Below are 70,815 nucleotides of genomic sequence, written 5' to 3' on the forward strand. Positions count from 1 at the left end.
CCTAACGTCCGTGAAAAATTGTCCATCCCACCCCACCTCAATCCCTTTTACCAAACAAAAAACTATAACCATCCCATACCACAAATCAAACACACAACTAGAACCATTCCATCCAAAAAACTGGGATGGGTCTAACCCATCCCACTTGGTCCCCAAACCAAACACACCCTAGAATGGCATATAACGATACTCCCTCCGTTTCAAAATGTTTGACACCGTTGACTTTTTTAGTACATCAAAAAATTTAAGTAATTATTTATTCTTTTCATATCATTTGATTCATTGTTAAATATACTTTTATGTACACATATAGTATTACATATTTCACAATTTTTTTTAATAAGACGAACGGTCAAACATGTGCTAAAAAGTTAACGGTGTCAAATATTTTGAAACAGAGGGAGTAGTATTATGGTCCGTCCTAGTATCACAATTTGACTTAGGCCTAGGACTGGGAGTGCTGGATGGATGGCTGCCTTTGCGTGCGTGCGATTGTGGCGGCACGCCGTGGCGCAACGCCGGCCAGCGGGGACACGTGACTAGGGCACCGAGCGTGTACGCATAGCCCTAGCCTGAGACAGATCGCGACGTGAACGACGGACGAGGATTTAGCTGGTGCGCTGGAAAATCCCAGCACTACCGTATGATTTGAATTTTCCAAAAATGCCCCAACCAAATAACATAGAAAGACAAATTTACCCTTTCAAATATTTTATTATAATCTAATTAAGTAAAAGATCAAATTAATCTAGATCGTTAGATCGTTTATATTAGCGGTATATACTACTAGTACATTGTACCGTAAAAGTCATCTTGTTTCATTCCACCTCGATTTCTATTACACGCTTTTCAAACCGTTAAGCGACACGTTTATGTAAAAGTTTTTTATATAGAAATTGCTTTAAAATATCAAATAAATATATTTTTAAGTTTTAAATAATTAGAACTTAATTAATTATGTGTTAATGTTATTCTCGTTTTGTATGTCCGTACTTAATTTTTATCTAAAGTGAACTTAAAAGCTGCCTGAGCGATGATTGCAATAGACGATTAGTCTAGCTTGTGGTTGTAGCTTGGGCCTGATAAGATAGACGTTCTTGTCTGAAACAGCGCCTAAGATCGCACAGATCGTTCTGAAATTTTTGACATGTGAACATGTTAGGCTTCTTCTCACCAATGCAAGCAAATATTTCATTGTCTGATTAGTCTGATAAATTGGTCATGAAGAAGAGGACTGAAATTGAGTCTGAAGAAACCATTTTGCAGCAAGGTGACAGCCTGACAGGCATGCAGCATTGCAGCAGCAGTACAAACAAAATTGCTGGAATAAACCATTGTCTCAGCCAGTGAAAATTACCCTTCCTGAATCATTTCCAGTGAAGGCAAAACAATGTCTTGCCGAGAAAGGTTGGAGACTTGCAGTGATCAGAGGATTGCATCTCTTATCAGTCATCACTCATGATGTCTCTCTGCTTGGTGAAGTGTCCATGCTTAGCTGGGCAGGTTTCTTTGACGGAAAATTTCAGCTGTATCGGTTCAGACAAGGAAGGAGGACTGTTCCCATCGGGTGATCCTGTACACTGTAAGATAAAAATTGACAACACGTACAGTAGCTATTGTTCAGGAACCGCATCACCTGAATGTACTATGTTCACACAGCAGCGTTGTCTGGAGATCTGCAGGCTTTGTTTCTGGAAGCAGGCCGCTTGCAATTTTGCTGGATGCAGCAACACTGTAGCCTATCCTGTAGGTAACCAAAGGCCGTGCTATGAAAAAGTAACGAACACTGTGTTTAGTTTCTGTTGGCGATATGGCATGAGCCCCTTCGACCAAACCTGCCGAAAACCTGCGACCGGTGGGGATTTAAGCCCGAGACGTCAACATTAGTCAGGGCGAACCCCCCCTAGCGAAGACTATGGAGCAAGGACGGCGAGAGGCAGGGAATCGCGCGGGTGCCTTGCTAGGCTAGAGGCCTCCTGGGCGAAGGTCGCAGGGTGAAGAGCATATGCCGAAGGGGGACGACTTTGTTGTAGCAAGTTGGGCCCCGGGAAGACCGAAGAAGCTATCCTGGCCCATCAAGCCTAATGGCTAATTGGGCCAACAATCGCCTAACGGCCCGTTAGGGGCCCACGAACCTCAATTACACTATATACCCTTGTAAATGTCTCTTTCATAAGGGCAACCATGTAAATTCCTCTGTATAACCAAAACCCTAACCTGTAATAGGGCTATAAATAGCCCCATAGGGCCATGTAATAGGGGGATCCGAAGAAAAATTCTTAATTTAATACACTTTACTTCTTTTCCAACTACTGTTGAGTGACCACGTCTTTCGATGTATGTTGTTGTCGTTTCAACAACAGCTTCAAATTTTTTCTTCGAACTTCCAACTTTTCTATCACATCAAAACTTTCCTACACACATAAACTTTCAACTTTTCCATCACATCGATCCAATTTTAACCAAACTTCCAATTTTGACCTGAACTAAACACACACTTCGTAGACAAGCTGTAGTTACTTTGTATAGCAGTATCATGTAAAAGCAGAGTCATCCTTCTCTTTCTCTCCTCCTTCTCCATACGTGTTTGGATGAAAAGCAAAATAAAATTTTAAGAGTATGTTTTTTTAAAAAAAATTACACAGTACAACGTAGACACTCACAACGCACGCACACTCACCCCTATGAACCCGCGCACGCAAACCCTACCCTTATGAGCATCTTCGAAGACTGGACCGGCAAATCCATCCTGGAGATTGATGAAGTCACCACAGGCGCCTCGCTGTCGACGGGTATGTCGCCTACCACTAAAAGCACAAAGCCGTTAAATTCTGAAAAATTCGCTGCTATGGACAAATTTTGAATACGATCCATGGCTATGATGATAGTTCTAGGATTAAAAAAAATTACACTTTCACTCGTAGCGTTCCAAAAGTCAATTCGAGTGACCAAAATTTTTAAACCTCTAAATTAATTTTAAATAAATATTTAAAATTCGAAACTGGCTATGTCTTATAAGCCGCGCAGCTGTTTCAAGCAGTGGGCTCTAAAGTTAGTTTCTCCTATAGAATGTACGCATAGTACGGAAAAAGTGGGTTAATTAATTTGGAGGTTTGATATTAGCTAGAGTTAGGGAAAAGTCCATTTAATGTCCCTCAACTATAGCTGCAGTTTGATTTCACATCCATCAATTGTAAAACTGGTTCGTTTTACCCCCTTGAATGGTTTAGCAACGATTTTATCCTGCGTAACGCCAACATGATATGTTGACCTAAACCAATCATACCTTAAGATTTCAAACTGTTAAACGTTAAGATTTCAAACTACGTTTTACCTAATCTTCATCCTACGTGACACTTATGTAGCATTACAGTTAGTATCAATAAATAAATATAAAACCCTTGCTATCTTCCTAAATAGGCTGCTAGGGTGGACGTCGTAGCCAGGATGGAGTGTGTGCCATTCCTTGGGTCTGTCGCCGCCGTCATGTTCGACTAATGATCTATAGGTGTCCAGTGATGGCATGATTGCCGCTGTTCACCATTGGCCTCCTCCCTGACGACATCTGCGTCAAGTGGAACGATGTCGGTACAATGTCGATCGAGACATCATGCTATTCCCTTAGCTTGACTCCCAACTCTGATCATGCTTCGCTCAATGCCACGTACTGGTACCATGGCTCATCGTCGAGGTCCTTGTATCCTCGATGGGCCACTCAATGCATGGACGGGGGAGCTCAACCTCTTCATTATTGCTGGCAGCAAGACGACGCGACGGCTGATTCCACCCAACGATACAAAGGATGGACGTGGCGTGCCATCTCCCCCCCCTCCCTCTCTTCACTGGTAAGAGAGACGAATAGAAAAAGAGGAGATAGATGATGGATGGGAAGAGAGAGAGTATGGCATGTGGGCCCTACTATTTTTAAAGATTTTTGTTGAGAGACTACATGTGGGTCATGTTTTTCTCTTTTTTTAAAAAAATAAAGACAGAATGCCACGTGTGCGTCACATAGGCTCATGCTGAATAAAACCACTATCAAAATCGCAAATCGCACAGAGAGGTAAATTGATTTGGTTTTAACTGTCGAGGAGTCTCAATTTTGTCGTTCAAGAACACGAATCATAGAGTTGAGGGAGGCACAGTGGACTTCCCCATGGGGTTATGGGATGATTTATTTATACTTGTGCATGGTTGTTGAGATTAGCAGGCCCATTCGTGCGTTGGCATACGGTACACCGTACACCTTGCCGGCGCTGATTGGGGAGATCTCTAGCGAACGTCAGAGAGGTAGGAGGAAATGGTACTGGATAGTGGAGTACAAAGCAGAGAGGGTGAAAGAAAAGTAGTAGTACTCGTACAGTAATAAAAATGGTTGTCGTCGTATACATACTGTACACGCACTCGTATATATAGGCCGAAAGGAAATTTAACGACAGGAGGACATTTCGCTTTGCCTGACAAAACGCATTTCGCTGTGCTTTGTGTGCACATGAAGCGGTAGGTTAATTTCCGTGTACTGTCACGTACCAATATGCGTCGTACGCGTACCAAGCATAAGCATGCGAGATGCTCTGCTCTCGCGTCGTCGACTCGTGATTCCGAACGAACGAATTCTCGTTGGTGTCCGGTAATGGGATTAAATCCGCTGAGCAGTCAAGCAAAGATCCAAATGGCACCACGCCAACTAATTTGGAGTAACTAACTAAGCATGCAGTAGCAGTGTACCTGGTCCGGCTCGCCGGCCGGCCGGACGGCCAAATTTTTGTCTCCATGGGGGAACGTATGTACGAGATGCCTATCGGGACACGTCATGATGTACGGTATACTGGGCTGGAGTGGCGTACAGGGCTAGTAGGTGGACCGTAAGCCTTCTCCGTTGCCTCTTACCTTCTTCCTAACGTACGTACATAAGGTTGGTGATAAACTGGCAGTGGGTGAACTCGAAGGTCGTCCTTTCACAACTCTACCTACTACTCGCTACGTCCTATAATATAAGGGATTTTGAGTTTTTGCTTGCAATGTTTGACCAAAATTTTTAAAATTATTATTTATTTTATTTGTGACTTACTTTATTATCTACGGTACTTAAGCATAATTTTTCGTTTTTTATATTTAAAAAAAATTGAATAAGACGAGTGGTCAAACGTTGCAAGCAAAAACTAAAAATCCCTTATATTATGGGATGGAGGGAGTAGTACTTAAATATTTTTGAAATAAAAAAATGTAATAAAATTTAATGCATCTCGTTTTAGACCTGACTTTTAAATTTTGTTGTATAAAAAGTTGATACGATTACCATTACGTATGCTATGATTTCCCGACTATAAAAGTCCGCTAATTTTAATTCAGAGTGCATTACAAATTGGACTAGATTATCTAACCTAAGTAAACGGCCATAGATATTTTCACGTATGATCCGGTTGTATTACTTAAAGTTGTGCTGGATTAATAGTCCGCGTGTCAACCACCCTAAGCAAACAAAAAGGTGATACTAGCGAGTGGCGCACCTCTCCTTCAACATCGACACCAATAAGTTACTCAAAGAGGTCCATGAGATTTGATGATGCAAGAGATTGATGGCTCTAGTCAAGATTAACTCAAGAGGTCCTTTAAATATGAGGAGTAAGAGATTAAGGCTGTGTTTGCAAGAGCAAGTTCCCAACGCTCATCTCTCGTTTTCCACGCACACGCTTTTCAAACTGCTAAACGGTGCATTTTTTGCAAAAAGTTTCTATACGAAAGTTGTTTAAAAAAATCATATTGATCCCTTTTTTAAAAAAATAGCTAATACTTAATTAATCACGCGCTAATGAACTACTTCGTTTTCCGTGTGCACCGTGCAGGTTCCCATCCTCCCCTAGCGAACACAGCCTAGTTAGGGATAGTAAAGTTACAAGTGAATTGATATTGGAGTAACCATAAGGAGATTGAGGAATTTAAAGAGATGGTACATAGAGGTCACATCGATGATCAAGCTTAGATAGTCGACAAGCCCACGTTGCTCCTCATCGGTATGTCGACGCCCTTGATTAGTCCTCCCAAACAAACTACACTACGATGATCTTATTATCGTGCCATCATTTCTTGCTTATGCCATATGCTCGGAGACATGTTTCATCGCCCATCATGTAGGCTACATTTGCGCCTTCATTGTTAAGCTCTAGGCTTGCCTTATGATATTTGTAGCATCTAGTTTTGCCCTGCTCTCAAGGTTTGGCATCTTGAGCACGTGCTTATTGGTTTCATCAACTTGGCGCTATATGAGGTTGCTGTTGATAGCAAGAATAGTGGCTAGGAGCGATGGAAATACAAGGAACTTCAATGTTGTGGAGTTGAAGGACAAACCCCATTCCAAAGTGTAACCAATCGTAGATTATCCAGGGTTACAATATGAAGATAATGTTTGTCTAGGCCTACTTCCTTTTACAATATTTTATTTACGGTAATAAAACATGGTCCAGTATGCAATTTACTCTTTTATTTGCTCTTAACATGTATCTTTGGCTTACAAATACAACTTAAAATTGTAAGCGTTTTGTTATACTCGTATCCAATGAATGGTATTAAATATATTAGAATGGGATTTCCCCACCAAAATCTCAACCACCAATTCTCTTGAGGGGCAAATAATTAACTCTTCCACTAACTCAAGTTTGATAGGTGTCAAAATCATCACTCCAAAGAATAAGTACAGTACCATCCATTCCTTCCATCCTTCCACCCACCACTTAACCCATGCTCTAAAAAGCATTGCAAATCCATCATGATTGGATCAGCGTAGAAGCACCTGTGTCACTAATCACCAGTGTCCCCACAAGCCAGAGTGAGTGCCTCCTTTCCCTTTGCCAAAGGCAGCAGCATCATTCCACAGTTAAAGCATTCTTCTCTTCTTCACCTACAAGCCCTCATAAAAGCAGCCCGGGTCGGAATCCAACGGCTCGTGGCGTTAAACCCCCCCGACCCCAACCGGGCAACCACCCCCATCCATCCGTCCCATTCCCCACCCGAACCCCAAACGAATTTCCCAAACCAAATCCCATTCCATTCCCCGTCCGTTTCGGTTTCGGTCTGGGATTTTGAAACGGGGAGGCGGAATGCTCGACCGATCACTCAGGCCGCCGCAGCCGCAGCAGGCGGCGGCGGAGGCGGAGGCGGGCCCCGGCGGTGGCGAGGGAGGGGGGAACGTGGATCGGGTGCTGTTCAAGAACCTCGTCGAGATGGTGCCGCTCGTGGAGTCGCTCATGGTGAGTCGCGCTTCGGCGGGTTTCGGAGGGGGGGCGCAGATCTCGTCTCGCGTGATGTCTGATGCGTGTTTTTTTTTTTTTGGTTTGGTTTGTGGGATGGATGCAGGACCGGAGGTCGAACCCGTCCTACTCGAGGCGCGCGTCGATGGTGTACACGCCGGCGCCGGCGAAGAAGGTGGCTCGCCGCGCGCTCTCTCTCTCTCTCTCTCTCTCTATTTTATTTTGTTTTTTTATTTTATTTTAGCCATTTGCTGTTTTGGATGGCGGGGATAGGGTAGTTTCGTTCTGGTGCCAGTTTGCCCGTGTTGGAGTTTTTATATGGTTTTTGTGAATGTTAGTGGTTCAGGTGTCAGGGTTTAGTGGTCAGGATTTGCAATGGGGAATGGGGCCAGATATGTGGTTTTGACCCTGTTCCGACTAATAATGTTTGTATTTGTGCTGCTATGATTTGTAGATAGAGGTAGATCTTGAAATTTGGTGGCATTGTTGACAAAAGTATGACATAGATCGAATCTTCTCCAAGTGTTTGTCTCTGGTTTTTCATAGTGATCATCTATGATGGATGGGTTGTTCTTGTAGGGTTCTGATTTGAAGAGTGTGAAGTCGCCGCAAAGTGTGTCGGTGAAAAAACGGAGGGATCCTGGAGAGACGGGCAAGAAGAGCACCGCCGACTCCAATGGTGAGAATGGCGCGGTTGCGCCAGTCGGTCTGTTGGGGGGAGAAAATAAACCCAAGGATAAGGATGAGATCGTTTTGCTGCGTGAGCAGATCGAAGAGTTGCAAAAGACGCTGCTTGAGAAAGAGGAAGCACTGAAATCCGCGGAGAGTTTGGTGGGTGAGATGAATACATTATATTCGACAGTAGATGAGCTGAGACGCCAGGTTGCTGACAAGGAAGGTCTGATCAAATCTATCAATTCTCAGCTGCACAATGCGAAGGTGAGTCAGCAGCCCACCTGCCACTACATTGTCATATTTTCCATCTGTGAACTAGTACCCTCCTTTTCCAGATGCTTATCTACTAATTCTTCCAATTTATTGTTATGTGTAGAGCATTACTTAGTATGTTTGTACTATCACATTGCTGCAGCGCATCATGCGTAATGTGCTCATTCTGATCTCTACAGAATGTTTGCTTTGTCATTGTACTCACAAAATAAAGAAAGGAATGGGATGATTACACCAGCATTAAATTGTCATGTTGATTTCAATTCAAGAAATCAGAGACAAATAAGAGACTATAGGGCAGCTGCCTGGACCAGTACTGCTTTGTATTGTTTCTTGAATTTACCGATAGCGGTTCTTTGCTTTGTTCTTCCATTACTACCCTAGTTCTTTTCATATGTTGTCCTATAATTTACACAATGCCACAATCATTATTTAGAATTTTGACCAGTCATATTCATGAAAGTATTTAGATTTATTACCCTTACATTTTTATATGATTTGTTGATATATAATAACAAGCAGCACTAAAAACGTGCCTATTCAAGCTATCCATTCCCAGAGCGACATTACTTTCAGGGAAAAAGAACAGAGTGAGTGTTACTTTCGATGATCGCTAACTAATAATATAGTCCCCAAGGGGGATTAGAGAGTAATATGCTCTGAAATTGTCTACTGTGGCTTGTTATCGTGTCCATGAGGATTATACGGCCTTTAGGACTGTCCAAACCAGGTTTACACAGGCATGGGGAATGAGAACATGCTTTCAACCTTCTGAGCCTCAACACTCTTAAATGAGTTGAGGGAACCATCTTGTGCGACCCTACCATCCTTTGTACGATTCAAGATTTTGTCATTGAGTTGAATAAAATATGTATACGTCATACGAAGTTCTTTTTAATCAACTTGTTAATTTACTGACTCACTGATCTCTTGATAATGATATGCTCAACATTGGTAAACTCTTGTGTGCTGAGAGTTCTTTTCTTGTGTTAGGTACCTGTACATTTTTCATCTGACATGTTTGTGTACTGTGTACCTGTACATTTTTCATCTGACATGTTTGTTCTCTACTTTATTCTGTAGATTATGCTTGCAGACAAGCAAGCATCATTAGAGAAATTAGAATGGGAGGTGAAGACGTCAAATAAGAAAGTAGAAGATCTTCAAGGGGATGTCTCCAATATGGAGTTTGAGATAGGTTCGTTGATGGCATTATTCGAAAAAATTTCGGAGAATGTTTCAGGTGAACTCCAAGATGGTAGCTTGCCATCATCTTTTGAATTGGAAGCACTTCAATCAACTGTAAGTACACATTCTTGGCTTTACTTCTCGACTGTTTCAAGTGTAACCAGAGTTCAGATATTGTCATTGTTGTATGCCCTCCTATGTTTTTTTTTACTAAGGAGTAAGGATACAGTTGCAACATAGCATTCTCTGTATAAAAACTTTTTTAAAAAAATTATGGATATAATACTCTATCATGTATAAACTTAAGCCAGTAATTGTAGTATATAAATGTAATGGTGCTTGAAAACCATGATACACTAGCTAAATGTCCGTGCTTTGCTATGGCTAAAAGAAAAAAAATATGATAATATTTCCAAAATAAATAAAGCATATCTTTCCTGAAATATGTTGGCCACCTTTATTTATAGAGAATACTCATTTTAGTTTAATTTTATATGTAGCTAACCATTTAGATTTAGCTGTTATGTATACTTACGTGATATTATGAAGCTCAAGGGCTAATATGTACAAACTACTTAGATGGGATGGCAGATTGACCGCCACTACTTATATACTCTTTTAAAGGAGTATAGATATTGAAAATCAGCAACAACTTTTACTATAGTATAATGGGATTAACTTTCTGGAGATCTGTAAATCATTTGGTCTTACAACGTTACTATGAAGGATATTCACTCAATGAATATTGATGACATTCTGCATTGAATTTTGATCAGTCACTTGAACTAAGCATTACACATTTTTATGTCAGAGCGAAATCGACAAGATTGAGGTTGAGAAGATAGAGCAAGAAGCGGTTACATATGCCGAAGCTCTTGCTGCAGCAAGAGAGAACCCAAACGAGGAGCAGCTGAATATAGCTGCGGAAGCACGGTTAAGGCTGCAGGTCCTTGTGCTATGATGCGCCAAGTGCATATTGTAGTGTATGTGTATGATAATGTCGAATCGCTGATGTAATTATGTGTGCGTGCTTGATCGAGTTTATTTCGTGTGAGACCGTACTGACGGTAATCGATCAAGCACCAGATACTGGACACTTATTTAATTGGAGATGATGTTTATTCAGTTCTGAGCTCTCCGTTGTCAATCAGTAATATACTTCAGGCGTCCCTTTTCTCATGACAACATGAAGTAGCACTTACTATCTTTTTCCCAGAATAATTACGCATTTTTATAGATTAGAAACATATTAGCAGCACATACAAATGATCATGATAACCCTATTTAATAACCATATTGCATGTACATATTTCATACTCCCTCCGTTTCAGGCTATAAGATGTTTTGATTTTGGTTAAAGTCAAACTCCTTTAAATTTGATAAGTTTGTAGAAAAAAGTAGTAAAATTTTTAACCCAAGATAAATTTATTTTGAAAATATATATTCAATTATTGATTTGATGAAACTAATTTAGTATTATAAATATTACTATATTTATTTATAAACTTAGTTAAACTTAAAATAGTTTTAACTTTATCAAAGTTAAAACGTTTTATAACCTGAACAGATAGAGTATTTAAACTAAAGGAAGATTAGGAGATGGGAATGGAAAGATGGGAGGTTAGGAGGCAGTATATCTTTATCTACAAATTTGTTTGGTGACTTGGGTCCCACACATAATTAGAAATTCAACTTTTTTTTGGATAAAATTTAATAGTAGTTATACAATTATTCATGCTTTCATGGCCATGGTTTAGTGTACTCTGAATCTCTTATACAAACAAGAATTAAATTTGAAAATATACTATTGATTCGTTTGTTTCTTAGAAATATTCGTGATACAAACTTTTTAGTAGAAATATACCGTCGATCTCGCACAATTATTATGCGAAAGTGATGAGAGCGTGACGACGCACGCAGTGTCGCGCGGTGGGAGCGCGAGACCGCGCGGAATCGCGATACGAAACAGCGAGAGCGAACGGTCTCGCGTAAGGAATCAGCGAGACCGAATGTCTTGTCCATCAGTGCTGCTTAATTAGTGATTAACTACTCTAATTAATGATTAAATAATAATAATAATTAATGATTAATTAGGATAATTAATCACTAATTAACCATTTTCAACAGTCGCTTTCGCCCGGTGAGCGAGCGAGACTGCTCGGTCTCGCGGTTTGGCCGCACGAGACTGCGTGGTCTGACGCCGCCACCACGTACGTCCTCGATTTTGCCATTCAGAGTGTCGCAATTTTATTGTGCCAGACCGTGCGGTCTCGCCCTATTACCGCGTGACACCGTGTGGTCTCGCGCTGTCGTTGTGCGAGACCGTTCGCGTCGTCACGTCCACGTCAGTTTCGCGAAACGGTTGTGCGAGATCGAGGGAATATTTCTGCTAATAAATTTACATCCCGAATATTTATGAGAAAAAAACGAATCAACAGTATATTTTCAAATTTAATTCACACAAACAGCTCCTTTGGACTTATGAGTGATGCAAATGTTTAGGCCTAAATGGAATTTCCCTATCCTAATAAAAAGGAATAAGTCCACTTTGACTAATAAAAATACATAGAGGCCCAATAGTTCCATTTGCCCGGTAGGTGTACAAATGGGGGGCTGCTAGCGCGCGCGTTAGCGCTAGGAGAGGCGTCTCTACGCGTTCCTTTTTTTTCGATCTCCTATTTTAACGTCACCTTTTTATTTTCTTTTTTTTTCGGATTTTTTGGAGTCGCTTCTTTTTTTCCACACACGTGCATGCTTTTTTTTGCGATATTTTATAAATTCAATCTTTCATCTTCAATATCAGTTGAGAGTTTTGAATTTGAGTTGAAAGTTTCTTAAATTTAAGTTGAATGTTTTGAATTTTGAGATGGAAGTTTTCAAATTTAAGTCAAATATTTTGAATTTTGAGGTGAAAGCTTCTAAATTTGAGTTAAAATTTTTCAAACCTGAGTTAAGTTTTTAAATCCTGACTTGAATTTTTTAAACTTGAATTGAAGGTTTGAAATCTCCAGTTGAAAGTTTTCATGTCCGAGTTGAAAGTTTTCAACTCCGAGTTGAACGTTTGCAAATCCGAGTTGAACGTTTTCAAGTCTGACTTGAAAGTTTTAAAATCTGAGTTAAAAATTTTTAAATCTTGACTTAAAAGTTTTTCAAATATTGACTCCTACTCCTACACGCGTGCAGTAGTTAACGGCGAAAAGAAAAAAAAACACGACAGCTGCGAAAAAAGAAGAAAAAAGAAACGGGCGCGCTTGGACGTACGAGGGCCCGCCACGTGGCACGCACCTGAGACTTGGAGAAGTCGCGGTTACATGCTAATTAGCAAAACCGGTACAAATGGGCCATTGCATTGCGTACACCATCTACTGTTGAATAGCTGAAGCCGTTGGTTCGTTCGTCGTTTCAAAAATTTGGCACGCAACAGCCGGGCAGCCACCAATCCCGGGACACGCATCTCCTCCAGAAATTCTCCCACGATTTCCTCTCATCCTCTCAGCCCTCCCAGCTGCCACCACCAGCAAGCCACTCCACCCCTATAAGTTCCTCAACTTGTCTCCTTTCCAACCCACCCCACAAAGCCAGGAAAAAGCCCCTACATTCCTCCCTCTTCTTTGCCGCGGCGCCGACATCGATCCATCCCTAACAAATAACACGATGTCGCGCGCCACGGTCGCCATCCTCTTCTACATCCTCACAGCCGCCGCCGCCATCAGCGCGGCGGCGCAGGCCCCAGCGGAGTCGCCATCACCAAAGCCATCGAAGAGCACGGCAGCTGCCACCCCTGCAAAGGCACCCACCGTCGCATCGGCACCGAGGAAGGCCGGACCAGCTGCCGCGCCGACGACCACCGTGGCTACCTCCGCGCCTGCTGGTGGCGACGAGGTGTCCATCCCCCCTACGCCGTTCGCCACCGTGGTGTCTCCCGTCGCCGATGGACCTGCCGATGCGGCTGACGCCGATTTCTCCGGTGCCGGTGCTCTCAAGAGGTGCGCTGCCGTTGCCGGTGTCGCGGCTGCCATTGCCACCGTCACCTTCTACTAAGATGCCGGATGCAGAGATTTGGAGTGTCATGGTGAGCTGTTAGGGTGGACAGCCGGAGGAAGGCGTTACTGTCGTTGGGAGGGGCCACATATTTCCTGGTTTTGCTCATCTCACTTGCTTGTGCAACATTATGGGGTCGACACTATATCAATTGAATGCATTTGAACGACTGATAAAACTTTTCTGACGACGTGGCTAATCTTATGGATTTTCACATTATTATTACTTCTCACTAGTTTTAATTATCGACCTAATTAAACAAGCTAGAACACTGAACAGGAATTTACAAAAAGCATAACCAAGTAACTTTCATTTGGCCCACACAATACTTTGAGATTGAACGTTCAAGTAGCACATAGAAATTTCGAAATGATAAACTTGTACGAATAAAAAAACCTTTTAATTGACACACGGTGTATTGACCGTTAGCTTTCGACATTCCAAAACTTTTAAGTCAGAAACATAATTAACCTTCAAATCTGTAATTTTTTTAGAGAGTTCATATCTCCCAATATAGATCAAAAGTCTAACAGAATCGATGCGTCAACAACCCATGCATTAAGACTATGTTTGAAGAGCTTAAGATTCTAAGAATCTGCTAGTCGGTGCCAGCTTCTGAGAATATAAAGAAACTCGGTGTTTTAGCTTCTGGCTTCTAGTTTAATTTTTGAATTCTATAACTATATATTCTTAGAATCTACTCCCTCTGTTTCAGCTTATAAGACGTTTTGGCTTTGGTCAAAGTCAAACTGCTTTAAATTTGATCATGTTTATACAAAAAGTAGTAATATATTCAATTATTAATTTGATAAAACTAATTTAGTATTACTATATTTGTCTATACAATTTGTCAAACTTAAAACAATTTGATTCTGACCATAGTCAAAACGTCTTATAACCTAAAACGGAGGAAGTAGCTAACAATTGGATTGTTTGGGTAAGCTGAAGATTATGTGGGAAGCTATAGTTGATAGAAGCTCCTCCAAATGATCCCCAAGTTTTCATTCTTCGCTGAGGCAACCCGTAGCAATGCTTGTGAAGACATGGATGTGCACTCGGAGAAGCAAGCTCTCGGGTTCTCTAACAAATCAAATGGTGCACTGGAAGAGACCCGTTATGGTGTTATGGTAGTAATCTACTAGCAGTAGAAACGATCCAAGCTGTTAATTTGTAAATGCATATTCGTACTTTGCTAACTATTCGATTATAATGGTAATTATGTACTGCTGGGGAACCCATCTATAGTCCCGGTTCACAATCCCTTTGATCCCGAGAATGCAACCGGGACACCCAATGCAGAACTAAAAATGCCCATCTTTAGTCCCGATTGAAATAACCTGGATTAAAGATGGTCTGTTTTTTCATTGTTTTTTGCTGTTTACATATTGATTTCACGCCAAACTCACCAACATTACAAATTTACAGCCAAACTTACCAACATCACAAATTCACAGATCAAATTGATATCACAAATTCACATACCATTGACATCACAAATTCACATACTCGACAACAAAATTAGTCATCCACAAATTCACAAAAACAACTTAAAAAATCTACAACGACACCACACATTTAGAACGACATAAAAAAAACAACACATATCTGCACATCGTTGTCTCCAGCGCCGGCCCTGGCACGGCGTCCGGAGGTTAGCCCGCTCATCAGCGCCGCCGATGAGGCGATGACCTCTCCGGGCCGTCGCCTCCCTCCCTCCCCTCCGCCCGTGCGCCCGCCTGCCGCCGCACTCCTCTCCGCCTTCCGCTGCCCTCCCCTCCACCCTCCCATCCGCTGCCTGCCGCCACCCTCCCCTCCGCTTGCTACCGCCCTCCCCTCTGCCTGCCCGCCTACTGCCGCCCGCCACGGTGCTCATGGCGCGCAGCCACACACCACCACGCGCCGCTGCCGCGCGGCCGCTGCCCACTACGGAGAGGGCCAGGGAGGGGAGGAGGGTATCGAGGAGAGGGGAGGGAGAGGAGGTAGAGATCGGGGTAGAGATCCCCCTTGAAGGTGCTCAGTGAAAAAAAAAATCCTAGCCTATCACCACTTCCGAATTTCAGTACAGTACACGTTACTAGTCAATGTTGGGAAAATATATGGACGCAACTAAAGGAGTGCATGTGCACTAGTTAGTCCTAATCAACTACAAAAATATACTCTTTTTCACATATGGCATGGCTGCGGAATAGCATGTATCTTTTTCCCATGTAGGGTATCCAACAATGCAATAGTGAAAAAAAATCCTTAATAACTAAGCTTCAAATACAATTTTTTAATATTACTTATATGATCTAAAATTTGATTATAGTACTATTCGTTGTAATTAAAACTTTATAGCAAGTTAATACATAATTATATTCTTACTAATATATATATATATAAATTAATTTTATCATATACATGAATTACTTTTACTTTTAGATTTGATCAAATGACTTCTTAGATATTCCCAATGTTGTGAGTGTTTTTATTTTGATTGTTGTTTTTAATTAGCTCTATAATTAGATTTAATTTCTAGATAGACCCGTGTTTTTATCCCCACAATGGATACACTTTTAGTGACGTGATAGTTTACTTTTATTTTATTTTGATTACTGAATTTACTTTCTAAAATGTAATTTAATCAAATCTGAAAGTAATTTAGATATATGATAAAAGTATTTTATAACTTTTTTTAAGAACATAATCATGTGGGATCTTGATATAAAATTTTTATTACGACGAATACAACGGTGTAATCGGATTGTAAATCACTGCACTTGTAGTTACTTCCTCCTTTTCATAATATAAGACTTTCTAGCAATACCCACATTCATATATATATTAATTAATCTATACGCATATATATATATATACACATATATATATATATATGATGTGGACAATGCTAGACAGTCTTACATTGTGAAACGGAGGGAGTAATAAGTTACAATTTCTCACGTATAGCTATTGATTGAATAAGTGTGCACCCGTTAAGACTAAATGGTGCATATGCACTATTTAGATTTTGCCAAAATATATATATTGCAAACTCCATGTGTAGTGTAAATATAAAAACTATACACAAATTAATGTTCGAGATTTGTCCATGTCAACCTGAATAAATTTTTTTACTCCTAATATCCTAGGTCTGCAGTACATATTTGCACTGACCAAATTTCCATCACTGCATCCCCTTTTATGCAAACCGTCATGAAGAGAAGCCATTTTTGTCATTCTACTCGTAAAATCACAAATAATGGTCCTAATCTCACTCACTGGCATTCATGACACTCAGAGAATTGGCATGCAAAACAAAGCTGAGATCGCACATTTTTTTCACCCTAGCTACCATATGCAAGCATGCACACCCAGTTGTTCCAGTTGTTTGAAATTCACTGTCAACAAATGCCACCAGCTAAGAAGCAGCAGTGGCAGCACGCAGATTTAGCAACAAATAAACCATATTTGCGGTGGAATTATCTACCATAGATGTCGGTTGGACAACCATTTTAAGTATAATCGTGTGTGACCGTCCGTCTTATTTAAATTTTTTTATAATTAGTATTTTTATTGTTATTAAATGATAAAACATGAACAATACTTTATATGTGACTTATTTTTTAAAAAAAATTCAGATAAAACGGACATTTAATCGTTGGACAAAAAAACATACATCTGCACTTAAAATGAGATGAATAGAATATCATTTTTTTGGATGGTTTTCAAAAGGTGAAGAACAAAAGCAGATCTGACATGATTTTTTTTTCCTTGATCACCCTTCATTCCTTCCAAACCACCCTTCTTCTCCCCCAAAGAACCTTCTCAACACAAGACAATGGCGTTGGCCGGAACCCTCAACGCCTCCACCGTCTTCTTCCTCCTCCTGCTGCTCCTCTGCGTGTCAGTGATGTCACCACCCTTCACACCTGCATCGGCGAGTCCCATGTACAAGACGGGGTGCCTCTCCTTCGACAGCCTCGTCATCTCCGACGACGCCGCGGAGGAGATGGAGAGGCGGCGGCGCGTTCACCGTGTTCTGCCCGGCCGACGACACGGTGGCGGCGTTCATCCCGGCGTTCAGGGGCCTCACCGCCGACGCGAAGGTGGCGCTCCTGCTGTACCACGCCGTCGCGGCGCACTACTCCGAGGAGGCGCTCAAGGCGATCAACGGGGAGGTGAACACGCTGGCCACCGACGGCGGCGGAGGAGGCAAGGTCTTGAACCTCACCATCGAGGAGGACGACGACGGCGCCGGAGCCACCGTGAAACTGTCGTCGTCGTCCGGGAACGTGGCGCGGGTGACCAAGACGATCCAGGACGCGGACCCCCACGCCGTGTACCTCATCGACGCCGTGCTAATGCCATTGGAGGTGGTGGTCAACGTCTCTTCCGGCGGCGGCGCGGCTGCCCCTTCACCGGCGCCGGTCACTTCACCTGCACCCGCACCTGCTCAGGCCACAAATCCGTCCCCTTCGCCGGACAGCAAGCCCGACAATCAGCCGGCCGCGGAGCAGCCTCCGGAGAACAGCGCGAGCAAGGGTGGCATGGCAGCGTGGAGTCTGCTCTCGGTGGTCGTGCCGGCCATAGCGTCGTTGGTGCTCCGGTGAGAGCGGGCGGTACATATATCCGTGTCGCCGGCGGCGGCGGCGATGCTGTAGTTTCGTCTTGATCAGAAAAGAAATTCTCCCGCCCCCTGAACATCGCCAACCTTGAGCACACCGTCACCGTCCTCGCCGTTCAGCGCCATCGTTTGCCCAAAATAACCAAAGCCAAAACTTAAGTATGAGATATTTTTAATTTAGTGTTTCTTTTACATTGGCTTTTAAGTCACTAAATATATATATATATATATGAAAATTTTATACATAAATTATTTTCTAATCACTAATAAACAGCTAAGACTTATAATCAGCTCTTGGACGACCGATGAGACCCATAAACAACACTGTAATGGCGCATGGGGCGACACATGGCTGACACCGTCCTCAGCCAGGTGCTCGCCCTTCATGTTCGGTCCTACTCGATTACCAACAATGAGGCCAGCCAGACTCGACCAGGATTGCCAATTTTGATTCTTAATAAAAATTCGTACATATAAAGTTGTCACATTATATTGTGTCATTTAAAAAAAAGACAAATGTAAGAAACTTATATGTGCCTTTTTTTAAAAAAAAAAATCGGCACCCTAATCTGCTAAGCCGAGCCTCACCTCATCTGGTCAAACCTCCGTCCTTATCCTTTGTCTCTATTGGTTCGTCATTATCATTTTCCATTCCCCTCACATTCTCTCACTCCTGACTTAGCACTCACCCCTCGGAGGTGGTGCTCTCTCCTCTCTCCCTTTGCTCTCTTTCTCTCTTGGGCACCTCACTTCCCTCTCTCTCTCTTCCTGTCTCTCAATCGGTGACGCCCTCCCTCTTTGGTGGTGCCGCTCTTTCCATAGTGGTGGTGAGCTTCCATTGGCCCCGTGTTCCCATATGCTCAAGGTTAGCCAGATCCAACCACCATGAGCTCGAGGGCAGCCCGATCTGTCCGTTACGAGTTCGGGGACCACTCGATCTCGCTGCCATGAGCTTGGGAATGGTCGGATCCACGTGATGGGTGGTGCGGGGGGAACAGTGGGGAAGGGCAGTGGATTGCATCACGGTGAGCAGAAGCGGTGGCGGTGCTCTTGGATTCTCTATCCGTGTTCTTCTTTTTTCTGAGTTCTGATATCCTCTATGTGTTACGCGATTTTGTGATACTATGATTTTGTTCTTTCATGGATGTCAGGTACTCTATGTTCTTGGATATTTATTCTGTGATGATACATGAATATTGATTCCGTGATGTGACGATTTAATTCTTGGATGTTTGAATCGATCTTGGGGTGACGGTAAGCTTCAAGCCAACGCATTGAGTCAGCTCTTTTTTTTTTCGTAGGCCTTAAATGCGTCAGTTTTAGAACATACAGCAATAAGCCAACTCATCAGTGCTGCTATCAGGATGCCGGTTTACAGAATCGACACCATGGAGTTACAAATTATCACCAACATATTCAGTAGTAGTGTCTATACTACTTTTAAATAATGTTAATGGTGGTGTCTAAGTCTGTCTCAAACGTCACAAGTTGACATGTGGGTCATAAGGTCTTACAAGTAAATGTTTTTGCTTTGAATATGTCATTATACGCCAAATTGTTATAAATTTTTAATTGTTTTTTGCTTTTGCTTTTATATCTTATATAATATCCGCTGCAACGTATGTGCCTTTAGCTAGTTAGTTATAGATGATACAACAAGCCAACGGTTGGCTCTATTATTGGCCTTGCTACACTGGTGGAGAAGTGCTTTTTAGTCCCGGTTCGTAACCCTCAACCGGGACTACGAATTCAGGACTAAAGATCCATCTTTAGTCTCGGTTGGTAACATCTTTAGTCCCGGTTACCGGGTGTAAAGAGAGAATAGCGGTAGTCCCATATGGTCTCCTTTTCTTTTTTTTATTTTCTCCCAAATTAAGTGGGATGCATATCCCCAAATCAAAGTAACATCCCAAATCCACATCACAAATAAAGTAACATCCCAAATCCACATCACAAATCTTAAAGTTACATATACACACAAATCCTAAAAAATTACTCACAAATCAAATACATCACGGGTTATACATCTCAGATCCATCCAATAAATCATAAATTTTTTAAAAAAGAGAGAAAACAACGCCGTTGCCGCCGCCCGCCACGGCCGCCGCCTGTGGCCCCGCTGGCCGCCCGCCGCCGGGCGTGGCCCCGCCGGCCGCCAGCTGCCGGATGGGAAGGGCAGGATGGGCAGGAAAGGGGAGAGGAGGAGGTGGAGGAGAGGGGAGGGGATGATGAAGGGGATGGAGGGGATGAGGAAGGATCGATCTGATCTGTAGGAAGGGGAGGAGGAAGGGAAAGAGAGGGGGATAGATTCGATCTGTGGAGGAGAGGATAAGGGATAGGGACTATATACTACGCTTCGAATTTTAGTTCCGGTTGGTAATACTAACCGGGACTAAAGTGGTGATCTTTAATCCCGGTTGGGATCACCAACTGCAACTAAAGTGGCTGGTGATCTTACACCAACTGGGACTAAAGATCCTCGCCCCCTGACATTCATCTGACAGGGGATGAACCGGGATTTTTAGGGACTAAAGATCATAGAATGGCCCTGGGGTTTTCAACCGGGACTAATGATCATTTTTAGTCTCGGTTCTTCTTGGAACCGGGATTATTGTGGTTTTAGGTCGACCCAGCAAAGATCATTTCTCCACCAGTGCTATTAGCATAGAGCCCTAAATACAATCGGGAGTATCTGAAAATTGTCGTAAGTTTTTTGAGTAAAAAACTTTAAGATATAACTACAATATAATTGAAGTGTAATTACACTGAAACTACGATATAACATATACAATACTTGTATTCAACTATGGTTTGGTTGGATAGTACCGAGATCTTACACGTGACATGTGAAAATTTCTTTTTAACAATTTTTCCCACATATATAAATCTTGAGGTAATTCGATGGCTACAAATCTGAAAATTTCGGGGGAAAAACCTTGCAGAAGTTTTCTAATAATTCCGATACAATTTATCCTTGTGTTTCTCTTCTCTGTATCTATAAGCCAATACATGAGCAATGTACCCAATGGCTGTCTAGAAGTCTTCGAGCTCAAACGAAACTCACTACACCAAGCAGCGTACGACATGAAACACTAGTGACGAAGCATACCTGTCCGCAGTCATGCGCCAGCGTCCAGCGAACCCGAACAACATGCCCAGGGGTACGGTCAACTCAACCACCACTACTAGAGAAATAATCTTTACTTGGTTGGCTGATTTCCACAATACTCGTGGTTCTAGTAAAAACCGGGACTAAAAATTGTTTTTAGTCTCGGTTATAAAAATTTTGATCTTTAGTGGAACTAAAGATCATCTTTAGTCCCGGTTTATACCCTGTCAGAGCCATGTCAGGGCGCCGAATCACTTTAGTCTCGGTTGTTAGTAACAACCGGGAGTAAAGATCATTTAGATCTTTAGTCCCGGTTGATACTATAAACCGGGACTAAAAATTTATCTTTAGTTCCGGTTGGAGTTACTAACCGGGAGTAAATATTTTTCTCCCATCTCTGATCGGTTAAGTCCCAGACTAAATATATTTAGAGATAAGATCGCCCCTCTCCAACTCCCCCTAAGATATAGCTCCTCTCCAACTCCCTCCCTCAGATCCGATCCAACCTCTCCTCCCCTCCTCCCCTTCTCCCCTTCCTCCTCCCCTCTACTCCCATCCAGCGGCGGGCAGGCGGCCGGCGCCGAGCAGGCTATAGGCGGGCAGCGGCCGTGCCGAGCGGCGGCGGCTGGCAGGCGGCTGGCGGCCATGGCGGGCGGTGGCCTGTGGCCGGGGGTGCCGCGCACGGAGGCTGCTGGCGGAGCCGCGCCCCGCGGCGGCCGGCTGTGCCACGCCCGGCGATGGTTGGCGGAGCCGCGCGATGGCTGGCGGCGGGCGGAGGCAGCCTACTTTTTTTTTTAATCTGTGATTATTGAGATGTATAATTTTGTGATTCACTGGACATTTGTATGGATCTGAGATGTATTTGATTTGTGTGTATGAGTAACTTTAAGATTTGTGATGTAGAGTTGAGATGTTACTTTGATTTGTGATGTAGAGTTGGGATGTTACTTTGATTTAGGGATTTGGGATTTAATTTGGGATGTGCATCCCACTCGATTCTAGAGAAAATAAAAAAGAAAAAAAAAGAAAAGGGGACCATCTGGACTGTCCGCCACCCTCTTTTTAGTCCCGGTTGATAACAACAACCGGGACTAAAGATCCTGATCTTTAGTCCCGGTTATTTCAACCGAGACTAAAGACATCTTTAGTCCCGGATTGCTACTCCTGGTTGAAAACCCGGGACTAAAAGGGGTTACCAACCGGGAGTAAAAAGATTTCTCTACCAGTGCACTCATCGACTCGCCATTGATTCTACGTAAAGAAACTGCTATTTTGGTTTGAGCCCACAATTATATATGTTAATAATGCCGATGTTCTGGGTCGGTTTTGAAACAGTATTGATTGACCATAGGAAATGGATTTCAAACTCCCGAGTTGATGCTCTCTCGGTTCTTGAATGTAGTTAAAATAGTTATGGTTCCTTTTTTTTTTCAAAAGTGGGTAGGTTGAATTTCAACTTTCATATTTATAGAGTGATATATATCACGTATTAATTTATATTCTTATTTTTTATCTTTATATTCACAATGTAAGTTATTCTAGCATTTCTCATATTTATATTGATGTTAATGAATCTAGATATATATATCTATCTAGATTCATTAGCATTAATATAAATGTGGGAAATGTTAGAATGACTTACATTGTGAAACGGAGGAAGTAGCATTTTAAACAGCATGCAAGAAACGATAATACATCCCTTGAGAGTTTGATTAAAATTCACTCCCACTGATCTAGAAGGGGATGGATTTTAACTAAAATCTCTAAATTAATCATTAATAATCAACCCACATGCATGTAATGGTCCATTTAACACCACATTAATTAGATGTATTTTAGTTCTACTAGTGTTCGTCTCCCTCCCATCGTAAATACTCCCTCCATTCCAAAATATAAGAACCTATTAAGATTTCTAATATTATGATATGTCGCATCCGGTTCTAAATTCTTATATTTTGGGATGAAAAGAGTATATGTTAAATATATGTTGTTTTAGTTTTAATTTTGAATTCTTTGTGAAGTATAAGTCATTTGAAGAAAAAACCTTTTCATCTTTTCTTACTGGTTTATTTTACCAATCAATCAATTGTTCTCAAGCTGGCAGTTTTGCCAGTTGTTGATTGGACCACGTGGCTTGACAATGTTTGCTAGGCTATGTAAAAGAAAATAAATAAAGAGAAGTATCTCGATATATGCATTGTGTGTGGGTTAGAAGAAAGATAAAAGGAAACAGATACTCTTGAAGTTCAGGATCTAGATAGATCCTGATGTCTGTGAAGTTAAAACTCGAGTTTCAACTCTTAGTATCCATAGTTTATCACAATAACTCTTTCTTTGAATCGTAACCAAAGTGACGTTTGTACACTTCTCAAATCAATCATAAGTCCAATTTGCACATAAAACAACATCTATAATTAATTATTGATTTTTTTAACAATAAGTAACGGACCTGTTCAAACATATTTTCTTAATACAATCTTCGTTCATTTGACACTGATTGAAACAAATTAAATGAATTTTTAGAAATTGGATTAAGGCTGGCAAAATATCTTCAAGATTTTTTTCGAAAAGGATCTTAGCAAGGGTTATACTAGCGAGGCGTGCCAACAGGCGTGCTGATTTTCTAGTAAATACGTTTCCTCTGACGAATAAATGTTCATCTTTTTTTAACGTAGTGAAGGAAGTGCAATAAAGTTATTTGAACTACTTCCTTTCTTGGTTCTTGGTTCTTGCGCTAAATGTTAAAATGATTTATGTTATATTTATGATAGAAGGAAGTAGTAGCTAGATAGCAATCAATCTTTATATAAGACCACCCGTATCTCCATCCTTATATAAGCCCTAGCCCCCCAAGGTGCTCCTTGCAGCTTTTGGCAATGGAGCCCGCATTTCCCAACGGAGGTGCGGCTGCTCCACCACCGCCCATGGCGGCGGAGCAGCCGGCGGCGGCGGCGGCGGTGGTCCGGGAGCAGGACCGCCTGATGCCGATCGCGAACGTGATCCGCATCATGCGGCGCGTGCTCCCGCCGCACGCCAAGATCTCCGACGACGCCAAGGAGGTGATCCAGGAGTGCGTGTCGGAGTTCATCAGCTTCGTCACCGGCGAGGCGAACGACCGGTGCCACCGCGAGCACCGCAAGACGGTCACCGCCGAGGACCTCGTCTGGGCCATGGACCGCCTCGGCTTCGACGACTACGTCCCGCCGCTCACCGCCTACCTCCGCCGCACGCGCGAGTACGAGGGCGGCGGATCAGGTGGTGGTGGTGGTGGTGGCCGTGGCGCCGCCGCCGCCCCCGCCGTCGTGCCGCCGCCGCCGCCGCCGCCTCCCGAGGACGCGTTCCGCTACGTGCAGGTCCATCATCCCGTGTACGCGGCGCCAGGTGAGCCGGTGCAGGGGTACGGTTACCCCGTGGCCATGTCGTCTGCTCTGCCGGCGCCGCACGTGCACGTCGGCGTCCGCGGCGGCGGGCAGCACGAGGTGTTCGGTGGCGGGCCGGCGCCCCTGGCTGTCTACTACGGAGGAGCGCTGTACGGCGAGGCCAGCAGCCGCGGCGGCTGCTCTGCCGCCGACGAGGGGAGCTCGTCGTCGAGCGCCTCGCCGGCGCCGGTCGGCCCCAACTATGAGTAAAAACAAAAGAAGAAGAAAATCAAACTCTTCCCCGGCTGACAGGTGATCGAGCTCGTCGTCTACAAATTATCAATCGTCTGTCGATCGATTAGCATGTAATCTAATAAAAAAACTTAAGCTAGCTTAAGACTTAATTAGACATGTTCTGTTCATCTTTCCGCCACCGTTTCATCGAAAGAGATTAAGAATGTGGTAGTAGCTAGAAATCATTTCGAGCTCGAATTACTTAATCGTGTTGATTAATTGCAATGATGAACTAACAAGAGGAAATGGAGTAGTAGTATTAACTACGAGCGTTTCATCTCGATTAATTAATTTCTGCCAAGAGTACTCCCAAGTTGACGCTCCCTTTGCAACTGGGAGAGAGATGCAAGACGTCATACTCAGTGATCTGTGCATGCATGTCGGTTAGCTATAGCTAGTTCATCACTGGCCATGAATGAGTTTGGTGCTATGCATGTAAATTAAATACATCTATACGATCGTCATCATGTTTAGTGGCAGTAGTCTTGACCGGCGATGACGTGAATATTGCTAAGCTATAGACGGTGCGTGGAAAAACCGCCGTGACGCCGTCGTATGTCGTCGATCGGTGCAGCTTGCCCAACGCGGCCAACCTGGCGACGACGTACGTACGTAGACAAGTGCCGCCACCTCCTGCTTCCATCTGGCCGGCCTGGCTGCTGCATGCTGACCTGGGCCTTGTTCGGTTACACAAGGATTCAATCCGGGTCGGGAACGATAAGTACAGTAAGAAATTCATGATAGATACACCGAGAGACCGGGAATCAATCCATTAGTCAAGAGGTGTGGAACTAATCTGGATGTTTTGTTACCTAATATAAGTAAATTGGTTCCCGACCCAAAATAAATCCCGGTCTCTTGTTGTACATATTATAAATTTGTTGTTATACCTATCGTTCCTGGCCCGGAACGAATCCTTGTGTAACCGAACAAGGCCTTGTGGTGCCGCGCGTCTCCAAAACTCAAGTCAACTTCCTCTCTCATGTCTCATGGCATCGTTTCTCAGGATATAAAACAATAATATCAGCCAGCTTTGGTAGAAATTTAACAATTTGTCACTATTAGGTTTGTCGGTTATCTATAAACCCCTTTTAAATTTGCTCTTCATTTTTTTCCACTCTCTAAAGAGATGCTTTCATAACTATTTGCCACTTTTGTTCACGTGGCATTAACTCAGGGTGAAATTAAAATATTGTGGGATCCACTTGTCAACCTCTCCCCTCCCCTTCATCTCTTCCTCCAGCGTGGCGTGCTTTTGGCGGCCTTAGTCAAGCGTGGACCATGGGCGAAGGGAGGAGCGGCACCTCTGCGAGGAGCCCATCCTTCGCCAATCGCGAGGAGATCATCCGCCGCCACCGCCAGGCACCTGTGACGGCACGAGAAGCACATCCACTGGCGCCCACAACGTCCCTTAGCAGGTACACCTCCTCTGCCATCGTGAGGACCATTCGTCATAGCCAAGCATCTGTCCCGTCGCCTGTTGTCCTGTCGTTGGCGTCCAGAAGATGTCGTTCCTCCTCCCTATCCGCTTTGTCCCGCTCCAGCGCCTCTTCCTATGCCGCTGTTGGATCGGGGTAGGTTGACACGGAAGCGGTCGAGGCAGAGGTACACAACGGTGGACGCGTTGGCGTTCGTGGCAGCAAGCCTCCGAAAGGGTGGGTAGTGCGCGACGGATGGCGGAGGTGGGTGGCGGTGCTGTTCCGGCAAGGGTTAGCGGAGTGGTCATCGATACGTTGGGTGTTTGGGGATGCCACGCTATTGTTCATCCCGTGCAACGACCTCGCCATCGCAGCGCCGTTCCTCTTCTCCCACGCCGATGCCGTTGAGAGTGCTAGCTTCCACTTCCGCCTCCACGATTTCTGCACAGCCACGTGTCTAGGTGGGGCCACCACCACCGCAGCTGTGGGCTCTGTCGATGATCGCACAACCATTGCCGCGGCCTCCGGCAGTGTGGCGGTCATGGGATACTCTATCGCTACTGCCATCATCACCCACATGCTCCACAGCAAGCAGGACCTCAGGGGCATCAGCCGGATCACGGGGCCGCGATGAACGGTCTCCTCGCAATGGCGGAGGAGGTGGAGCAGAGGGGGACTGGCTCCTTGCGGCGCACCACTCCTTGCTTCGCCATGGCCTGCACATGACTAAGGCCGCCGAAAGCACGCCACATTGGAGGGAGAGGACAGATTGATCAGTGGGCCCACATTATTTTTCACCCTGGTTTGGTAAGTTGGCATGACAGCATGTCATGGTTGGCATAAGTGACAGATAGTCGAAAGAGATGCATCTCTTTATATCTAGTGACAAAAAATAAAGAGTAAATCTACGAGAGACTTCTGAATAATCAACAAAGCTAATAGTGCTAAGTAGTTAAATTTCCTTGCTTTGGGTGCAAGTCTCCGACCCTGTTAATTTTGATGTATGAACTTGATTAAAATTGATTGAGCATTTCTGTTGATATGGAGGAGATAGGGGTGAAAATGTGAGATCAACAATAAGTTTGTAAAATTGTTTCATACCCCTCATGTTATGTATTCTTTTTTTTTTTTGAAACACTGCAGGGGAAGCCCTACAGTAAAACACAACATGTTATAAAAAAAAGATATTTACAACAGGTTCGACCAATGTATGAGGACTGGTCTCTCAATTATATTTAATCTATAAACTAACAAAGAGAAATATCACATTTGAAAAGTACTCTCCAGGAATTAAGAGAGGGAGGGATACTGCTTCTAAATATTCCAAGCTACATAGAACTTACTAAAAAAAAAAAGAAAAGGAAGATCTGTACGAATTCTTGGCTTAATGAAGCATATCTTCAAAGTCCTACCTCGCACCCGAGTCAACTGTGCATACTTTATTGAGCTTAATTATTGCAAATATAGTAATTCCTCATACGATGTTGTTGACTTTAACATGTACTGTTTGACAAATTATTCTATTAAAACAATTACATAATATTATTTATTTTTGTTGTTACTTTTTTTTATTATTGATGCCACTTTATGGATGACTTCATATTTTTAATATTTGTAAAAAGTTTCAAATAAAATAATTGGTTAAACGTATCTTTAAAAGTTAACTTAACAGAGGGGGTATGTTCGGTTCCAGCTAGGCCAGGTGGACGATTCTACGGGATAAACTTAATTCGCATGGACAATACCTATGAAATGGTGGAAAAAAATATAACAGCCAAAAAGGTGACCATACTTAGACAAGCAAAAAAAAAAAAAAAAAGGTTGACTGGAGTATATGGCATATGGAATGGAACCATATGGCTGAAAGAAGTGCCATTCAGTTAGGACTATTAGGAGTACCAGATATATACCAGTGAGAAGGCCAAGGTTTAGCCTGGTAGGTCGCAACTTTAGACATGAAACGCGCATATATAGCTGTGAACTTTTCTTCACATTTCCAGCAGGCATGTTGGTTAGTTTAAGCTTGAGACCCCAAAGGTTGCTTACGGATTATAAGTCATAACGACTTATTGGTAAAAAACAATCTGTAAGTAAACTGCCCTTAGTGACCTTAAAGCTAATAATAAAGGAGCGTTGGAAAACCATCAAAACCTCTACTATTATAAAAATTGAAGATATTTTTACCGGTATTTTGGTACGTCAACCGTGTATGAGTTGATTTTTAAATTCATTTGGTTTTGGAAATACATATTCGTATTTGAATCGGTTTTTAACATCGTTCACTTTTGGTAATACAGAAGAAATCATAGAAATCTGTTTAAAAAAACTTACATGCTAACTTATTAAGACGATCGGACTTCTAACTGCAGCTCATGATTTTCTAAAAATATATGTGTCCAAGCGAACTCCTATAATAAATTTCATCTTAACTAAACCATATAACAATAATTAGATTAAAATAGACTTCACCCGTTGCAACGTATGGGTATTTTTTCTAGTTAATTTTAAAATTTAAAGTTTAACATTGATTTATAAGTTACAAGGCAAACGTTGTGATCCTTAATTAGGCTATTCCTTTGATTTTTGTTATCACATTTTTCAAGCTATTAAACGGTGAAAACTTTATATATAAAAGTTATTTAAAATAAATAAATAAACATATTTTTCAATTTTTTAATAAATAATAACTATTAATTATATGCTAATCACGTTTTACATGTGGCTAATGATCAAAGCCGACCCAATTACTACAAGCTCCTACATGTTACCCTTAAAATTATCATATAAGATTAGAAGATGAGATAGAGGAGAGAAGTTAGGAGAGAGAATGAACCACCCCCTCATTCATGGGGCAACCTCAACACAATCTCTGAGAAAAATGCAAAATGATATGAGAGCAAACTCATATTGAAGTTTGTAGATTGCTATGATATTTGTATCTGTTACTTCTTAATTAATGAGAAGATAAAATGGTTTAAATGAAATGTGGCATACACCTCCCCCGAAAACTTGCCCTAAGCTATGAATGTTACGATATTTCCAATAAAATCTCCCAATCAGCTTATGAGACCATTGCCTCATTCCACGTGGAAAGCGAGAAACTTTCAGCTTAGAGCAAGTGACTACTAGAAACTTATATGGAGTAGAGAGATAACAAAAAAAATCAAAAGTGTTGGCTCTCATGTAAGAGCTAGCTTAACACAATATTCAAGACAAATACATTAAATGTTGGCTCTCATGTAAGAGCTAGCTTAACACAATATTCAAGATAAATACATTAAATGTATATAAGTGAGAGATAGAGAGAGGAGAAAAAATTGTAGCCAACCTTATAGATAATCTACTCCCTCTGTTTTAAGTTTTAAGATGTTTTGGCTTTGGTGAAAATTAAACTGCTTTAAATTTGGCTAAGTTTATAGACAAATATAGTAATATTTAAATTACTAAATTAGTTTTATTAAATTAATAATTAAATATATTTTTATAATAAATTTATCTTGGGTCGTAAATATTTCTGCTTTTTCTATAAACTTAGTGAAACTTGAAGTAGTTTGACTTTGACCAAAGTCAAAACATCTCATAACCTAAAACGGAAAGATAATTATATATATTGGCTTTAAGATGGATTAATAGTAGGAAGTGAGCTCTACTGTTACTATTACCCTTATGGAGACGTGCTTCTGTGCTTCTCAAGAGAAAACTGCACGGCTTTTAAGGAAAAACGAGAGGCTTAGTAGATTAGAAGGTAGTTAACAGCCCAAATTTCCTTAGAAAGGGCAATTTCGTCCTTGAGGGTGCTAATCGTATCTCTGATCGCCATTGCGGTGCACCAAGGGATCGAGCAAGCAAGCATCGATGATTTCATTCGCTTTTCATTTTAATTTTCGTTTTCTGTCCTATCCACCTAAATCTGCTATCCAGCTTACCTAGCGATGTTGCCCAGAATCGATAAAAAAAAAGAAAGAGAGAAAGCATTAGAAAAGCCAATTTGTAACCGAGTTACTCTACTGTGGTTCTATTAACGCAAACAAATCAAGGAATTCCAAAGCAAATAAGATTAGAAAGAAGGAAGGAAAAGTACAAGGGATTTGGGGGCAATGGAGTAATTGGGCACGAACTCCCGCTCCAAATCGATCTGGTACTAGCCAAAGGATATATCTATTGCGACTGCTATGGGGATCCTGCTACAATTCTGATAGTGACGACGAGATCCGGGCGTTGAAGACGGAGAGGAGAGAAGAAGAGGAACGGGGCAGCGAGAACCGAGAATCAGGGATCGAAGAGAATTATGTCATTGATACAGGCATCATACAGCCTAACTTTTCTCAAGGACAAAACTACCCTTGATAAATGATGCTTAGGCTTCTAATCTGATCCTCTTGTTTTTCTTTAATAGCCGTGCAGTTTTCTCTTGAGGAGCATAGAAGCTTATCCTTATCCATGCTCTTATGAGTACTAATCCCTCAGTTCCAAAATAAGTTCCAAAATAAACGTAATCATGAGTTTTCGTGTCCAACTTTAATTATCCGTCTTATTTATTTTTTTTAAAAAAATAAAAAACATAAGTCACGCATAAAGTACTATTCATATTTTATAATGTAATAAAAACAAAAATACAAACAATTTTTTTTAAATAAGACGGACAATCAAAGTTGGATACGAAAACTTATGACTGCGGTTATTTTGGGATAGAGGTAGCTGCGCTTGTTTGGAGATGAAAGTATGTTTGTTTATTTCGTTTTCCACGCGCACGCTTTCCGAACTACTCCCTCCATCCTAAAATATAAACATTTTTAGCTACGAATTTGGACAACTGTGTGTCTAGATTTATAGCCAAAAGTTGTTATATTTTGGGACGGAGGTAGTACTAAACGGTGTGTTTTTTTACAGAAATTTCCTATATAAAATTTGCTTTAAAAAATCATATTAATTTATTTTTAAAGTATAAAATAATTAATACTCAACTAATCATATCTTCTCAATCTTCTCTTCTCCTCTCCTCTCCCACTCAAACTCAGCCAAAAGTGTTCAGTATCGAAGCACGTGCCGCACAACACTTTACTGTATTACACTGGCGTTCGTGGTGAAACAGTGAAGGCCGGAATCACTTCAGCGACCACTATCGAGACATGTATGCTCCGATCGATGTCCGGACATCACTAGACCAGATCGGACACGGACACACGGCTTTGGACCCCACCAGCCAACCGTGCAAACCACCGACGAGCCACCCTCCCATCCCCACCTGTCAGCCTCATCCGCCGACTCGATGCGGCCCCACCTGCCGGCCACACTCACCTGCTCCCCCTCCCCGACCGTTACATTCAAACGCGCCAATCCGACCGTTACCCACATAAAAAAAAAAAAGGACACGCTTCGACACCAACAAACACATCCGATTCCCCTCCAACCTCCAGTCCTCCACTCTGCTCCTCGTGTCCGCCGTTACCACCTCGGAATCCCACGGACACCGCGCGCCCCACATAACCCCATGACCTGGATCCCTCCCCGCCACCCATGGCCGCTCGTCCCCTCCGCCTCCGCCTCGCCGTCGCCTTCTTGCCGCTCCTTCTAGCGGCGGCCTCTGCGTCGGCGGCGGCGGCGAGGGGTGGTTTCAATGTTAGCTTTGATTCGGCGGCGCTGGCCTTCTCCGACCTGACGCTGCTGGGGGACTCGTTCCTGCGGAACGGCTCCGTCGGGCTGACGCGCGACACCGCCGTGCCGTCGTCCTCCGCCGGCAGCGTGCTCTGCAGCCGCGCCGTCGCGTTCGGCAGCGGCGGCGGATCGGCGGCGTCGTTCGCGGCGAGGTTCTCCTTCGTCATCGCCGAGCAGAACGCCGGATCCACCGGCGGCGACGGCATCGCCTTCTTCATCTCCCCCGACCGCGCCACGCTCGGCGCCACCGGCGGCTACCTCGGCCTCTTCAACTCCTCCTCCTCGGCCGCCAAGACCAACGCCTCTATTGTCGCCGTTGAGTTTGATACGATGTTGAACGACGAGTTCGGCGACCCGAGCGACAACCACGTCGGGCTTGACCTCGGCTCGCCGGTGTCCGTCAACGCCGTCGACCTCGCCGCGTTCGGCGTCGTCCTCAACAGCGGCAACCTCACCACGGCGTGGATCGACTACCACGGCGCCGACCACCTCCTCCAGGTGTCCCTCAGCTACTCCGCCGCCAAGCCGGCGAAGCCCGTCCTCTCCGTGCCCGTCGACCTCTCGCCGTATCTCAGGGACGCCATGTACGTCGGCTTCTCGGCCTCCACGGAGGGGAGCACGCAGCAGCACACCATCAAGGAATGGACCTTCCAGACGTTCGGCTTCCCGTCGGCGACCAACTCCTCTTCCTTTTCGAACACCACCGGCAACGCGTCGGCGCCGACTGTCCCCGGCGAGGCGGCCGCGGGCGGCGCCGCCTCTCGCAAGAAGAGGTTCGGGCTCGCCCTCGGCATCCTCGGCCCCGTCGCGCTCGCCGTCTCGTTCGTCTTCTTCGCCTGGGTTTCCATCCGGAAGCTGATAGAGCTCACCTCCCGGAAGGACGCCGGCTTCTTGCCGGAGCTGGTGAAGGGGCCAAGGAAGTTCAGCTACAAGGAGCTCAGCGCCGCCACCAGGGGATTCCACGCGAGCAGGGTCATCGGCAAAGGCGCGTTCGGGACGGTGTACAAGGCGGCGATGCCGGGGACGGCCACCGCATCCGCCGTCTCCTACGCCGTCAAGCGGTCGACGCAGGCGCACCAGAGCCGGAACGAGTTCGTCGCCGAGCTCTCCGTGATCGCCTGCCTCCGCCACAAGAACCTGGTCCAGCTCGAGGGGTGGTGCGACGACAAGGGCGAGCTGCTGCTGGTGTACGAGTACATGCCCAACGGCAGCCTGGACAAGGCGCTCTACGGCGAGCCCTGCACGCTGTCGTGGCCGGAGCGGTACACGGTGGCGTCCGGCATCGCGTCGGTGCTGTCCTACCTCCACCAGGAGTGCGAGCAGCGGGTGATCCACCGGGACATCAAGACCAGCAACATCCTGCTCGACGGCAACCTCAGCCCGCGCCTCGGCGACTTCGGCCTCGCCCGCCTCATGGACCACAACAAGAGCCCCGTCTCCACCCTCACCGCCGGCACCATGGGCTACCTCGCGCCGGAGTACCTCCAGTCGGGCAAGGCCACCGAGCAGACCGACGTGTTCAGCTACGGCGTCGTGGTGCTCGAGGTGTGCTGCGGCCGCCGCCCCATCGACAAGGACGACGGCGGGGGAAAGAACGTCAACCTCGTCGACTGGGTGTGGCGCCTGCACGGCGAAGACCGCCTCATCGACGCCGCCGACCCGCGCCTCGCTGGAGGGTTCGACCGCGACGAGATGCTCCGGCTGCTGCTCGTCGGGCTGAGCTGCGCGAACCCCAACTGCGACGAGCGCCCGGCGATGCGTCGCGTGGTGCAGATCCTGAACCGCGAGGCAGAGCCGGTGCCCGTGCCGCGGAAGAAGCCGCTGCTCGTGTTCAGCTCCAGCGCGTCGATCAAGCTGCAGGAGATCGCCTTTGCCTGCGGCGACGACGTCCGCGGCGGCCTCCCGGCGGCGGCCACGTCGCCGAGGTCTGAGGGCGGCGACATTGAACGCTAGCTGCTGACACTGATCACTGAAGCAGAGCAAAGGATAATACTGAGTATGAATTACTACTACCAGTGTGATTCTTATACACGATTGATGGATTGTATTTGTGATGTGCTCATAAGGGGAATATAGGTAATAATCCCCGCTGTTGTACGAGTTTTGAAATACTTATACATCTACCACTACCAAGGTGTGTTTCAGCACGTTGTTCAGACATCTTGTGTGAAACATATTGTTAGAGACCCACTTCACTTACTTGAAACAATAGCAGTTTCAAAAGTAATAGTACCAATCCAGTACAAGGAGCAATTGATTCTATTGCAATATTGGAGGTTTTGAGGTGGAAGATGGAAGGATACAAAGGCTAAAAGATTCTAGAAGCTTCTAGATTAGTAGATGAGAAGGGAGGTAGAGAAAAGATCGCCAAGGAGCCAACCGGCCTCCAGGCCGCCGCCTCCGCCGTTCGCCGTCTTGGCCAATGATCTGTTCGCCCCCTCCTAGAAGTGCTGCTGCTATTTATATATGGTTGTCTCTTGAGCTTGCTTGGACTTCTTGGAAAGTAGTTGATCCAGCCCATATTGCAGCCCACATGGCTCCTAACATCCTCCTTCGCTTGAAATTCGGTTTGTCCCCAAGCCGATGACTCGAAGCTGTGCAAGCTTCACCCACTTGATCTCCCCTGTTACTATTTCTCTTGTAATGTAGCCAATATGACCATAGGAAACACAACCAGCTAATACTTGTAATAGCCCACAGTGAAAGCCTAGTTCCTTGTTTAATAGCTAATGCCAAATGAGAGCCGCCTGGATCCCATGGAACACTCAATAAATTGACAATTACTAAGTTTGCAGAACCATATTGCTGCAGGAACATAACAACCTTCATGTCCTTGTTAACAGCAAATGCACACGACCAAAGATCACGTTTCAATCGCTTCTTCTGTACCACTCCACTGACTGAAAATTCTAAAGTCCAAACTGTATTGCCTTCATCCTCCATTACATCAATAAGCAGTCTAGGAGCATCAGCAGCATGGTTTTCTTTGGCAGTGATGATCTCATAATCACTTGGCTTAATGCAATGTGCTCTGATGCAGGTAGTTAATTGACAATTTTCTGGTTGTAGAGCATAGCTGCCAATCTGACCCATCTCAACGCATCTGGATCCCACACTAATGGCACTAACAGTACTTGCATGAGTTCCAATGGGTTCACAATTAGCATACTGTTCCTGTATTGTTTAGAGTTCCAATCAAGCAATCCACCAAAACACCAACCATTGTGCATGAATAGAATAGACTGAGGATAGCACTTCTGAACACTACAACCATAAGAATCCCTGTCACAGATCAATTCAATGTAATTGACCTCTTGAACCAATGTACCCAGTGTATTCCAATCAAACTCGGCATCTTCCAACTTGGTTTGGCCTTTCAAGTCTGTAGCCCATTTCTTTGCTACATGGGAAGTGGTCTCACAATATGCAGCATGGCTATTAGTAAATGGAATGTGCTAATTGCATTTGGACCATACAACCAACAGCAGCCAATACAGCTTTGTCCAAGGTGAGTGTCAGGTACAGCAATTGATTGAGCCAAAAAGTGTACCTTATCTTCACCAAAGTTTTCCAAGAATTTTTAACAACTTGAGCTTCTACATAAGCTTGATGATGGCTCTTTGGAGATATATCTTGAATAAGTTTAACAAACAATCCTGGAATAGGCCGCATAATGCTCAGGTACTGTTTAGAATCCCAACCATTCAACATCTTCATTTTAGCCTTAGTGGACCATATTCTCCTTAACACAAGCTGTTGTCATATCATGCTTACTGAATGCTGAAGGAGACCACTCAAGTGCAGCTCATATAGCTTAGGAACAAACAATGATCCTTCTTCACTTGACTCACTCCAAATCGCTTTCCAGAATTTTGAAATTGCTTTTCGATCCACCAGGATATGGGTGAAGCCATTGATCAATAAGGGCAGGATATCATTCTCATGTGGTGGGGGCCACGGTTTCAACTCAGCCCATTCAGTTGATGGTGGCCAAGGATCAAGTAGATGTTCTTCAAGCCAACAATAGATGAATGCTGGCCAGGGCGTTGGTCGGAACTCCAGTCCGCTAATCACTCCACTATAGGTTGGAGGTGGCCATGGCTTCAATTCAATCCCCTCCAGCCTTAGCTTTTTACTGAACTGTGTCTTGCTGTCATATCGAGAGATTCTCAACAAACACCCGGTGGGCATTGGTATGTCCTACTTGAGGTCGCTGACCAACCTTGCCGAGAAGATGTCAATTGACTCGATAGATATTGGAACAGCCTTGGCCACACCCGTCATTGTTAGGAACACGTCCCCGACGTGGTCTGCGCCACCCTTGACATCAAGGCCTAACATCGAACATTTGGTGTGCGTCTCCTTGTGACAGTTAAGGCCATCAATTTCAGTGGTGCAGGCGACGTCCTCACCAACTTCTAGGTCCATGGAGGCCAGAGAAGTAGAGGTGCACGTAACCACTGCTACCATGGTGAGGTCTGGGATGTCATTGGGGTTGGAGCAATTTGTCAAACACTTGGCGGGCGTTACCATGGGCTGTATAGGATTGTAGATGTAGGTTGCACCGATTGCGTCCTCAGCAGCTACCAGATCAACAGAGGTCATAGCAGTGGTGGCACACGTAACAACCACATCAACAGTGAGATTGGGCTCGACATCGGGGCTGAAGCATTTTGTCGAACACATGGTGGACGTCATCTTGTACTGCTTGTTCCCAACTAAAAAATGTGAGTCTTCAGTGCTATTCTAAATGGGGAATCCATGATGCTAACGCTGCCTTGAGAGATTGGAAATCAGCTCTCCTTGTCTGCTCTGCCTCCACCTGCCTCCGTTCGAACTCCTCCATTCGCCTCAAAATCATATCCAACTTATGTTCACTTGCCATGACAGCTTGCTTGGTGAACTCAGTAGGGATTGGTGGCTCTGATACCAGATTGTCAGAGACCCACTTTACTCACTTGAAACAATAGCAGTTTAAAAAATAATAGTACCAATCCAGTACAAGGAGCAATTGACTCTATTGCAATATTGGAGGCTTTTGAGGTGGAAGATGGAAGGATACAAAGGCTAAAAGATTCTAGAAGTTTCTAGACTAGTAGAGAAGGGAGGTAGAGAAAAGATCGACAAGGAGCCAACAGGCCTCCAGGTCGCTGCCGCCGCCGTTCGCCGTCTTGGCCAATGATCTGTTCGCCCCTTCCTCGAAGTGCTGCTGCTACTTATATATGGGAATAAGTTTACTTTGGGTCCCTCTATTTGTCGCCCAGTCCGATTTTCGTCCCTTGACCGCAAAACCGGGTATGACCCGTCCCCCAACTTACAAAAACCGGGTAAACGTGGTCCCTCGGCGGTTTTGGCTGACGTGGCGCCTACGTGGCTTGTTTGACTTGGTCTTCGTCCCAGTGGCATTGACGTGGCGCTTACGTTGCAATTATATCTCGGAAAAATAATAAAAAGCGTGGCCCCACATGTCAGCTGCACAAACAAAAATAGTTTTAAAATGGTGGGGCCCACATGGGCCCCACAAGTCAGCCTCACTCATCTCTTCTTCCCTCTTCCTTCTCTCTTCTTTCCTTTCCCCTCCCTCTCTCTCCTTCCTAGGCAGGGGACGGCGCGAGTGGGCGGCGGAGCAGGCGAGCTCCGGCGGCAGTGGCGGGCGTGGTCGTCCCCCGACCGGAGCGCCGCCGGTCCGCGTGAAGGCAGGTCCGGCCGTCCGGGGAGGTCCGGCAGCTGGCGCTACGGCGGCGGCGGCCGGCGGCGGGAGCGCTGGGCTGGCAGATGAACGGGGCGGCGGCGGGCAGAGCGGCGGCACGAAGTCGAAGGGGTGCCAACCTCGTCGTCGTCTTCTTCTGGCGCACAGTCGTGGAGCGGCGGGCGGAGCGACGGCGACGGGCGGCGGGCGGAGGGCGGAGCAGAGGGGTGGTTGGCGGAGCGGCAGCGGGCGGCGGGCGGCGTGGCGAGAGTGCTGTGAGGGAGGAGGCGAGCTCGTTGGGGCGGCCGGCGGGAGAAGAGGCAGCACGCACCGGCCGACGGGAGGAAGGGAGAGGAGCGGGGGTCGGCAGCCGGCCGGAGTCGGCGGTGCGCGGGGGTCAACGGCTGGCGGAGGTGGCCGAAGGAGGAAAAGGCAGTGGAGGAGGTCGCCGGCGAGCGCGGACTCCACGCCGTCGGCCGCTCCGCCCGAGATGCCCAGCGGAACGGCGCCGCCCCTCCTCGCTCGGTCGCCGAGCGCTGCCTCCCTCCTCGCCCGGCCGCCGCACGCCGCCTCCCTCCTCGCCTGGCCACCGCACGGCGCCTCCCTCCTCGCCCGGGTGCCGCCCGCCGCCTCTCCTCGCTCGGCTGCCGCCGTCGACGTCCTCGATGGTCACATCCGGGCCGGGTCGCCGAGCGCCGCCTCCCTCCTTGCTCGGCCGCCGTGCGCCGCCTCCCTGCTCGCCCGGCTGCCGCAAGCGATCCCTCCTCTCGCCTGGCCGCCGCGCGCCGCCTCCTTCCTCGCCCGACCGTCGCGCGCCGCTCTACCCACCGCCCCCCGCTGCGCCGCCTCTCACCATTCTGTAAGGGAGAGAGAGGGGGGATAGAGAGTAGAGGGGGCTGACATGGGACCACAGGGGCCCCACCTTTTCTTATTATTTTTGTGTAGCTGACATGTAGGTCCCACGTTTTTTATTATTTTCCTGAGATCCTATTGCCACGTAAGCGCCACGTCAATGCCACGTGGGACGAGGACCAAGTCAAAGGGAGCCATGTAGGCGCCACATCATCCAAAACTGGACACAATACTGCCGAGGGACCTCTTTCGCACGGTTTTGTAAGTTGAGGGACCCGTCATACCCGGTTTTGCGACCGAGGGACGAAAATCGAACTGGGCGACAAATAGAGGGACCTAATGTGAACTACTTCCTTATATATGGTTGTCTCTTGGGCTTTCTTGGACTTCTTGGAAAGTAGCTGATCCAGCTCATATTACAGCCCACATGGCTCCTGACATATATTGGCCTTTGCAGCTTGAAATTTCGTAGGAGAACATAACGAGCACAAGGATACACGACCAGAATTCAGTTTTACAACATGGTATCTCCCTAACTTGAACCTTCCAAGATTATTTTTCAGCTGGTTAAAAAATTTCTGATCCACCCCAATATTTTAATTTTTGGTTGAAGTTTTCTTCAAATATCTTCAAATTGAATGACAATCTATTTAAAACTTTATTTTCTCTAGTGAGATGTTCCTAAGAAAGTGAGATCTCGCGTCGTCCAAGACTTTCCACGCGAGCTGGCTAAAGGCCCATGCGTTGCAATTGATGTTTTAAGAGATAAAAGCAAAAACTACAAGTTTGTAGCACAGCCAATCCACTAAGGCATATAATGCCATCTCTAATGTTTTAAGTGTTAGAATTAACTAGAAAGATACCTGCGCATTCTTGTGGGTATGTATAGTAGACTATGTTTGAGACACATACAAGAGTAGAATATTAACCAGAGAAATCTGCCACATACAATTTCTCCGTAAATTGTTTTTGTCAGCATTGCTTTTATAATTTTCTAACCTATTAATTAGCTTTATACTACATCATATTTAATTAATCCTTACAAACAATTATTTATAATTTTCTTCATCATCTAAAAAGATGGTAGACTTATTTTGTTTAGAGAACATGTCTATCAAATTAAGTTTAAAATAAAAGTAAGGTGTTTTACTTTTTTTTTGGATGTAGGTTGCCATTGTATATTAACGGATAAATTGGGTGGGACATGAGGCTCCACTAAATGCATGGGTTTATGTAGTCTAATATGATTGTAATTTGAGGGATAATCCATCAGCAAATGTTTCATGTAGAGTGGCGGGAGGCTCCATGCAGCCTAGCATGAATACGATTGGACGATGAAATATAATTGCATGATAATATTTTTTAGAATGCGATGTATCATGAATACACACTTGTTTTTTATAATATATAAGATAGATCTAACGATTGGAAATAATGGGTCCGTCCGAGTATATGTGCGGTTAGCCTTCCACCAACAACCTTGGAACACATCCTTCCGAGTGTTGAGTTTGTGCCAACGCACCTTGGCTTGCGTTGGGCTTCTCCATCTCTTATGTTGTGTGGTTTTATACGTGCGGTTAGCCTTCCACCAACAGCCTTGGAACACATCCTTCCGAGTGTTGAGTTTGTGCCAACACTCCTTGGCTTGCTTTGGGCTTCTCCATCTCTTCTCCATCTCCCCAATATTTTTCAGCCTTCTTATCATTCCCATTAATTGGGTCCATTGAATTGTTCAACCAAACACTCATCTACAAAAATAACAAAAGAAAGTGTTATTGTGCACGCACATTCACAAAGCAAATATAGGCAAATTGCATCAAAATCTCACCAGTTTAACATCCTCCTCTTGGATCCAATTTAGCTTCAATCTGGTCCGAACGACACCATTGTCATCATCACTATCAACAGTGACATGGTCATTGTTCCCAGTAAGTGCGGATGAAGTGGGTTTCGCAAGCGGCACAGAAGAACCATCATTAGCAAGTAGTGGTGAATAACCATTAGCATGCAATGGTGTGTAGTGCGAAGATGCGCCGACAAAATTATAATGTTGGGTGTGGATATTATGGGTACCATATACTCGCAGGGCTTGATTATCCAAATGGTTACAGGAGATAGTTTATGTAACTAGAATAAGTATAGGATAACACATGGGTGTTTGTATTGACTTGTGTATCAAGGAAATATCCTGTAATCTTAATCGGCTATGATTGTAAAGTAGTTATAGAGATTTAAACCGTAAGGGATAAAGTCTCTATTTTGTAATCCCGACTCCTCTGACTATATAAGGAGGGCAGGGCGCCTCTTAGGGGGCATAACCATACTTGAGATCATCAGATCAATATCATAATCAGCGGATTAATTCCCCGGACATGAGTAGGGTATTACTTCTCATTGAAAAGGCCTAAACCTATATAAATCCCTTGTCTCACAACTCATCCACTTTCTTGCTTTTTCGCTACCCCCTTCTAGTATTGCTGAAAACTAGTTCGACAGTTGGCGCGCTAGGTAGGGGCTTGCGTCATGTTTCTCGCCGACTAGTGCGATGGGATCTACATCAGGCATCGACGACTTCACCTTACCCCCAGGGCAGGCGTACTGTTTTAGCAGCCTCGACTTTATCACCGACAGCTTCGGCAAGATCTCTCTTCTCGAGTCGATTCGAACTAGTTAGGAAGGGACAACCACTCTGCCTCGTTCAGTTTACCGAACGCGTCTGTGATCTACTCCAAAGTTCTATCCCACGAGGTGCCCTCAAACCATTTGGGTGAAATCGCAAAGACCTCGCTTCCTTCACCAAGTTCTGCTCAAGACGTGCCAACGTATCCACCGATCACCACGACTCCCGGCTGGCGTCATTGCAGTGTTCGGCTCAAGGTTGCCTTCCCCCATAGGACCCGATTTGATCTAGCGTCGGCCGAGATTGGATCTAGCTTAAGGAAGGTTGGCGTAATGCTTCAACCACTTGGTTCATGTTCATCTACCGAGATTGCCGACTACCTTAATTCCTCTGAAGACAACTTCTACGCCATCACCGACATCGTCGACTTTGGTGACTTCAACGATACCAACATGTTTCTCACACCATAGCATAACGTCATTAGATCAATCACTTTTCTCGATACCCTTCTTCCTAAGGCACCGGCTCATGTGACGCCAACCCTCAAGAAGATGAAGACCATGATCGCGGCTACAACACATAGAGTGAAAAAAGTGATGACATTGTATCTGTTGATCCATATATTGGCATATTAAATTAGGAGGTGTCAATGCAACATTGTCGAAGTTCGGAACCTTCTTGGTATGACCCGATTACTCGATCGCAAAATTTGAATAACATCATATGTGTAAGTGATAAAGAATTCATTAGATATCTACGGATGGATAGACATTATTTTAGAATGGTGTGTTCTTTGGTTAGAGAATTTTGTGGGACATACTAGCAATATGAAGTTGGAAGAAATGGTAGCCATGTTTCTGCACAATCTTGGACATGATCCGAAGGACTGGGCAATACATTTTGATTTTCAACGATCACCTGGGACAGTAAGTTGGAATTTTCAAAGTGCTAAGTGTAGTCCTAAAGCTTTGAAAGGTGTTGCTAAAGAAGCCTAAACCAATTAGTGGAAATCATAAAGATGAAAGGTGGAAGTGGTTTAAAGTACAAACCAATATTCTAACTCTAACCACAAACATTTTAGATTGAAGTTGTTCATATTTCAACACATATTTATTGTTTTTTATACCTGTCTAGGTGCCTTAGATGGGACATACATACAAGTTCATGTGCCCGCAATTGACAAACCAAGATACTGTTCAAGAAAAAATGTTGTTGCAACCAATGTTCTTGGTGTATGTGCACCCGACATGCAATTCAGTTATGTATTACTGGGTTGGGAAGGGTCTGCAACAGATGGAAGGGTAGTACATGATTATTTATTAAGACCAAATGGTTTTAAGGTTTCCATGGTAAGGGGACAACTTAATTAATAAGCATAGTTAATCTCGTAATATACTTGACCATACAAATGATAGGAACAATAAATCTTTGACTTAACGATGACTTGAGATGATGAGGGTCCCGATCCATCAGAGAACGCACTTCGTTCGGGTCATATCACCCCACAGCCGAAGTCGTCGAGTAGTTTATTGTTGGAGAATCCATCTCTTGAACCCATCTCGTCGAAATCTTGAAGCACCAAAAGCTCCCTACTTGGCGCACCAATGTCGATGTTTAAGGTCTCGACTATGGTATTTGCATGGTATGTGGATCGTTGGTACTAGGGTATATGCGAGATTGAAGTAAAACAGATGGAGACAAGGGTTTTTATACAGGTTCAGGCCCCTTATCTGACAAGTAATAGCCCTACTCTTATTGGTCGAAGCCAGTGTTGCTCTTTATTCATTTGAATCTCACACAAGTACAATAATTGGGATAACCTATCTAGCTGTCGTCGACTTGGCGGCATGGATAACCAACACGTAGTCGACAACATGGTAGTCTTCCTCCTCGAATATGAACTTGCCGAGATCAGAGATGGCATAGATCCCTCTTGTCGGCCTCCGTAGGTACTATATTGGGTTCGTCTAGGCTAATATCTGATATCGATGTCTAGCTGCGTGTGTTGGCTTGTGTGTCGATCTTTATGTCTCGTTGTTCTGTGTCCCCTCTCCTCCTAGGGGGTCTTGTATTTATACCAATACTCATTAGATATCCCTTGTCCAAGTAGAACTAGGGAGACAAGTATTGATACGATTCGAGTAGTCCTTCCAGTTTCCATATCGAACTCTAATTGTCCTTCCTTATCTGCTACTCCTTCTATAAACGAGGTATGATTCTGTATAAGACTTGGTATATGGAAGGCCCCACCGAGCTTAGTCGATTACTATTGGGTATGTGGTATCCATGACCCTGACAATAATCTTCATATTAATCCAAACAAGGGGATGGGGACTAAAAATCCAACTCCCATGACTAATGCCACGTAAACTCATTTCTCTAAACTCCCATTCCTCTTCCCTACTCTTGCCAAACATGCTAGGGTAAAACTTTCCTCAACAATCCATAGCAATTTTTTTATTCGCGGGTATTCTTTCTTAGGTACCAATAAATAATTGGGATTATCTATATACAATTGATAGAAAAAAAATGCCACTGTCAGTTTTTTAGCCATAGGATGAAGATCTAAAAGCTCTGATTATTTGGTAACAAAATATCAAACATTAAAACAGTCCAACAAGTGTATCATTATCATGAGAAAAAAACCAAGAAATACCGTTGATAAGCGCCCAATTCCATGAAATGCCATTGATAAGCGCCCAATTCCAAGAAATAGCATTGACAGGTGTGAGTTTCATGAAATGCCATTGTACAAATGATTTTGTCCTAAAAATACCATCAGCATCGTTAGTCCCAAGTGGGAGTTGTAGGCCCAGCTCACATAGCCGACTGCGTCTTCAAACCTCAGAAAATCAGATCCTCCTCATCAAATCGGATCGAATCATTCTCGATCTCCCAAAATTAGTTGATGACTTTTGATACACTTGATCTACTATTTCTGTTTTTATCAAAATCTGAGTGAATCCATAAAGCTCGAGATAAAAACGACTACATTTAAATGGAGATTAGATCTAGTAAATTAAAGCAGAATTGATTGGAAACATCATGGGAAAAATGATGACGGATAGTGAGGAATCGATTTTTAGAATCAATTGGAGGAGGTAACACATGAAGAGGCAGATCAACGTGGCGACGGTGCGGGTCCGGTCAGCGACAAAAAAATAAAACTGAATCCATACCAAAGTGTGTAAAAGAGCAAATTTCAAAAATTGCAACGAAAAACGAGCGGATGAAAAAAAAAGGAAAAAGGTGATGAGAAAAAACGGCGAAAAAATAGACCGGAAAAAACAAAAAAACAAAGAAAAAACCCACGGAACGGAGAAAAAGAAAAAAGGGCAATAAAAAAGAAAAAAAGAGAAGTGGACGGAACGGAGAAAAAAAAGGCGAGAAAAAGAAAGAAATGCGAAAAAGATACGACGAAAAAAATACAAAAAAGAACGGAAAAAAGAGGAATAAAAGGCGGACGAGTCTACGGGTCGGGCGCCCGATCGGTTTGAAGAAAAATCGGACGTCAGCGTCCAATTTACGTGCAAAACTATTTTAAACTGATCTTTCTCTTAAATTACTTATCCAAATCATGATCCGATTACACCGTTAAATTCGTTACAATTAAATCTTCAAAACAAGACCACACATGGATGTATTCCGAAAAAAAAGCTTATTATTAAATTATTTTTAAATGTTGCACGATGTTCCACCAGATATATCGGAATTGTTTCACTAAGTAGATCAAAAATGTTTCACTCGTTTAAATCGGATGTTGTTTCACCTTACATAAAAACAATGTTTCAGCAAATAGCGAAAGAATGTTTCCAAAATATGTGGGTTTTTTTGTTGTAATGGAATATTTCAGTTCACTGTAACACTAAATCTATACATAGTGAAACACTGTGAGTACACTAAGTGAAACATTTTCGGTGGAACAAAAAATAAACCAAATTCCCTTAATAGAGGGTTTCTAAAATATGTGGGTTGTTGCAATGGCAGGTGGGAGCAGAGAACGCGGTGGGGCCTAGGGCCTGCATGCATGCGCGTGGATGGAGGGGCGTAGGGGGGAGCGCCCGATCGGCTCCACCACCGTCGGGCGCCCGAGCCCTGTCATTCTCGTGTGTCATTCTCGTGTGGAAAAAAAGAAAACAAGCGGAAGGAACGGAAAAAAAGGAAAAAGCAGCGAAAATAACGGAAAAAGAAAAAAAGGCGGAAACAAAGACGACGAAACAAATACGGAATCTAAGGAATTAATTTTTTATTAGGTATACAGTATATCTCTACTACTATTATAAAAATTGAATATTTTTTATCGGTGTTTTGATACGTCATCCTTGTTTAAGTCAGTTTTGTTTAAGTCAGTTTTTAAGTTATAAGTATCCGTGTTTGAGTTGGTTTTTAACTTCATTTGCTTTAAAACTACAAAAGGAGTCGGATAAAAAATCTCTTTAAAAAACTTGCAATCTAAGGTGATGTTTGAATCTCCTAAAGATGAAGATTAAGTGTTTCACATAAAACAAGGTGGTAAAAAGTATAATTAATTAAGTTTCAATTATTACAAACTTGAAAAATGATTAATCTGATATTTTAGAACAACTTTCATATAGAAAACTTTCGCACGAAACGCACCATTTAGCAGTTTGAAAAGCGTGCCATTAATATCTAACAAGCCCAGTTAGAGAATCGAACGCGAACGTGAGACAAAAGTTGGACTCCTAATTGTAGCTCGATTTTATAAAAAAATATCTAACTGAATTCTAAATCTTATAGCAATAATAAGATTAAAATAGCATTTATCCGTTGCAACGCACGGATATTTTTTCTATTCTAATTTATACTTAATTAAAAAATAATTAAAAAATAAGTAATCCTTCCGATAGTTTTTTTTCGTCATCATTTTTTTCCGCAAGCAGATTTTGTCGCTGTTATTTTTGCTGCGGTTTTTTGCCCAAATTTTTCCCATCTCCACCTGTCCTTTTTTTTTGTCCGTCCGATTTTTTTCTCAGTGGGTGGCGATTTTTTCTGTCGCTGTTTTTTGGTCGATTTTTTCCTGCCACTGTTTTCCAATCAGTCTTTTTGAAGCGCACGTGGTAGGATTGAAGCCTAAATAGAGTGAGATACAATTACATGGCTCAGTAATTACAACCAGGAATTATATATAGATTCCAAGAATATGAATATATGGCCAAGTAGGATACAGACATTTTCTCAACCTATATAAAAACCAGAAAACACAAACAAGACTCATATATTCACCCAATAATTGATAATGCACCCAATAATTGATGTGGATACGGAGCAATCTCTCGCTCGATGCTACTCATATGCATCCAGATTTTTTTAAAGAAAACTGAACAATTTCCTGTTGGACGTCTGCGTTTACTGCCTTTACCACGACGGTAGGTAATTCTTTGCCCGCGGGAGGCAAAGGCGCAAGCAGTTACACGCTGGACGCGCGCTTAGGAGCAGCAGGTGCTTCAGTGCCCGCTTGCGCCACCGTCGTCGCGTCGTCCTTGGCGGCGGCGGCGCCGACGCAGCAAGAATGGCACCGGTGAAGATTCAGAAGCTCGACGAGCTCCCGGCGGTGGGAGGGGCACCGGCTGCTCCGGATGGAGAAGTGGAGCAGCAGGTGGGCGACGAGGTAGGCGGCGATGACGGCCACGAGGGCCAGCACGAACGCCGACGTCCTCACGCTCCGGCATCCCCCCGCCGCGAAGGCGCCCAGGAGGCCGATCAGGTCCAGCGCCATGGCCGCCTGCAGCGCCCGCACCCTGTACCCGTGGAAGCTGAAGGTGCTGCTCAGCAGCAGCATGGTGATCACCAGAGACGCCACGAACGCCGTCGCGTTGCAGTAGAAGAACACGCTGTACCGCACCGGGTAGTGCGCCTGTGTGTGTCAGATGAGCATGAGCTAGATTAAATTCAGTCCAACGACAGTTGATCATGTGCACACAAATTAGTTGATGTTTGGGCGCGCACACCTGGAGAACGGGGTCGCCGGCGACGTGGCCGTCGGCGTCGTCGGCCCAGACGCCGCCGGGCGGGGCGAGGCCGGCGTTGTAGGTGACGGTGGCGGCGAGGATGGCGAGGAGGAGGAGGCTCTTGTGCATCTTCTCCAGTATGCCCTTGTTATGCTGATCCAGCTCTGGATCCGTCGACGACGACGACGACGAACGTCCACCGTGCTCCGGCGCCGCCTCCATGGCCGGTGGATGGTTTGGCGCCATATGCTTGTGCATGCGACGATCGAACAATATACTTTATGTTTGAAGCTAGTTTTGGCAGGTTTTATGGTGCATTCTTGTGGCGTAGTGGTTAAGAGAAGTACTAGGTTCTCCAAATAGCGTTGTTTTGTGAGTTTTGCAGCTGCCGCATTAGCTGCTGACATCGATGTGTGACATGCTAATCAAGGCAGGAATCTGCGAGTTTCAAGTGTGTGGAACATGGCTGCAGACGTCTTCTCTATACTCCAAGAATTTTGAGAGGCTCAACTGTGTTTATCATTAGAGTTTGTGTTAAATATATGTACGTAGTCAGTCATAGTTTAGGACTTGGAGTTATAACAGATACAGGATAGAGTTAAAATCGAACTGTTTCTAAACTCTCTCTTAAATAGAGACGCGAACATATTGTAACCACATGATGACTTAGCATATATAGACGGGAGGAAGCGGCTGCCAGCATTAGTCGGTTGAGGGTCAATGTAAGGCCCCCTTTGATTTGTAGGAAAAGTGTAGGAACTTTGAAGGATTCTATGGAAAAAATTCCTATGAATGTCTTTAAAACAAAGGATTGAATCCTATATTATCCTTTAAAATTCCTATGGAATGGCTAATCCTATAGAGATTTTGGAGGAAAATTAGCAAGAGGTCTAACCTCTTCGAAAAATTCCTTTGAGTCTATCTCTCTCATCCGATTCCTGCGTTTTTCCTGTGGTCCAATCAAACGGTCATTCCTATGTTTTTCCTATATTTTTCAATCCTCTGTTTTACACCTGCATTCCTGTTAGAATCCTACATTTTTCCTATTCCTCCGTTTTTCCATTTCTGCGATTCAAAGGGGCCCTAAATCTGATGCGTTGTAATTATGTTGGATCGAAGAGAAGAGTGCCTGTAATCAGTGATCCCGAGATGTAGGCTTCTATTGAACCTCAATAATAAATACAATGTCTCAGTGTTATCATCGTGTTTGGATCTTGTGTTTCTTCCATATTTGATTTTAGACGGTGGTTTCGGATCGGTTTTATAACACATATTGCAAGAAAAAAATTGACATGCATGCAATTAATACAGGAGCATATATAAGCATGATGTATAGTATAGAATTTGAAGCCTAAAGATTTCAAGGAAAACTTTTTGACAGTGTACACAACCACAAGCATGTTTACATCACAGAGGACTACATTCATCTATTTTTTTTTCATGCTCTTTTGCTCAGCAATATTGGAATCACATTGGTATATATATCATGGAATCTGAATACAGAATTCATGAACATGATCATGGCTGCAAGAGGACTTTTCCCTCATTCTTTCTTCATGGAAGTCCTTGCCATTGGGTGCTGGAATATTTGGGTTAGAAGAAATGATCTCATCTTTAACGGAATCCCATCAACTTCAGGAAATGGATCTCATATTTTAGGGAGGATTTTACTCGGCATATGCACAGAGTAAAGGACGCAAGCAAACCCAGCTGGCAATCATGGATTCAATCGATTAGATAATTTGGTTTTGGTTTTGGATTTTCTTTTTTCCTCCCCTCTATATCCTGTTCCTCCTTGTACATATATTATTTATGCTGTTTTAACCATAAAAAAAAAGCATGTTTACATCTTTTGGCGCTTTTTTCTATCAACACACGTACTAACCCGAAAGATTTATGGTGTGAACGAAATTGCTAACCACCTTAATTTATAAAAGTTCCTAAACAAGAAGGGTTTAGAAAAGAACAAAACAATGGCTCCATCGAGGAATAAACCAAACGACATATTTACAAACGAAAAATAATTTGTGAATAAAATTTTTATATATGTGTTCTTAGTGATCTAAAAATAAAGACTGAAAAATAAACTTTGATAAAAAAACCCCAAAATCAACTCTAAATTGAAAATTCCAACTTTAGTTGATAAGTATAAATATAAACGAAAAGATGAGGCTGCAAGCTAGCTAAACCGGTTTAGAGATAAACATCAGCTCCGTCCTACATATACGTTTGTGTATACACACTACATTTAAAATCATTTTAGAAAATATGCACAAATTCTCATCCAAAAAAATTGCCCCGCCCCCTCACCAAGTTAAATTCGTGTGTGTAGCGTATCGGAATTAACTTGGTGAAAAAAAAAACAAATCCTTTTTTCAGATTTCCAATGAAGAATTGATTGCAACATTACGTTGTTGCTTTCCTATATATCAATCCTTGGAAAGAATGATCATATAATCAGCTCACTTCCCTTCTTCAAAATGATCTTCCACATGCGGACACATCATGCATATCATATCTCGATATGAATATATAACGATCTGGAAGAGGAGGTTACTCAGGCTCCTATATTACATAGAGACATCCACTAAGTGCGTAGAGTTTTCACACACAAAAAAAAAACATAGTTGCAACACTTCCAGAAGGTTAACCAACAGGCTTCAGACTACCAAAGCGAGACAGAGGTTTTGTTTATCCACATCAAAAGAGAAACAGGTCTTCCAGAATCAATTCACAAGAGGGAGCTGCAGCATTCATCCCATCAGTCTTCCTGCCTTGAAGCTCCATCCATACTTAGCGTTGTAGATCTCATTTGCCACCCGTCTTAGCAGTTGTCCCCTTCCAGTAGTATTATTGTTTCTTTCCTCCTTGGTCTGTAAAATTGCCCAGTCAGACATACAGTTAGCCACCTGCCTGATTATTTCTATAGGATCATTAGGTAGTATATTGTCAAAACAAGATTTATTTCTCATCTTCCATATTATCTATATGATAGCAGAAATTCCAACAGCTACCATCTTTCTGGTTTTCTTAGCAAATTCTTTCAACCAAGGTCCCATTAGATTTTGAATCCCATCAGGTATCTCCAACTGTGCTCCAAACAAATCTTGCCATACTACAACCAAAGAAGAGGTGTGTAATACTTTTTGTATTGTTACAGAACTGACATTTGTTTGTCCCTTTTTTCCACCCCTTTTGATCAGATTGTCCTTGGTGAGAATGCTATTTATGAGAGCTAACCAGATAAAACCTTTGACTTTTAAAGTAATTTTGAACTTCCACATCTCTTTAAAAGGAAACCCACTTGTCTATAATTTTAGAGCATGGTAGAAAGATTTTACAGTGAAAAGTCCATTTTTAGTTAAAGTCCAGATCAGTTTATCATTTTCTGCCTTCAAAGTGATCATTGCACACATTTTTTTTAACTGTTTCCCATTTATTAGCTATATCCCCAATCAAAATTCTCCTAAATTTAAAGAAATCCCAACCTTTCTCAAAGGCCTTTGCTACTATAATTTTTTTTTGTAAATGTAATATAAATTGTTCAGCAATTGTACTGTTCCCCACCCACTCATCTTGCCAAAAATGAGTCCTCATTCCATTCCCAACTTGTTTCCTACAAAAAGCTAGGAAAATGTCTTTAATCTCTAAGGCCAGACAAAAAATGAGAGTCTCCTTGTTTGTGTTTGATCAAAGCTAGAGGCTTGTTTTTTTAAATACTTGGTTCTCAGGATTTTCCTGCACAGTACTGGTTCATTTCCTAACTTCCAAAGCCATTTTCCTAGTAGAGCCATGTTCATTATATCTAAATCAAGGATCCCCAATCCCCCTTGGTCTTTTGGTTTGCATATCTCTAGCCATTGGACCAAGTGGTACTTTCTAATGCCTTGATCTTTTGCCACATGAAACGAGTTATAAAGTAATCCATTCTTATTTTTTCACTCCTTTAGGTAGTCATTGAAGGACATCATATATAGAGGTATAGTACTGCTGAGACTGGAGTTTATAAGGGTTAATCTCCCTCCTATAGCTAGTAGTTTCCCCTGCCAACAGCTCAACCTCTTATCTATTTTGTTTTCAGTAGGTTTCCACTCTGTTGTGTATTCTTATCTTATCCACGGGGATCCCCGAATAGCTCCTAGGAAGGTCCCCTTTTTTACAGGTTAGTATCGCACATAAATCCTCTTCCTCTTTCATGGATAAACCCACACTAAAAACCTCATTTTTGTGGAAATTTATTTTCAGCCCAGACATGTTCTCAAATAGGCACAAGATAAATTTCGAATTCTTAGCGCTTTCCAAAGAATTATCCAACAAGAATATTGTTTCATCAACATAATGTAATATAGAGTTTTCCTCCCCTAATCTCCCCACCTTTAAACCAGAGATAAAACCATGTTTTTTTGCATTATTGGTTAGGGCAATAAGAGCTTCAACTGCAATATTAAACAAAAGAGGTGAGAAGGTGTTACGCTGTCTTAACCCCTTATTTGTTTCAAAATATGGCCCCTCCACATATTAACTTTCACACATACTCTACCCCCCCCCCCCCCCCCCCCCCCTTCACTGTTTTCATTATCCAGTCATTCCATCTATCAGGGAATTCTTTAACTTGTAGCATTTGATATACAAAGGGTCACTTAATCTTATTATAAGCTTTCTCGAAATCCACTTTGAATAGCACTCCTTTTCCATTTGTAGTGTGCAATGAGTTCAAAATTTCATGAATGGCTACCACCCCTTCCTTTATATATCTGTGTTTTATGAAAGCAGCCTGGTTCCTACATATAATGTTTTATATCACCTCTGTTAGCCTGTTCATTAGGATTTTGGTGATAATTTTAAAACTAACATTGAGCAAGCAGATTAGTCGAAATTTTTGGATTTGAATTGCTTCTTTGCATTTTGGCACTAACGTTATCACTCCATGATTTAAACGTTCAATATCCAGTTCCCCTTTATGAAAATCTTCAAGAAGTCCCATTAGATCAGCCTTGATTAGGTTCCAGAATTTTTTATAAAATTCAATGGGAAACCCAGCAGGCCTAGGAGCCTTATTGTTTTCCATTTCAAACACCACTTTTTTCACCTCTTCAATGCTAAAAGGCTTCACCAACTTTTCTGCATCCTGTTTTGTGATTTTGGATATGTTGTCCAATTTTATCTTGTTAGATGTCTAATCAATCTCATCCATTTTTTTTTCCAAAATTTCCTTTTTCTTTTTCCTGTATAATCCTTCCCAATTTTTATTCCACCCTTTGAGGACTCTCCTCAATGCTTTAAGTCTATTTTGCCATCTTTCTATATTAGTTCCTCCCTTCCCAGAGTGAAGCCAAGTGTGTCCTACTACTTTTGACAGGTCTTCCCTTATGAACCAACTTAGTTCAAATTTAAAATGAAGATTAGAAGTTCTGTTTTCCCCCATTCTACCATAAGTGGGACATGATCAGAAAGAAATCTCTCTAAAGCATTGACTCTTGTAAGTGGGTGAATATTCTCCCACTCCATGTTAATGAAAATTTTGTCCAATTACTCATAAGTGGGATGATCATGATTATTGCACCAAGTAAACCTTCTACCACCCATGTTGATTTCTCTTAAATTGGATTGTTCAATAATTGCATTAAAAATGAAGCTCCACTTGTTTGTCCCTCCTCTTAGCTAGTAATGTTGAAGTCCCCACCAATAATTACTGGCTTGCTCAATTTCTGACAGAATCTAGCCAATTCCAGATGGAATTCACTCTTCTGTTCAGGCTGAGCAGTTCCATAGACTGTTATTATTTCCACTTCCCATTTGTCTTTTTGACTAAGCAAATGTATTTTGAGACAGTAATCCCCCATTTCCACTTTTTGGACCAAGCAATGGTTCTTATCAACAGAGAATTCCCCTAGATCTCCCTCCAGCAGGTAACAAGGTCCAATCAAACAATTTCTTTCCACTTATATAATTCAGGAGATTATTGTTGAAATCCTATTTGATAGTTTCTTGAATTCCAATAAAATCTAAATTATACTCATCAATAAGGTCTTTCAGATGTTTACTCTTTCACTACTAGAAAAACCATTTTTGTTGGTGGCAAAAATGAATTTTTGCTGGCGGCCACCGCCACCGCCAGTGAGTAAAGGCCAGTGATAATATAGTATTTTCGCTGGTGGTAGCCAACCGCCAGCGCCAATCCATTTTCTCTAGAGGTTTTCGTAAGCTAGCCATCAGTGAAAATAAATTTTCACAGGCGGTAGACTATACCAGCCGCCAGTGTTAATACTTGCCGAGGCTAAAAAAAATGACGGAGCGACACCGCTCCGTCCGCCTCCGTCAACGCCAGTTCAAATTAATCCCAAATCCACTCATCGATCTACAAATCCACAGAAATGTACATCACCAATTTACAGACACAAATTTCCATTCACAATCACACAAATTTCCATTCCCATCTCCAAACACACTAACCGGATCGGATCGTTGCACAAGTCAAGTCCACAGAAATTCACAGAAATCCAAACACAAATCCACAGAAATTTTAAGCCGCTACCACCTGTTGTCGCCGTCGTCGACCGAGCACCGGCCGAGCACCACCGCCCGCGGCCCGGCGGCGGCGGGTCTGCGCTCCCCACAGCCCGACGGTGACGACAAGATCTGCGACGCAGCCAACGACGAGGCCCCGCGGCCGGCGGCGGCTCCGCGCTCCCCGCGTGCTGGCGGCGGTGGATCCGCGCTCCCCGCGGCTTGACGGCGGCGGATCCATCCACCCCGCGGCCCAGCGGCGCTGGATCCACGCTCCCCGCGGCTCGACGGCGGTGGATCCGTCCACCCCGCGGCCCGGCAGTGGCGGATCCGTCCTCCCCGCGGCTCAGCGACGGCGGATCCGTCCTCCCCACGGCTCGACGGCGACGACCGTGACAACGAGGCCCCGCGGCGGGCGGTGGCTGCCCCGCGCTCCCCGCGTGCCGCCAGCAGCGGATCCATCCCCCTCGCCCTCGCCTTCCCTAGGACGGATACGGCGACGGCGGTGGAAGCCACGGCAGCCGGCGGTGGAAGCCATGACAGCTGGCGGCGGTGGAGAGAAGAGGAAGGCCGGAGCAGAGAGCCGGAGAGAGAGGAGTAGAGAGAGAGAGAGGAGGGAGGCTGAGGTGGGTGCATTTATGTCTCAAATTTATTTCCTCGGGCGGCGCTCCTAAGCATCCTCTAGCGAAAATAAGTAGTCCGCTAGGGAAAATAACTATGTTTTTGCTAGCGGCTCTTTTAACCCGCCGTTAGCGAATTTTTATTTTCACTTGTGGTTCGTAGCCCCCCACTCCTCGTTATATTTTTGCTGGTGGTGATACCATGAAAAATCAAAATTGTAGTAGTGTTTCCTTCACCCACCAATCCCTCTTAGGCCTTGTTCGTTTAGGGAGGGATCGGGAGGGATTGCACCAAAATCCCTGTATCATCCAACCCGGGACCAAATTCTCTTCGCAGCCCAAATGTGTGTTCGGCTGGGCCGGGGTGGGAAAAGTCCTCCAGCCAACCCACTCCTATTCCCCGGGTGGAAAAAAATCGCCACCGACATGATTTTTATTTTCCCCTCAGCCACAGCCTCGCCGTCTTCTCCGCAGCGCCACACGCGCCCCTCCTCATTCCGTCTCCTCTCTGCACAACTCCGTCGCGTGAGTCCATGGGGATGGGAGATCGGGGGGATTGGGTGGTTGTGCAGGGAACAACCCTATCCCCGTTTGGACTGTTTTCCCCTGGTGAATCAATCCACTTGCACCGAACAAGCCCTTATGTTCCAAACTATCCCTTTTATTTTGTACTTATATTATTTTTGGGTCTTCTGTTTTTCTTAGCTTTTGGAGTAACCTTACAAATCATAAAGTTTCCCTTAGCATTCCTAGTTTTCTTTTTTTTTTTCTGACTTTGACTGGATTTTCTCCAGGATATATTCTAATATATCAAGTTCAGAGTCATTGTCAGAGGCCAAATCTTCAATCACACCCAAATCAGATGTTTTCAATTCAGATATGTCCTCTGTCTGACTCTTTTCATTGGTTATTTTCAAGTTTTGTTGGAACAAATCCAATCTAAAAGTATTAAAGTTGTGTCCCATCATTTCTATTGTGCATCCTAAATCAAGTCTTATTTAAGAAGCCATATTGCAAAAGAGATAGTAAATTTTAGGGTGTGTTTGGTTGGGCTTTTCAATATGTTTTTGCTTTTACAAAAGTCAAAAGCCAAACAAAGGATCCAAAAGCCACAAGTGCTTTTGCTCCAAAGCTGCTTTTAGTGTAGTACAAATCCAAAAGCAGTCTCTATCCCTGCTTTCACTGGTTTTTGAGGGAAAAAATTACCCACCTCTGCTATGAAAAAAAAAACGGTTCGATGGTCTCCTTTTTGGACGATTCCACACTGCTAGCGCGCGGCCGTAGGGGGTGGAGAGGCGCATCTCCAGCGGCGCCCCTGCCCTCCGGCCGGCCGGCTGCCGCCCTCCCCGCTCGACGACGGGGCAGCCCCTGCTCCTCCCCGTCCGATGCCGACCCCGCCCGATGCTACCCCTGCTCCTCCCGGCGAGGCGGCGACCTCCTCCCCCACTGCATCTGCTCTTCCCTGTCGCCGGCGAGGCGACGAGCTCCTCCCCACCGCGCCCTCTGATTCCCGTCGCTGCCGGTCGCCACGAGCTCGCGCTCACCGATGCCCTTGCCCTCCTCCCGGCGCGGCAGAGGCGGAGGAGAGGACGGCGACGCCGCCGCCCCTGGTCCAGATGCCGTCCTTCTCGTCCCCGCCCGGCGCTGACGCTGCTCGTCCCCGGCCGGCCTCCGCCCGTCCTTGTCCGGTGCCCCCCTGCTCGTCCCTGCCCGGCGCCGGCTTGCCCAGGGTTGTGGCGCGCGGAGGAGAGGACGGCAACGACTCCGTCGCGCGCGTCTGCTCTTCCCCGCCGCCGCCGCTGAGGAATCGAGCTGCCGCGCCGGCGTCTGCTCTTCCCCGCCACTGCCGAGGAATCGAGCCGCCGCCGTTGAGGAATCGAGCCGCCGCGCCGGCGTCTGTTCTTCCCCGCCGCCGTCGCCGAGGAATCGAACCCGCCGCGGCCGGTGTCTACTCTTCCCCGCCGCCGCCACCTGTTCCCTAGTCATTAATGAAAGAGGGTATGATGTTATCGCCTTTGGTTAAGAAAGCATTTTTTGCTTCCTTTCTATCAATAGCACTCTCCAATGCCATTTTATCATATTTTTCCTTAAGCCTTGGGCATGCTCTCCTTGTTTCCTCAGTTGGTTATAATTTAAAATTGGGCCTATAAAAATTCATGCAGCATAGTACAAGTACACCGAACAAATAACCAATATGAACTTGGTGAATTTTTTCTGCCACCATGCTGCTTCGAATTCTCAAGGAGATTTAATCCCTTTTCACTAGCTGGAAACATCTCACGGTATCTGTAGAGTATTTCTACTAAAATTCTTCTCGTTAGAAAAATTTACACTTGACTTTTTTTTTAAAAAAAAAAACTATGGATCCATACATATGGGTAGTCCCATTGTTCCCTTGTTTCATTCATGACAAATTGGTAAAATCAACCGAGCATGATACATATCCATACTCCAGAGAAAAAAAAAAGTTTTTTTTCTGACAAGAGCCGAATAACATGTGTAGGCATGCCTAACATAAATGGATGCGTGCGTGCAAAAAGCAGTTTAAAGGAGATCACAAACTGCCCGATGCAAGAAAAGCTAATTAAGGGCCATGGCATATATATTGGTATGGGCGTATGGCCTCTGCCGGCTGCTGCTGCTGCATGTCTGCCCCTCTCGATCGATCAGACATTCAGATCACGTCGACATCGGTGGGAGGCGGGCCGCCGCAACACAGGCAGCAACAAGGTCGCCGCTGCTTGCTGCTACTACTACTCCCCGGCGCCGCCGCCGCTTTCGCTTTGTTGTTGACGCGGTCCATCATGTGCAGGTCGTCCTTGGCCTGCCGCGTCGCCCTGTCCACCACGCTCCTCGGCACCGGGCACCAGTGGCGCTGCGCCAGGCTCAGCATGCACGGCGACGTCCTCAGCACGAACCCGCAGCATTGCTCCATCACCCTGCATGCAGAGCAGAGGTGAATAATCAATTAATATATATATTCATCATCCATCCATTCAAAATTTCGAACCAAAATAAGGAAAAACACCAGTGATGTCGTGGTGGAGTCGTGGGTGCGTGAAAGTGACTATTACGTGTTTGCGGGAGGGCTTTCAACGGGATTTCAGTTAGATTAATTAGGGATGCTTAGAGGAGGGGCGGATCTACAGTGTATGAACCGGTGTCAGGCAACACCAACGACTTTCAGCAAAATCTATGCTTAAACTGTTTATCTATATATTATAACACTATGGTGTAAGTATAGTTAGCATACTATGACACCGCTAAACATGTTATAACACCAACGAACTAATTTTCTGGATCCGCCACTGGCTTAGAGCATGTGTTGGGGGTGAATGTGGTGTTGCGTGCGTATAGCAGGGTATACGTGTGCGCGATTGCCATGTAGGAAAAAGAAAAAGAACCAAAATTTCAATCCCTGGTGTCACCACTAGCATCAAGATTCATGCACGTGCAGCTAATTAATATTAAAGCTAGAGCTAGATGATTGGATTGGGGCCTACTCTCCCATGGCGATGACGCAGGCGAAGGCGAAGCCGGTGATGACGATGACGTAGATGCAGGAGGAGGTGAAGCGTGTGGAGCCGGCGATGTAGGCGCCGACGAGGCTGGCGAGGTCGAGGAAGGTGGCGATCATGAGCGCCACCACCTTCGTCTCCGACCGGTAGAACCGCTCGCTCATGAGCAGCACCGTGATCACCAGCGACGTCACGAACGTCGTCGCGTTGAAGTAGTAGAACGTCTTGTACCTCGCCGGCGACGTGTGCCGGAGCACCGGGTTGCCGGCGCTGTGCCCGCCGGGGCCCGGCTTGTCGTCCTGCCAGAACCCCCCCGGCGGGTTCAGCCCGGCCTGGTACGACGCCGACGCCGCCACCGTCGCCACCACCATCAGCCACCCGCGCATCTCCCTGAACCACTTGTTCCGCAGCGCCACCGGGTCCTCGTTCTCCTCCTTGAGCACGATGATGCCATGGAACGGCGCCGCCGCCGACGCGCCGCCCTGCTGCTGCGGCAGCGACGGCGTGATCAGCACCGGCATGCCGCGCTTCCCGTTGGGGACTAGGTTGATGGCCGCCGGCGCCGCCAGCTCGCCCGGAGCCGCGTCGCCGACGGGGACGGCGCGGCCTCCCGACGACGGCGACTGACGCTGGCAGTAGCACGACATCCTGGTGACGCTGATTGATTTCGTCAGTGCGCTATGGATGTGTCTAGCTTGGTTTAATACTCGCGTGGATTGTGAGTTGTGATTACGCTTTTCCGAATGACGTCCATATTACATGTGCATTGTCTGCTTTGCAAGCAAGGCAGCTTTCCTTTTCCCATCTTTGGTGAAGACGAAGAAAGGGTGCACATATGCGAATTTTTAAGTGGACAAGAAAGGAATTGTCCAATTATTCGAGATGAAGAAATTAAAATATATGCCCACTCACTAGAACGGATACCCTCATCTCAATCGGGCGGTAAGCCCCATCTCAATCGGGCACAGCGTCGTCACAGGCTAGAAGTCACTGATGTGAAGAGTTATCTCAATCGGGCAAACGGCCGTCACGGATGAATCTATCTCAATCGGGGCCTAAGTAAAGCCCGTCACCGATAGCTTTGACCCAGACGACCAGTCAAACTATAGCCCGTCACAGATGACCTATCTCAATCGGGCCACAATTAGCGCCCATCACAGATGACTACTAATCTTTATCGAGCCTAAACTAGAGCCCGTCACAGATGATACTCATCTCAATCGGGCCTAAACTAGAGCCCGTCACAGATGACTGCTGACCTCAATCGGGCCTAAACTAGAGGCCGTCACAGATGACTATCATTTCAATTGGGCATTTAGTTATGGCCCGTCACAGATGACTATAATCCACAAAAAAATAAATTTTGTTTTTTGGCTAGCCTCAAGCCTTTGCTAGCCATGCCCGCTGCAGAAATGACAGAAACAAACACAGATATCCAATATCCCCAGCTCCCCAGCATCACCCATTCATATACAAATGCATTCACATACACAGACATCAATATATTTCACACAACCACACATTCACAGCCATCTCATATTTCACATCCATTCACATATTTCACATCCATTCAAATATTTATCATATTTCACCTGCAAAACCGAGTTAATTGGATTAAATATTTATTTAGCAAGTCTTAACGTAAACATATGAAATATATACATAAATATAAGCATCACAGTTACATCATCACAGTTGCATAATAAGTGTTCATCATTGCCTAAACATAAAAGTTCAACATTGTTCATCATTTTAGTTTAAGCCTAAACATTCCTTTGGGGTTAATTATTTCGCGGAGGATGAAGCTGGCTATCTCCTCGCGAACCTCCTCAAAGCTGGTAGGCAGAGACTTGGTTATTGTGCCCTACATTGTCATAATTCCAGATTAGTTGATCGATCATATATAAGTACTAAAATGTAAAATGTAGTTAGTCTATCACAATTGAGACCACCGACCTCAAACTCAGCCAAAGTCTTCACCTTTTCTCTGTACAGAAGGCGTATGTTGTGGCACACATGGAATCCGCACTGGTCACCTATTTGTTGCTTCACCGGGAAGTCTTTTTTGTGGATGAGGGTGTCATGTCCTGTCTTCCTGAGGCCTCCTATTTGCACGTATTGGGCCCACGCTTCATCTATCGCTAGTTGAATTGGGGTCCTATCATATGCGCTCTTATCAATTCTGGAGTTCAGGTAGTGACATGTACTCCACTTAGGTGTTATGACCAGAAGGATCCAATGGGCATTGCGGCATTAATATAGTGAAAGTTAATTAAGTACTGAAGGAATGTGTCATGCTGTTGTGTATATTTAGATAACACAGTTACTATTGATTATAGGCGCACATAATGTACTCCTTGTCTCGGCGGGACCACAAGGTGTCGTAGATGTAGTTGACCATTCCTTGACGGTCATTCTGGAGATTTGTGACAGTGACCACTTGTGGATCAAGGAAGGCAACTTCCGGTGCATTCTTCTGACACCATTGCCAACTTAAACCTATACACAGGATAAACGATCTTGTAAGCAAGTTAATCCGATTGTTATTAGCAGATTGAGTTGGGCGACAATACTTACAAGGAGTAGCACTTAAGGAGGCTTGTGTCCACCGCTCGGAGCCTGTAGAGGTCGAATAGATCTTTGAAGTCGACGACGATATAATTTGTTGGACCAAGGAATGGTTTTCCATCGTGCTCTGCAAGGATATCGGTAGCTTTATTCGGCTTCCTGGCGTTAGATTTCTCCATGTAGTATGCGTGAAGGTCCTTGCAAGCGGTGCCCATTGCGGCAAGCACGTCATCTCCAACCAATGGCATGCCTAGTTGGAACTCCTGTGGAGCGACGTATTTCTTCTTGACCTCTTTGCTCTTAGTCTCTTCCTGGCCCTTGCCCAGATCTAGCTTCCTTGGAGCTAGAAGCGAGGACTACACCTTTCCTCCCCTTCCTCTCCCCTTTGCTTCGGGTTTATCGAGAGTAATTCTCTGAGGGGAAGAGTGTGCCTTCATGCTCTTCTTCATCGGTGGGGGGTTCATGAATCGCCTTGCTGTCGGCCTCCATTCGGTCCTTCCCAAAATCCGTGTCATACTGCAACTGCACATCGTAAGATTGTGCATGACGATCTTGAGCAGGAGGGGCTGAAGGAGCAGAGGCGGGTCTCTTTGGTGGACGACCGCCTGGTGCAGTGGTTGGCCTCGTTGTAACCCTGATCTCAATGAGGTCCTTGGGCCATTGGATGAAGGTACCACGGGCATTTCCTAGTGAGAGGACCTCGTCGTTCGGTGGATACTTTAGTGGGAATAGCACGTATTCCGGCTTCACCGAGTCGACTTGAACTTTTGCACAGTCGCCCCTGAGTTGCGCTCCATGCACTCTTGTCTCTGGGGTCGGCTTGTACGCAAGTCCCTCAGTTGCTGGAACCGTGAAGGTCGGCATCACCCTAACTGTGAGGGTGTAGCTCGTTGGTTCCTGCGATAGATTAATCAATTTTTTTAGAATATTATATAGCATATGGATTCGTTAAGTCTTTCATGCATTGTGGATGAAACTTTTACCGTTATGTGGTCGACGGCGCTGTCAACCGATGTTGGATTTTCCGCCACCTCAGTTGATGCGCAACTGCTGCGTTTTTTAGTGGGACTTCCTAACTCTTCGTGTGCAGCAGCAGCAGCGGCATGGGGGTTCTGTTGCTCTTCTCGGATCTCTTGCCTAATCTTGGCCCTCATCGACTCGAGCTTTTCGACGAATTCAGATGTCAGCTCAGCTCTTATCGACGCCCGGATCTTGGCTTCAAGGCGTGCATCTTTCTCCGCCTTGTTGGAAGTCCGCTTCTTGTACTGCCATGCGTAGTCTAGAAATCCATACTTCCAAGGAACAGAAGACCCAACGCCCCGTGTCCGTCCACGGTGTTCCTTGTTGCCCAACGCTTTCGTGAGGAGGTCGTTCTTGCGTCTTTGAGAGCAGGCCTCTTGCGAGGCTTGTTGCTCGGCAACCAACTCCTTCTGCATTACAATTTAGTGGGGTTAAATAAGCTGCATGATCAGAAACAATGCAAACATCTAGTTTGACTAGACACTTACTATAGCTTCGTACACTCGTTGATCTTCTGGATTTGGCATGAAGATTGTGCCATCATCCTTCTTTTGGTACCTGGCCCTGGCCCAGTTCCTAGCCTGAGGGTGTGGGATATCGCCAAACACGAGCGGCGTGTTCGATTCCTCCGCTTCTTCATCCTCATGCTGCCATTCCTCTTCCTTACCGACACATCCGGCGGTGCCAAGCCGATGCGGATGCTGGTTCTTGGTCTGGAGCAAGTGATATGCCTCGCTACTATCTCTGGACTCGGGGGTCGACTTCTTCGCATGGTATTCCTCCCAGACCTGTTCCGTGATCCAATGAAATTTCTCTCTTGGATCTGGATTCGCCGGGTTGTAGACGAACTCGCCGACTAGCTTAGTCTTGAAGTTCTTCAAAGCATTGCCCATAACCTTGAAAGCAGCCCGCTTGAGACGGTCCTCATGCTCCGCAGGATAATCGAAGCTCTCCTTGAACGTTAGCCAAGCAATGTCCTTCTCTGCGGCCGGCATGAGCTTGATGTCATCTTGCAGAATACTGAATTTCTACCTCCCTATGACCCCGCAGATAGACCTAAATCGGCTCAATATTTTCTTTGGAGATGTCGGCAACCCTACGGCGTCCACCGCTGTTATGCGGAACAGTCCTTAGGGATTTTGTTCCCTGTTCTAGGAGTACGTGCCCTTGAGGACCCACTAGTTGTCGTTGACATTGGTTCGCCTTGCTGAGACATCGTCTACTTTTTTTCAAAATAACAAAAGTACACAATTCAGTGCTACAATCTATTACAATGAATTGAATGTAACTTATAAATAAATGAAGCATATAAATAAACTAAATTGCACATCTCACAATAATAGAATGAATTGAATGTCACATATAAATAAATTAAACGTATCATCAAATCCTAAAATCATAAATTCACCTCATACCATCTATTCATCCACATATCATGCATCTATCACTAAATTCATTAATGCACCACATTCCATCTATTCATCAACATGTCATCAATCAAAAAAATCATTCGTTCACCACATATCATCAATCCCTAAAATCATCTATCACTAAAATCATCTATCACTAAATTCATTAATGCACCACATTTCATCTATTCATCATCATGTCATCAATCAACTAAAATCATCTATCACTAAATTCATCGCAACATCCACATTTCATCCCAACATCCACATTTCATCATTCACCACATGCAGGTAGCAGAGAGCGGCGCGATGGAGGACTCACCTGAGGTCGGCCGGGGAGGGGGGGGCTCGGTGGTGGCGGCGCCAGGCTCGGTGGAGGGCGTCGCTGGTCGGTGTAGACGCATAGCCTTCAAAATTCCTAAAAGATTTGTGAAACTCTTGTCTTTCCATCCACTACTTGCCTTCAGCTTCATTTGGTCGAAGGTAACTGACAACTTAGTGTGTGTTGCTTTGCATCCAGCGTACAGAGGCGTCTCGGAATCGCTGACCAACCTGCTGAACTTCATTCCATCTCTCTCATTCTGGGCTGGGTCCTCAACGTCACGTAACATGTCTTGCAGCAGATCGTGATCCACATCAACCATTTCACCGCCCAATGGAGAAGGTATAAACATGTCATGCTCATCTTCATCTTCCTGATTATGCGCACCACTTCTGTCTGCTGCTGCTCCACTTCCTGATTCTTGCTCTCCATGCTTCACCCAACATGTATAGCCCTTCATGAATCCTCGTTGTATCAGATGACCGTGTACGTCCTCTCCGCTATCAAACATATTCTCATTCTTGCAATCTGCACATGGACAACACATGTAATTACTGTTTCTTCTTTTCCGATCCTCCTCCGCGGCGTTCATAAAATTTATTACGCCTTTTCTGTACTCCGTAGAATGACGTTTCAATTTTTTCGCATACATCCAACTTCGATCAATTGCTACAAAATAAAAAAAACAAATTACATGCACATCTTATAAGATTAGTATTGCAAAAGTAAGACGTGATGAAATTGCTCAATTAATGATTAATAGTACTCACTTGATTGATCCATTTTGATCACTTTTGGGAATTTTCTGTTTTCCTTGGAAAAAAGACAAAAAATGCCCCCTACAGCTTCCCACCAAAATAGTAAACAGTGGGATACAGTTACACTAGTTGGTGGGGGGTATTTATACTGTGCAATAAATATCTGTAACGGCCCTAAAACAATCAACCGTGACGGGCATACAAGTAATCTCTATCGGGCCTTAATAAAACCATGTCAAAAAAGAGTGTCATCTGTGATGGGCATTAAACTTATCTCAATCAGGCCTCTAGTTGGAGCCCGTCATAGATGACCCTTATCTGTGACGGGCTTCTTTTAGGGACCGATTGAGATATGGAACCCTCATCTCAATCGGGCCTCAACTATGGCTCGTCACAGATAAGTGTCATCCGTGACGGGCTTTAGTTTTATGCCGATATACCATGGCTGTGCGATCATATCTCAATCGGGCGAAATTTTGGCCCGATTAAGATTACTTCCTTGTGACGGCCCGCAAATTCTAGTCTTGTTATAGACCGTCACAGATGAAAGGATCTGTACTAGTGACTGCAGCGTGCTAATGTATCCTGTTCTATTTCATTTCTACTTTCTACTGGCCTGTCTGCCCTTCGCGGGCGGCGTCAAATATTTCTGACTGATGGGAGTAATTAACATATACATGTTGTTGCTTCTACTTGTTATTGTGTACTAATGACACATATTAGACCTTCGTTCCCCTAAAAAAACACATATTAGACCTTTAATTGCATCAATTAGGATGTCACATGTCATGATGTCAGCCTGGAAAGGAGCCTTAAAATAGAGAATGCCAAAACAAACAAGTACCAATGAGATGGGCTACCTACAATGTGGGAAAAGAAATATTCCCTTCCTTCTCTTTTTATATACAGGACGCATTATATTTCATTAGAACAATATTTTAACCCACGATTACCTTATTAATACATATTATCTTACACAAAACTGATGTTATTATAATTGTATTAAAAAATGCTTTCTCCAGGTTATAATTTTATATCACATAAAAAAATATCGGTAAAGACTTGTGCTGACTAAAAGAAAAGGAGGGACTATATGCCATCCTCGACCGTTCGTGATGGAATAAATGTGTTCGACCGTAGATTGTATTTTCTATGGAGCACATCATTAGTTCCAAAATCCATATACCATTCAATTACCAACAGATCGACATCCCCTATAAAAATAATTTTTATAGGCCCTAGACTTTTTATTTCACGAGCGGCCGAAAAGGAAAACCGGATGTGATGGTGGTTGAAACAACTTCATGATCACAAAGCGCCTATGACAGCCATCCGTAAAAATAGAAAGGTTTTACATATACTATTTAATATACTATTTAGAGCAATTTTATAGTCCTTGATAAGGTATCATATGATACTAAAAATTTAGTGTAAAATTTAGTACCTCATAGTACAGATAGATATCAAGAGATACAAAATTTATAGTAAAAAAGTGATACCTCATGATACCTTCTTAAGAACCGTAAAATTGCTGTACTATTTATGTAGAAAGTTACTATATCACTAAATACACTCACACGTATCTAAACAAAGAGCTCCATGTTCATGAAAAGCCCAAGCATGCCACATGAAGAAAACCGCAAAACACTGGCAAAACACATGAAAAGGAATACTTGACAACTCTGAAGCATTTTTGCAGAAGCTTAACACATCTCTCTCTCTCTCTCTCTCTCTCAACTTTCCAGCAATTCTTGAAGAAATTTTTAAATATATGTAGCCTAGATCAATTCCTGCCTAGCTAAAATCCGGGAAAATTCTCAAGCGTCACTGATGTGAAACGCCGCGCCTCCACCTTGCTCTTCATCCTCGGCCTTGTGGATCGGGAGTCCGTTACCCTCAGCTCTACTACCATGGAGCGGGTAGCAGCTGCTCATGCACGGCGACCTCCCCCTGAAGAAATCGCAGACTATCCCCATCACCCTGAACCAAATTATACCATATGCGTCAGCACTAAGTATATATATTAACATTTGCTTGTAGCTTGTCTGATTATCAATTAATATATGCAATGTAATGTAATGTACGTAGCACGCACTCTCCCATGGCGATGACGGAGACGAAGGCGACGCCGGTGATGGCGATGACGTAGGCGCAGGAGGACATGAAGCGCGTGAAGCCGGCGATGTAGGCGCCGACGAGGCTGGCGAGGTCGATGAAGGTGGTGACCACGAGCGCCGCCACCTTGGTCTCCGTGCGGTAGAAGCGCTCGCTCATGAGCAGCACCATGATCACCAGCGACGTCACGAACGCCGTCGAGTTGAAGTAGTAGAACGTCTTGTACCTGGCGGCGACGCTGTCGCGGAGCACCGGGTCGCCGGCCCTGTGGCCGGCGGCCCTGTCGTCCTCCTGCCAGAACCCTCCGGGAGGGTTCAGCCCGGCCTGGTACGTCACCGACGCCGCCACCGTCGCGAGCACCATCAGCCACCCGCGCATCTCCTTGAACCATGCGTTCCGCTCGCGGACGTCATGCTGATGATGCCTCGTCGTCTCTGATGACATGATCCTCTCGCTGCAGTCCATTGTGCACTCTGGTTGAGTGAAACTGTACAACTTTACTGTAAGTGCCGTACATTTATAACTGCCGTGTATGTGCATTGTTTGGATTGCAAGCAAGCTGTGTTGATTATAGTAACGAAATTTTCACTTTAGTGAAGACGACGAAAGGTTTCAATCCGATATATAAATATGTTATGTAGCTTTAGGTTCAGCATGGAGAAGGAAGGGATTTTCGTTCATCAGGCTGTTCAGGCTGAAGAATTGCAACTTTTCTTGATTGTGTTGCTGTTCAGTAAATATAAAATGCTGTCAGTGTACGGATCAACGGATGATATATTCATACAAGTACATCATAAGGCTGCCATGGCGACATGAGGATCAACAGGAGGGCTAACTAACACGAATGAGAATAGAACATATCTGGCAACCTCGTTTGTGATGGAAAAAAGAGACAATCATGCCAACTTTAACTTTCTCTGATCTAGGGCGTATTCACGAAGGATATGTCTATGGAGTTTACACCCAATATTTTTTCTAACAAGTTTACATAGTTACGAACTATAAGAAATTTCTTGTGCAGATTGTATGGATCTGCTAGATTGTAGTCTACCGAATCTTGTGCGATATGGTTATTATTTCTTTTCTTATTAATTAAACAAATATTTGTTTTGAAAGTCCATTTTTATTTCTCATGGTTGCATTGCATACGTCCGTTAATCAAAACTAGCTAGTTGCTAACTCTTTCGTTGTGCAAGCTAAAATGTAATTCTATGCTTAAATACATTGATTATTTTCTTAAAATATAGAGGGTTGTATTAGATAAAATCGAATTTGCTATGCATCTGTCGACAGATTTCTCAGTCAAAATTTGTCGAATTTTCATCCGTTGGATTCCATCTAGATCTATGCTGAGGCTGTGATTTAGGGTCAGATCGGGTGTTTGGCCGGTTCCCGTCCTGTCATGTAGGAGTTTGATTTTATTCTGAGCCTGAAATGATGTAGTACTCTGCTCAATGCAGCAAAAAAGGATGTATTCCCTTGTCCCATAATATAAGGGATTTTGATATTTTGCTTGCACCGTTTGACCATTCGTCTTATTCAAAAAATTTTGGTATTATTATTTATTTTATTTGTGACTTACTTTATTATCCAAACAAATTTAAGCACAACTTTTTATTTTTATATTTGTACAAATTTTTTTAATAAAACGAGTGGTCAAACAGTGTAAGTGAAATGTCAAAATCTCTTATATTAAGGGACAGAGAGAGTAAATACTAAACTTACAGTGTGCAAATACTAAACTTACATTGTGTAATTACTAAATTTACAGTGTAAATGGTATGTATTTTTTTATCAATATAATTGTATGTTATTATTTTTTTGTGATTACATCATTTCTATTGTTTAATTTACTATGGTTTAATTTTAATGTAATATTTACAGTGCTATACATTATTTAAAATATTATTTACAACTTGTTTTAGTTGAATTTACATTGTAACTTTGAATGTAATTTCTATCTTTATTGAGTGTAAATATTTGGAAGTTGTTTTTTCCCTTGGGAATGTACAATTTATTTGCTAAAAGTCATATATATGCTGTTTTTTAATTGGCCCATCAACACTAAACAGCACACCAATGCTGCACAGGCCCAACCAAACCTGAACAAACAACCCCGGTCGCACAGATCAAACCTCCAAACTAGGAATTTATCATTCCAAACCCGGAGTCAAATTATTTACCATCAATTATCACATTATTATTATTAATGAGTAGTGTGAGACTAATCACGAAAAACATTGCTCAACCCGCCCATAACAGCGGGTATGGCTATTCGAACAGTTTTACTCTGGCCAGAGAGGTACTATTGTATCCACAAGATACAACCCATCAGCATGTCACCGTATCTGGCCAGACATGTCACCATGTCGCGTGATTGCGACAAGACCCATCGCATAACTCAACTCAAAGCGGCGCACCTTCCTGGATCATAATCTCCCCCTTAAAAAATCAAGGTATAGACTCCCTAGCAACCCCCATGGGCTTCTCTCTGTCACTTCTCAGTCTGGCACACCACAATGAGTCTTGCTATACAAAGTGTCTAGCCATTGCCTACTCTGGCTTGTGGTTGGCACAATTAATGTTTCACAATAATAACTCGCGAACCGGTCTTTAATTGTCATGAGCATGACCATCAAAACCATGTGCTTACAACCCACCGTTATTAAGTTTTAGTTGGCAATTAATTAATTAACCAATCACGATTGACCATCGTGAGCTACCATTAAATATCCATCATTAAGTAATAGTGAAACATTAGTTATCCCAATCATGTGCTAGTGTTTCTAAGCATGGCTAAGCAATTATACTAATATCTAATTGAACCATTATATAAGTCCAACTAGTCAAATTATAACCCGAGGTATCAAAGAATAGGGTAATCAATGCAAATTGGCCATAGCAAAGATTAGGTTCACGCCACCCGGTGACATTCAAAAATAAATGCACAGTTGAAATAAATAGAGACTTCAAATATAGGATCAACATGCTCAAAGAAATGGTGTTTGGGATCAGTGTGACTAGCCTTGCAATAATCGGTCTTCAATTAATCATCTGAAACGCACTGATGAACCACCGAAACGACAGGCTAACACGCAAAATGAGGAAAAAGACTAAGAAATTCCAAATAAACAGTACATATAAAGTAGACAAACATGTAGATCATGATTTTAGATGAATTTAGAGACTTGAACGGCATCATTCTGACTTCATATGAATTAATTATGAATTTTACAAGATGTAATCCAATCAAACATATTAAAGAAAAGACTATTCCAAATTAATTAAACAATTTACAAATAATTTATAACTGGGATAAAAGATTAAAAACATCCTTCGGAAATAGATCAGATCATATTTGGTAGATGACATATATTAAAAAAGAATAATATGTCACTTAAAAAAGGAGGGGATTTATATTGATTTTGGACGGCTGAGATGGCGCCGATGTCAGCGATGACATCATCACCAGCGACGGCTCTGGACGGCATCGACGACTTCGAACGGCGGCCCTCCGGCGAGAGGCGTGGCACCGGGAGAGAGAGAGGAAGTGACGATGAACTCACCAGCGGCTGGCGGCGAGGTTTTGGCGGCAACGGGGTCGGGTCAGCGATGGCACCGACAACAACGTTTCGGCAATCTTCGGTGGAGGGGAATTGGCGGCCGGGCTTCTGCTTGGCGCTGCGATGCCGAGGAAGGCGACGGCGAGCTTCTACGACCACGGATTCGACGGCGGGGCTCGGCCGGAGATCAAACCATGGCAGTGACCCACTGGTTTACGGTGACGCGAGGCTTCCGGCGGGTTTTGGCACAAGGGAACTTGCAGCCGGGGTGGAGCTCGGCCTTGTGGAACCGAGGAAGGTGGCGGCGCAGGAGGGCATCGGCTGAGGCGGCGGCTAGGGGCAGCTGGATCGGCGGCCGGTGCTCGGAGAGAGAAGGCGGCTACGGGGAGAGCGTTTCCGGCGACGGCGGAGAGAGGGAGAGGTGGCGGCCAAAAGATGAGAGGGAGGGGGCTCTATATATAGCCACAAGAGCTCGGGATCGAGCCCACATTGACAGGAAAAGCTCCAGGAAATTTTAGGGTTTTCATCAGAAAAAGGAAATATTTGATCCGCGAAATTGGAAACAATTTCCAATATAAATTTTGGGGGTTTCTTGGGGAAACATAGAGGAGATTGAGTGGAATCCATTCCCCCAACTAATTTGGAAATAGGAGCAACGGGGAGGTCGGATTTAGTGGGAGAGCGCTACGCGTCGGACGTATGGCGCAAGACAAAAAAAATCGGACGCATCCATGAGCCGTCCGATCCGCACGCACGCCATCAGCCGTCCGATGTCATCAAGCATTCATGAATGCAAAACTATTTCAACTATTTTTTCTCTTAAATTATTTATCCAAATCATGATTCGATTGCACCATTAAATTCGTTGCAATTAAATCTTTAAAACAAGACCATACATAGATATGTTCTGATGAAAAAAAATTAGCTTATTATTGAATTATTTTTAAATGTTGCACGCTGTTCCACCAAGTATATTGGAATTGTTTCACTAGGTAGATCGAAAATGTTTCAATCGTTTAGATCGGGCGCTGTTTCACCTTATATAAAAACAATGTTTCAACAAATAGCGAAAGAATGTTTCAAGTCAATGCACCATTTGATCCATATAAAGTGAAACATTATAAGTACACCAGGTGAAATATTTTTGTGGAACAAAAAATGAAACAAATTCTTTTAATGGAGGGTTTTCATAATATGTGGGTGATTTGTTGCAAAAGAATTTTTCAATTCACTGTAACATATGCAACATAGTGAAACATTATGAGTACACTAGGTGAAATATTTTTAGTAGAACATTGTGAATACTTATTGAAACACTCAACCAACACATATGCAATATTTACAAATAAACCAGTGAAACACAATATACTTACTGAAACATACAAACAGCACCATGAGATACATTAAAGAAAGATATATACAT

At 44.1% G+C, this 70,815-nt stretch overlaps 8 protein-coding genes across 8 annotated transcripts; 5 read left to right on the forward strand and 3 right to left on the reverse strand.

The window, feature by feature from the left end:
• The first annotated feature begins 6,942 nt into the window (after positions 1-6,942).
• Positions 6,943-10,588, forward strand: LOC127777629 (protein MICROTUBULE BINDING PROTEIN 2C). The gene is made up of 5 exons (XM_052304230.1): positions 6,943-7,247; positions 7,354-7,422; positions 7,827-8,186; positions 9,279-9,497; positions 10,195-10,588. The coding sequence occupies exons 1-5, from the start codon at positions 7,098-7,100 to the stop codon at positions 10,342-10,344; spliced, it is 948 nt and encodes a 315-aa protein (XP_052160190.1). The 5' UTR covers positions 6,943-7,097; the 3' UTR covers positions 10,345-10,588.
• Positions 10,589-12,950: 2,362 nt separating this feature from the next.
• LOC127777630 (classical arabinogalactan protein 6-like) lies at positions 12,951-13,614 on the forward strand. Its single transcript, XM_052304231.1, has one exon. The coding sequence runs from the start codon at positions 13,038-13,040 to the stop codon at positions 13,422-13,424; it is 387 nt and encodes a 128-aa protein (XP_052160191.1). The 5' UTR covers positions 12,951-13,037; the 3' UTR covers positions 13,425-13,614.
• A 3,627-nt stretch (positions 13,615-17,241) lies between these two features.
• Positions 17,242-18,013, forward strand: LOC127776882 (fasciclin-like arabinogalactan protein 1). Its single transcript, XM_052303454.1, has 2 exons — positions 17,242-17,302; positions 17,382-18,013. The coding sequence occupies exons 1-2, from the start codon at positions 17,242-17,244 to the stop codon at positions 18,011-18,013; spliced, it is 693 nt and encodes a 230-aa protein (XP_052159414.1).
• A 5,999-nt stretch (positions 18,014-24,012) lies between these two features.
• LOC127777600 (nuclear transcription factor Y subunit B-10-like) lies at positions 24,013-24,765 on the forward strand. Its single transcript, XM_052304203.1, has one exon. The coding sequence runs from the start codon at positions 24,013-24,015 to the stop codon at positions 24,763-24,765; it is 753 nt and encodes a 250-aa protein (XP_052160163.1).
• A 6,837-nt stretch (positions 24,766-31,602) lies between these two features.
• Positions 31,603-34,594, forward strand: LOC127778090 (probable L-type lectin-domain containing receptor kinase S.7). The gene has a single exon (XM_052304745.1). It carries the CDS (start codon positions 31,725-31,727, stop codon positions 33,813-33,815), a length of 2,091 nt encoding a protein of 696 aa, XP_052160705.1. The 5' UTR covers positions 31,603-31,724; the 3' UTR covers positions 33,816-34,594.
• Positions 34,595-46,129: 11,535 nt separating this feature from the next.
• Positions 46,130-47,309, reverse strand: LOC127777758 (uncharacterized). The gene is made up of 2 exons (XM_052304378.1): positions 46,993-47,309; positions 46,130-46,898 (listed from the first exon to the last, which is right to left on the reverse strand). Exons 1-2 carry the CDS (start codon positions 47,248-47,250, stop codon positions 46,452-46,454), a joined length of 705 nt encoding a protein of 234 aa, XP_052160338.1. The 5' UTR covers positions 47,251-47,309; the 3' UTR covers positions 46,130-46,451.
• Positions 47,310-56,301: 8,992 nt separating this feature from the next.
• Positions 56,302-58,288, reverse strand: LOC127775760 (uncharacterized). Its single transcript, XM_052302049.1, has 2 exons — positions 57,623-58,288; positions 56,302-57,058 (listed from the first exon to the last, which is right to left on the reverse strand). The coding sequence occupies exons 1-2, from the start codon at positions 58,282-58,284 to the stop codon at positions 56,794-56,796; spliced, it is 927 nt and encodes a 308-aa protein (XP_052158009.1). The 5' UTR covers positions 58,285-58,288; the 3' UTR covers positions 56,302-56,793.
• Positions 58,289-65,296: 7,008 nt separating this feature from the next.
• LOC127777990 (uncharacterized) lies at positions 65,297-66,294 on the reverse strand. The gene is made up of 2 exons (XM_052304616.1): positions 65,810-66,294; positions 65,297-65,694 (listed from the first exon to the last, which is right to left on the reverse strand). Exons 1-2 carry the CDS (start codon positions 66,292-66,294, stop codon positions 65,532-65,534), a joined length of 648 nt encoding a protein of 215 aa, XP_052160576.1. The 3' UTR covers positions 65,297-65,531.
• Between the last annotated feature and the right edge of the window lie 4,521 nt (positions 66,295-70,815).

The sequence above is a fragment of the Oryza glaberrima genome, chromosome 6 (assembly GCF_000147395.1).
Source record: "Oryza glaberrima chromosome 6, OglaRS2, whole genome shotgun sequence".
Taxonomy (NCBI): Eukaryota; Viridiplantae; Streptophyta; class Magnoliopsida; order Poales; family Poaceae; genus Oryza; species Oryza glaberrima.

Bases quoted from the DNA above. Each gene is read 5' to 3' on its own strand.
- LOC127777600 (XM_052304203.1), top strand. From the start codon at position 24,013: ATGGAGCCCGCATTTCCCAACGGAGGTGCGGCTGCTCCACCACCGCCC.
- LOC127777990 (XM_052304616.1), bottom strand. From the start codon at position 66,294: ATGGACTGCAGCGAGAGGATCATGTCATCAGAGACGACGAGGCATCAT. The intron at 65,695-65,809 runs GTGCGTGCTACG...AATTTGGTTCAG, and splicing joins TCCGTCATCGCCATGGGAGA to GGTGATGGGGATAGTCTGCG.
- LOC127777630 (XM_052304231.1), top strand. From the start codon at position 13,038: ATGTCGCGCGCCACGGTCGCCATCCTCTTCTACATCCTCACAGCCGCC.
- LOC127777758 (XM_052304378.1), bottom strand. From the start codon at position 47,250: ATGCACAAGCATATGGCGCCAAACCATCCACCGGCCATGGAGGCGGCG. The intron at 46,899-46,992 runs GTGTGCGCGCCC...TGACACACACAG, and splicing joins CCGGCGACCCCGTTCTCCAG to GCGCACTACCCGGTGCGGTA.
- LOC127777629 (XM_052304230.1), top strand. From the start codon at position 7,098: ATGCTCGACCGATCACTCAGGCCGCCGCAGCCGCAGCAGGCGGCGGCG. The intron at 8,187-9,278 runs GTGAGTCAGCAG...TTTATTCTGTAG, and splicing joins CTCAGCTGCACAATGCGAAG to ATTATGCTTGCAGACAAGCA. The intron at 9,498-10,194 runs GTAAGTACACAT...TTTTTATGTCAG, and splicing joins TGGAAGCACTTCAATCAACT to AGCGAAATCGACAAGATTGA.
- LOC127776882 (XM_052303454.1), top strand. From the start codon at position 17,242: ATGGCGTTGGCCGGAACCCTCAACGCCTCCACCGTCTTCTTCCTCCTC. The intron at 17,303-17,381 runs GCGTGTCAGTGA...CTCCTTCGACAG, and splicing joins CCTCCTCCTGCTGCTCCTCT to CCTCGTCATCTCCGACGACG.
- LOC127778090 (XM_052304745.1), top strand. From the start codon at position 31,725: ATGGCCGCTCGTCCCCTCCGCCTCCGCCTCGCCGTCGCCTTCTTGCCG.
- LOC127775760 (XM_052302049.1), bottom strand. From the start codon at position 58,284: ATGTCGTGCTACTGCCAGCGTCAGTCGCCGTCGTCGGGAGGCCGCGCC. The intron at 57,059-57,622 runs GTAGGCCCCAAT...CTCTGCATGCAG, and splicing joins TGCGTCATCGCCATGGGAGA to GGTGATGGAGCAATGCTGCG.